This window comes from Erythrolamprus reginae, chromosome 4, assembly GCF_031021105.1.
Source record: "Erythrolamprus reginae isolate rEryReg1 chromosome 4, rEryReg1.hap1, whole genome shotgun sequence".
Lineage (NCBI taxonomy): Eukaryota > Metazoa > Chordata > Lepidosauria > Squamata > Dipsadidae > Erythrolamprus > Erythrolamprus reginae.
Genome location: NC_091953.1, coordinates 47,198,882 through 47,270,970, shown reverse-complemented (window position 1 = coordinate 47,270,970; position 72,089 = coordinate 47,198,882). Strand labels below are relative to the sequence as shown.

Below are 72,089 nucleotides of genomic sequence, written 5' to 3'. Positions count from 1 at the left end.
TTGTGCATGGCTTTGTGGCTCATAACCTATCCTGGTAGCAAGCACATGCTATTGGCTTCTAAACAATCTATTATACCTCACATGTCACTTAAAAAAGGAAACAATTTGTTCCCAGATTTAAAATTATCTCAGAGTTTTTCACCCTGGAAAGGAACTATTGTTCTACTCTGTTGCTCTTTCTGAATTGCACAATCCTCCAGGTAATACGCATGTGGTTAATAACTATCTCCCCTTCTTTTTTGTCCTTGGCTAAGCTGGGCCATTAGATTAAAGATATGCAGAGTAAGGCCAGATTTGACATTGATGAAACTGTACTTATCAGTCCCTTGGATTCTTGCCCAAGGTTGAGCAAGAAGATGTTTTACAAAGACTGGAAAGCCTATTCACCACTTTTGCTAATGTGGAGTACCTCACTGAGCTTTTGCCACCTAAAATTTTACATCATCAGCTTTAAATGGATAATGAAGGATGGATTCATATGCCATAATAATGGTAAATGGTCACTATTTGGGTGATTTTCAACACAAAAATTATTAAATGAGCATAATTGTATGAAATCATAATATAATCGATTACATTTGTTTTTGGAGTCTAAGAAGAGAAGTGAGAAACTTTGGGAAGAATTACAGGAATCCTCAGTGGACAAAAGATTCGCCCTACGTATACTGACCCTTATCTTAAAGCTCTACATGGCTTAGGGCCAGACTATCTATGGGACCGTCTCCTGCTGCATACCTCCCAGAGACCAATAAGATCACACAGGGCTGGCCTTCTCCAGGTCCCATCATCTAAGCAATGCAGGTTGGTGGGGTCGTGGAGGAGAGCCTTCTCTGTGTCCATGCCAGCTCTATGGAACACACTCCCCCCAATGCCCATACTGCTCTCACTCTACCCTTCCGAAAGTCTGCAAAGACCTGGCTTTGCCGGCAGGCCTGGGGCCATGAACATTTACATCTTTCATGGCCAAATTGTATTGAATGGTTGCATGTGTGTTGATTGGATTGTTTAAGGAGTGGGTTTTATAACTGGGGTTTATCATTTTTATATTTATATTTGATTTCTTGTAATTTGTATTTTTTTATATTGTTGTAAGCCGTCCTGAGTCCCTGTGTATTGGGCAGCATAGAAGAATGAATGAATGAATGAATGAATGAATGAATGAATGAATATTTATCTATCTATCTATCTATCTATCTATCTATCTATCTATCTATCTATCTATCTATCTATCTATCTATCTATCTATCTATCTATGGAGATATCTTTCTAACGATGTTTCTACCAAAAAGGCCAATTGGGTTTTCAAGCACATGTGTTAGAGTAAGCCATCCTTGAAAATAAGCCCTCCCCCCCCAATACTTAAACGCATACACAGATGCTGCACAAACAACCTGAGGTGAGGCTGGAGAGAGGAAACGGCAGGGGGAACATGCCCCACATGTCTCAAATGCACCTGCCATCCATGCAAAATGGCCTCATGGAAGCTGCTCCCACAAATCCTAGCTCTTTTACTGGCAGCCACAAAATCAGTGGCTGCAAAAAAAGCTGTTGGCCTGGAACTTATTATTATTGTTATTATTATTATTTATTAGATTTGTATGCCGCCCTCTCTGCAGACTCGGGGCGGCTAACTGGGTGGAGGGGACTGGCACCACAGCTCTGAGCAGTGACCAATGCAAGCTGCCTGTGCAGGCATAAAGTGGGATCAGCGTGGCCGGTTCTTGCCCTCAGCATTGTCGGTGAGAACAAGGTCACAGCCGCTGCCACTTGAAATCGACTGGTCAGATTCGATGAGCCGTACACTGCCACTCAGGAGAAGAAGAGACAGAGAGGAGGTGCTGCGAGAGAGACCATTTCTTACATTTTTAACCCAGGTGGAAGCAGTGCGTTCAGCTCCTCAAATCTCACCTGCTGATTTCTGAATGCACAGCTGCCACTAAGAAGGAGGAGGAGGGGAGATGCTGTGAGGCTCAGGAAAGAAAATAAAGAGGCATTGCTCCCCTCCTCCCAGGACAAGATCAGCAGGCCAGATTCAGGGAGATAGTAATAGCAATAGCATTTAGATTTATATACTGCTTCATAGTGCTTTATAGCCCTCTCCAAGTGGTTTTAAGAGAGTAAGCGTATTGCCCCCAACAATCAGGGTCCTCACTTTACTGACCTGGGAAGGCTGAGTCAACCTTCAGCCTACTGAGATTCGATCTGCCAAACTACTGGCAGCTGGTGATCAGCAGAAGTAGTTTGCAGTACTGCACTTTAACCACTGCGCCACTGAAGCTCTTCTCCCAGGCAACAGCAGATGAATGTGCTGCTGCCGCCTGGGAGAAGAACAATATGGGAAATGGACTCTCTCACAGTGCCTCCCCTCTCCCTTCTTCTCCTCAACGGCAAAAGGGAAGTTTGGAGACCGGGCGATAGTTATTAAGAATTGCTGGGTCCAGGGAATGCTTCTTGAGGAGGTGCACAATTGCCTCCTTGTAGGGAGCCAGAAAGGACCCCCTCCCCAAAGAAGCATTGACAATTTCCTGGACCTAGCTCCATGTCACCTCTCTGCTGGCTGAAACCAGCCAAGAGGGACACAGATCCAGTAAACAGGTGGCAGAACTCACAGTTCCAATGGCCTTGTCCACTTCATCAGGTGTCCCCAGATCAAACTCCTCCGAGACAGGTGGACAAAGATGGGCTCCAGTCACCTTGACTGAGTCGTTGTCAGTTGACTCTGCTATCCAATCGGAGTCAAGGTCCATCTGGATCCAAGCAATTTTATCAGTGAAAAATGTGTTAAAATCCTCGGCATTGCTCTGCAATGGTTAAGGAGGGAGCGAGTCACCCTAAACAGAGTGGCCAGGCGAGATTCCGCTGATGCAATCAAGACGGCATAATACGCGCATCTTGCCAACTTGAGCACCACTTTGTAAGTCTTAATATGAGCTCTTACAAGTGTTCGATTGGACTCGGACTTACTTTTCCTCCATCGCTTCTCTAGACGTCTCTTCTGGCGTTTCAACTCCCGGAGTTCCTCGGTGAACCAAGGAGCTTTCCAAGGTCTAGTGTCATGAATGAACTACGTAGTGAAACACAGCTCATACATATATCATTGCATCATGACCATCATTAATTAATTATTGTATTTTCAGTTCTTTGAATAATTTTGCTAGATGACAAAAATAAGCAAGTCTCCAGAGCACAGTAACAGTAAATGATCCTATATACATAAAATTAATCTCTCTAATCACTTCTGTCCAAAATCCTTGTATAATTTCACAGGACCCCTATAGATCTATATAGACACCCTTATTTCACTGTACTTTTAATATTTATATATGTTTTATATGAGAGTTCTGTAATAGAGGAAGATCGAATGAAGAACTAGAAGAAACAGAAATTCCTTTCTTTTGCTGTCATTAATCCAAAGAAGGCAGAAAGGTTTAAAAGCGCCAGCTGACAGAAGTTGAAGAAACCACCCACAGTAAGAAACATCAGAAAGAGGCAATTACATTCATCCCATTTCCAAGTGATAGGAAAATATAGTGGGGGAGGTAGTTTAAGGTTGAAGCTCCCCATAGAGGAACTATTATATAAGCATATCTCACCCAAAGTCACACAGGTGATCTTTTTATATTTACTCAGAAATCAAAAATTTAAATTCTGATACAAAGGTATTATTTTTTATTATTATTATTTATTAGATTTGTATGCCGCCCCTCTCCGAAAACTCGGTTTACAAAGGATTTAATTTTTTTTGCTCTGTGCCTGGAAATTAATTGATGTGTTAAAATGAATGTCTACAATGCTATTCTAAATTACAATACAAATGTCTACAATTCAATTCAAACACTTGCTATTTCTTATCTGTGAATTTCAAAACTGAACGTTGAATAATGAGTTAAATGATTGTTAAACCATGATTTACTGAGTCCTGGTAAGATTGTCATAATGTCTGGTTAATTCACATGATTTATATAGACGTCTAGTGAGTGAAACCTAGATAAATCTGGACTAGAATATCTACACAACATAAATTTACTAACAACAACATCAACCTCTTGGTGAGAATCCTTAGGGAAGGATCTAAAATGACATTAACCACATTTATGATGAAATATATCAGCAAAGTTGTATGAAGAGATCCTTTAAAAGTCATAAAACTTGCAGAGTTGTTGGGAGTTGGATGGTTTATATAAATAAAAATAAATAAATAACAATTCTGTTAAAACAAAGCTTATTCAATTTTTGCTAAATGTAAGCAAAAATTATTTTTTTTAAAGTCAGAAGAGATAAAATAAAATTTGCTTCCCTGTAAGAGTCCTGGTTTTGAAGTGCCTTATGATGTTAATTCCTATTGTAAAATTCTTAATACAGGAAAATTCCTATAACTATTACATATGGAAAAAAACTATTTTGGAGCATGAGATATTGCATGGTCACTGACAATTTTATTTATAAATAGTTACTTACAACAATTTGAGAAGCAATAAATTGCTTTATTGTAGCAAATATAAGTATTTATTATAGCAAAAATAAACATTTAGGAACAAGTTTTTGTATATTCTTCATCGTTAATCATTGTCTATGTAAACATTTATGGAACAACAGTAATTTTAGGTGAAGTATAGGGTTGTAATTATTTAAAATTTAATCTTCAATTCACAGTCTGGAACTGGTAAAATCTTAACAGTTCAGGTCCTAACCAAGGACCCAAGAGCCGTTAAAGTATCATTTAAGTAGGCAGTTCCAAGCAGCGGGATTGTTTTGGGGTTGTTTTCTTTTGCAAGATTAGAATATTTGTGGTTTTGGTTTTGGTGTTGTTTGTTTGTTTTTGCAAAGTCAGAATATTTGTGGGTTTGGGATTTTTTCTTTTTGAAAAGTCAGAATAATAAAGTCAGGATTTCCATGTATCTAGGAATTTTTTTCTTTTAAGGGCTATTGCTATTTGGTACAACCATTGATTTCTTCCTCCACAATCACTCAACTTCAATTTACAAATCATGATTTTTTTAGCTGTTTCTCTTTGATTCATGCATCACCTATTATTATCCTTTAGCATTTAATATCCCCGTCCTTGCCCCACACAAACTTGTAGCAGAGTAGGCTTTTGGTAAATGGGCTGTCTTTTCTGCAGTGCTTAATAAAATGAATGTGTAACCCTGCGGCACAAGCTTCTAATTCCTTCATTAGATGATATCATGAGCAAAACCAATTTCTTTTCAAAAATTCCAAAGAATATTTTATGCATACTATATATCTGCATATATTCCATTCTGCTGCATAATTATGCTATAAGTGGTTCTCAAATGTATTAAACCACATCAGAACAAGGGAGGAAAAAACCCAGCAAGCCCTAGCAGTAAAGAATCTGTTTTCATTCCATAGCTTTCCAAAGCTAATTTACAACACACTGTTTTCACTTTATGATGAGAAATGATAATATTTGTGGATAAGATGAAATCTGAAGGGATGTCCTACTGAAGGACTAGCTCTCCTTAATGTCCTTAGTCTTCCCTCATTATGCTTTCTGGTCCCATGATAGAGGACTTAATTTGACACAGATGAGTAATGCTACCTATGTTTCTTGAGCAATACACTCAGTGCCTGAGGCAGGGCTTCCTCCATTTGAAACTGAAGCCAGAAGACTATCCATAAATCCAGTGCCATACAAGGAGCAATTAAGCTACAAGTTTTCTTGCTGTGAGCAGTTTAGCAGATGAGCCTAATAAATTATTTTAATATATTTATTTCATTTTTGCCTTAGATGCTGGTATTACTATGTTTTAAGTAATTAATAGGTGCTAATTCTGTAATTCTAAAAAAAAAATAGCTGCATTCAACTAATAATGCTTTCTGCATTAATCTTAATAATTTCCCTTTGACAAACAGTACCTTAAAGATGAAAAAGTAAACAAAGATTAGGTTGACTTACTCAGGTCATTCATTAATTCAGTAGCATAAGGGAAGTGGATAAAAGGACATCCTGATCTTAGCCCACCTTTTGTGACTGACAAGCTGTACTTTGTGAAAAGTTTGGTTTGTGTCCAGAGTGACTTTAAATAATGTAAATTTAACAAATTGCTCAATGAAAGAATTTATTCACTTTATGAATAGCTGCTATTTAACTTACAGCAGTTTAAGTGTTGAAAACTTTGAATTGTACGCTATTTTTGTAACAGTGGATTGGCCTTGAAAAGATATGTCTCTAATACAGAATTTAATTTTTTTCTAATGGTTAACATTTTAAAATTTAATTTATTTTTTTTATTTAAATATTAGTAACCTTAAGTTGCATGGACTCTGATGAGCTTTGGTTGTATGTTTTCTTCACCCTGTGTCTCCAACAGGACCTCTGAGCTCTCCAGCTGCAGCTCACTTTTTTTTGTCCCAGACAGCATTCATCTGGTCATTCTTCCAATGACCCTTCTGATTACCTGGCATTTCCACTCCTGATTCAGAACCCTCAGCAAGTTCTCAATACTCTTCGCCACCATCATCCAAGCTCCCTGGAGCTGGCTTTGGCTCTTCCTCTTGGTCTAAACTCATCTGGGGAATCCCAATTACTTCACATAGGAATAAACACAGCAGAGTGAGAAATATTTCAGAATTTAGCCAACCTAGCAAATAATAATGAAGCTAATTAGGCAATTATCAACAAAAGAACTGTGTGAAATATGCTACTCAGCAGAAATGTGAATGAAATGTTTACTTCCATTGTAGTATAAAATAACTACTTCCATTGTAGTATAAAATAACTACAAAACCATTACTGTATTTTATAATAGCCTTCTGCAAACTATTATTATTTAGACTTAATTTCAATACTGTAATCCTTAATGGGGATCTAAATGCTGGATATTGAATTAAAACAAAGCCAGGTTTTCCTTCACATTCAAACATTCACATGTTTGTGTGTGTGGAAAATATGTGTATGTATGTGTACATGTAATGTATATGCGAATGTATGTATATGTGTATATCAGATTTAGGTTCCTCCCAATTCGCACCATTTCTATAGAACTGGTAGCAAACCACTGGTGATGTTACGGAGCAGGATCTGTTTGTGCCATTCCATGAATGCAGCTATCTTTCTATTTATTTATTTTTTTAAAAAAAATTGGGAAGGGGATTATTTGCTTATTTTTTTATTCTGCACAGAAGCTGAGTTTCCAGCATTGCGCATGCATTGCCTTTTTGTTTTCAGCTTTTTTTTTTTTTTTAAATAGCAATTTGTGGGGGAATTTTTAACTGATTTGGGGCACTGCACATGCTGGTGTGTGTGTCTGTGCGTGTGTCTGTGTGTACACAACAAAAGGAGGCTACAGAAACAATAGTCAAGGATCTATGTATGAATGCTTCTACACTGCACAAATAACAGATTTGTCATAAATCATTTATTCAGCCTACATGGACTTTCAGTGACAAAAATGTATCAAGATGGAAGAGGACAAGATGTATTTATCATTCTTTAGGGCCCAATTGACTCCCAATTACATTTCCTGATTATCTGGTTCCCCATGCCATGGGAGCTTATTTTTAGTGATTTTCAAGGCTTTATATCAAGTTTCCAAGCAGACATAGAACATGTTATTGGACTAACTCTATTGACAGGCTCTTTATACTCTCAGTTGGCTATAAAAGTGACAAATATTCACCAGTGTGATAGAACTAAACTTTTAAGGAATAGAAACAATAAAAATTTATCTTAGTAATTTTTAAATTATTAATAATTCAAAGTCCGTGATGTTTAGCTGCAGTTTTCTAATTTTAGCAAGCTAGCTTTTATTCCATTGAAATGTTGCTTTAATGATTTATTTAATAGCTCTGTTGTCTAATCATTATGTTATGAATTAAGCTAAAATCCTATGCACAGTTATTTGAAAATGATTCTATTGTTAGGACTAGGATACTTTTTTATATTCTAAGTATTTTATTCAATCTTGCACATTATAATATTTCGTTATATTATTTAAAATGAAAGTTCAGAAAGAATACAAAGGAATAATAGTTTTATATAGCTCAGGAGCAGCTTAATTAATAACGAGAAGAAAACAATGATATATTTAAACCAAATATCTATAACTTTGATTAATGATCAGAGGTGTAATATCTGTTAAATATGTTAAGTATGTAGAAATGAAGCAAATAGATAGAAATAAATGGTTTTTATTTGAAAACAATTTCTTAAATAATTTGTTGAAATGTAACATTGGACTTACACATTATTTCTAACACATAACACAATATATTCATTCATATAGCATCAACTACAATACAAAACACAACATTTCCTAACTATCAAGGGTAATATATTTTGCATATTATTTCTGGGAATTCCTCCAATCCCAAACCATTTTTAGTTTGCAATTCTGTATAATTTATTAGACATGGTTGGCAAGAATTTGCTGTATAGCCAAAAATCTGCAGTTTTGCATCTTCCATCCCCCATTATCTTCGCATATAAAAAGTCAAAAAGCTTCAGGCTAAAATTAACTCAAGACTGGCTATTATATTTGTAAAAGCATTTAGAGCAATCCCAGTTGACTCTGGAGTATATAATAAATAATTTCATATAATCTATCTATCTCATTTAAAAAAAATAAACCTTTGCCTTAAGGATATTTTGAAGCTGATGATGAAATACTAACAATATTTACTTTCTGAAGTAGCTAGCCATCCCTGATGTCTATTCTACCTTGGGCAAAGTCATTTAAAGATAGAAAGTTTGCAAGTTAAATGCTTTTAACATATACACATAAGTTTTTATGAATGCCCTCAAGAAACATATTTACCTACTTTCCTTGGTTGATGAAGCTAGACTTGGCTGAAAGCCTTAAACTACTTCTCTTTGGCAGGAACCATTTATTTCAGTGCAAGCACAATGCAAGGAAAATTGTGCAAATCTTTCTCACACAAATAATGGTGTCTTTTAAATGTATATTTTAGGACTATACTCTCACATGGTTAGATTAAAGGTTATGCCAAGTACATTCCATAGATTACTGTTTTTCTTCACTATAAATATTAAATGAGACATCTATTAAAGTATTGTATGCATAGAGAATGAAGGTACTTTATAAAGAACATAAAAAATAAACAACTTATTTTCTGGTACATTTGTCTTGCCAACAGCATTGTAAGCTTCTGCAGAAAATCAAGAAAGAATAATTGTTTTGGATATCATTTATTGTTTTCAGCCTTTTATTTTATAGCTGAAAATAAAGGAGCTTTTCAGCTTTAGGATTCCAGACAAAAAAAGTTATCTATTTTTTACAATTTTAAAGAACTATAGAAAAAAATTCTTTGCTTCCATGACTATTAAAAATTTTTAATTCCATTGTTAATTTGTCCATTTCTGCACGCATTGTTATTTTTTTCTATTAAGTCATCAGTAGGTATGCTTTCCTTTTTCTAATGTTGTGCAATTATTCAGAACTCCAGCGGTCCTTGGAAGAAGGGCCTGGCTACAGCACGGAAACTGCTTTGGTCGCGTTGATGGATGATCTCTGGGAGACCCGGGAGAGAGGTTTATCCTCTGTCCTGGTGCTTCTCGAGCTCTCAGAGGCTTTCGATACCATTGACCATGGTATCCTTCTGCGCCGGCTGGAGGGCTTGGGAGTGGGAGGCACTGTCCTTCAGTGGTTCTCCTCCTACCTCTCCAGTTGGTCACAGTCGGTGTTAGTGGGGGGGGGTCAGAGGTCGACCTCTAGGTTGCTTCCTTGTGGGGTGCCTCAGGGGTCGGTCCTCTCCCCCCTGCTATTTAATATCTACATGAAACCACTGGGTGAGATCATCCAAGGGCATGGGTGAGGTATCATCAGTACGCTGATGATACCCAGTTGTACATCTCCAGCCCATGTCTAATCAGCGAAGCAGTGGAAGTGAAGTGCCAGTGCCTGGAGTCTGTTGGGGTCTGGATGGGTGTCAACAGACTCAAGATCAACCCTGATAAGATGGAGTGGCTGTGGGTTTTGCCTCCCAAGGACAATTTCATCTGTCCGTCTATCATCCTTGGGGGAATTATTGACCCCCTCAGAGAGGGTTCACAACTTGAGCGTCCTCCTTGATCCACAGCTAACATTAGAAAACCATCTTTCAGCTGTGGCGAGGGGGACGTTTGCCCATGTTTGCCTGGTGCACCAGTTGCGGCCCTATTTGAACCGGAACTCACTGCTCACAGTCACTCATGCCCTCATCACCTTGAGGTTCAACTACTGTAACACTCTCTACATAGGGCTACCTTTGAAAAGTGTTCAGAAACTTCAGGTCGTGCAAAATGCAGCTGCGAGAGCAATCATGGGCTTCCCTAGGTATGCCCATGTCACACCAACACTCCTCAGTCTGCATTGGTTGCCAATCAGTTTCCGGTCACAATTCAAAGTGTTGGTTATGAACTATAAAGCCCTTCATGGCAACGGGCCAGAATATCTCAGAGACCGCCTTTTGCCGCACGAATCCCAGCGACCAGTTAGGTCCCACAGAGTTGGCCTTCTCCAGGTACCATCGACTAAACAATGTCGTCTGGCGGGACCCAGGGAAAGAGCCTTCTCTTTGGCTGCCCCAACCCTCCGGAGGTTAGAATTGCCCCACCCTCCTTGTCTTTCATAAACTCCTTAAAACCCATTTCTGCCGCCACCCTGGAACTAAGACATCTCCCCCAGGCCTATACAGTTTATGCATGGTATGTTTGTAAGTTTTGTTTTTTAATAAGGGTTTTTTTAGTGACTTTTAATTATTAGATTTGTTATACATTGTTTCATCATTGTTGTGAGCTCCCCCCAGTCTACAGAGAGGGGCAGCATACAAATCTAAATAATAATAATAATAATAATAATAATAATAATAATAATGCTTAGAAGGAAAAAAATTAAAAAAATATCTTCCCCCCCCCCGCCAAATTTCAAAAATAAAAAGAATGGCAGTGCCCATGGACTGGCACCACTCGAACTGGTTCCATGAAGTCATTGTGATGTCACCAGTGGATCACTACCGGTTCAGGAAAACTGGTCTGAACTGAGAGGAACCCACCTCTGGTTACATCAATTAACATTATGTAGAGCAGGGATATCAAACTCAAGGCCCTCAGGCCAGATCTGCCCCATGGGATGCTTAGATTTTGTCCACATCGCCACCCTGGAAACATTGAAGGACCAACCCACACTGTCTCTGCCAACAAAAATGAAGCTCGGGGGGAGGGGGGCATACACAGCCTCCCAAATTCCATTTTTGCTGGCAGATTGCTCAGGCCACCGCAGGCACTCCCAATACAAGGGACGTAGAGCCAGTCCCACTCAATCTGGTCATGGCCCATGGGCTCCTCCTCAAATACAGTCCTGATATGGCCCTTAATGAAATTGAGTTTTACATCCCTGATGTAGAATAATCAAGGACTCTACCAGGAGATCAGGTCCATGAAAACTGCATGTTCTGGTTTCCCAAAACAACATGTTATATTCAATCAACCAAAGTTTAACATTTCCATGGACTAAAGAAAAAAGTGCTGGAAAGTAACAAAAAAACCATTTTATTTCCCAACTATCCTTTACCTATTTCCCCATAATTTACCGGACTCATGCTGCAGTCTGATAATCAGAAAAGGGATCAAGGACTACTTAATTGTATGCAAAAAATATCATGTTGCAATTATTTTAAAGAATAATGACTAAAAAAACAATGACTAAAAAAACATTAGTCATTAGCATGATTATTAGCATCACTATTATATCAAATGACTGGAAAATATTCAAAATATATAAACAATTTAAGGTATATATATATATATAAGTCCTATATTCTATTATGGGGTGATAAATTGAACAAAGAAAAATGAAACAATTTAAAATCTGTCTTATGAAACTTACCTTCTTCCTATTACTTTTAGTTAAGCATTAGATCTTGCTCAATACTCTAAGTGATAAAAGTAGTACAGAAAAAGAAGAAACATTAAACCATTAGGAGATGAATGTACCTCTACTGAATTAATTACATACTGCACTAATTGGCTGTTGCAGAAAATTTAGCTTCTAAACCATCAGTCAGCTGAATACTGAGAATATATTTTGTATCATCTATCACAATTTAGCATATTTCAAATAACCAACCAGAGAAAAAAATGTATTCCAGGATAAAATGATCGTTACAAACTGTTTAAATTCCCCTTTCCCACATAAGGGCAAAGCAATGCTCATATAAAGTTCTCAAATATTTATTTATTAAAATTTCAATGGGATAGTATTAAGAAAGCAAAATGGAAGTTTAACGTTGTTTAATTTGAACACATGGGACAAATAAATAAATACTATGAAGCTGTTCTTAACTCCAATTAATTTGCTTTCAACTCTTTTTATTTAAATTGTTTTGATGATTACAAGACCACGAAGCCTAAAATATTAAGAATATCTAGAATGATAACTTTCAGACGCAACGGGTAATGAATAATATAATTTTTTTTAACTTAGTGTTCTCTTTTACAGTTCATGAGCCAAGAACAAAGTATGCCAGCAAATTTTGCAATGCTTTCATTGCCAAATTCTATTTGCCTCATTAGGATCCTCATAAGGATCTTTTCTTAGTTGTGCCATATTAAATTGTCATGTCAGAACCACTTGCCAAACAATTTCATATGGCACAAGCTAAGGAAGGATCCTGGATTGTGACCTTGCTTCCCCGTCCTCAAAGCATCTTGTGCCAGGCTTCACTCTTCAGTTTTATTGGGAAATATATTAGCAGAACACCTAAGTTTGCAGCTAATTTTCAAAATGGTGAAAGTCTTCCTAGCAAAGCAGGAGAGCTTTCACCAAACTAGAGTGAGAGGGATGGTGGAGAGCATTCTGGTCCTGTAATTTACAGAATTTCTGACTCTGGGCTCACACTTTCAGGCAGTGTTGAAATCCAATTATTTTTACTACCTGTTCAGTGGGCGTGGCTGGTGAGTGTGGTGTAGCTTGGTGGGCATGGCAGGGGAAGGATACTGCAAAAACCTCCATTCTCACCCCATTCTGAGGCCAGCCAGGTAATTTTTGCTGGTTCTTTGAATTTCCGCTACCAGTTTATTTTATTTATTTGTTTGTTTGTTTGTTGAACAAGTATAGGATAGTAGTTTGTATAAGCATAAGTAGAAAGTAATGATAAAAGAAGACAATAGGACAGTAGGACAGGGACAGGAGGCACAATGGTGCACTTATGCATACCCCTTACAAACCTCTTAGAAAAGGGGAGAGGTCAACTCTAAGGTTAAAGATTTGGGGGTTTGGGGAAGAAACCAGAGTCAGGTAGTGTATTCCAGGCATTGATCACTATATTGCTGAAGTCATATTTTCTAAAGTCTAGTTTGGAGTGGTTTACATTTAGTTTGTATCTATTATGTGCCTGTGTGTTGTTGCGGTTGAAGGTGAAGTAGTCACTAAGAGGAAGAACATTTTGGTATACGATTTTATGAACTACAGTTAGATCAGATCAGAGGGACTTGTTGTAAATTCTCTAATTGCAGTACTTCAAGTCTGGTGGAGTAAGGTATTTTGTTGCGAAAGGAGGAGTGAAGGACTCTTGTGAAATATTTCTGGACTTTCTTGATTGTATTAATGTCTGATATGCAATGCAAGTTCCATACAGGTGAATTGTATTCTAGAATTGGTCTGACAAATGTTTTGTATGCTCTGGTAAGCAGTTCAATGTTTTTCAACCAGTTCTCAAAGCTACTCAAAATTTCTGGTACCAGTTCCTCAAAACCTGCTGGATCCCCCTCCCTCTGCTTTTGGGGTTGTAAACCAATATCCAAAATAATTTCAGTGACATTAAAGATCTCTACAAAATTTCCAGGTCAAAAATGCTAGGTTCATGTTCAGAAATAGCACCAGTAATACAGTAGGTCACAGGCCTTAGCATATGGTCTTTGAAGAATGATTTGGGGAGATTATTTGATGTTTTATCTCATGCTTTTCTACCTGTAACCTCCCCAGCCCAGATAAGAAGCAAAAAGTAAATAGTAATTAGTATTCAATTAACAGTGCAATTCTGAGAAAACAGGCTTTCTGAACTTGTATAGAAAAACAATTAATACAAAATGTTAATATGCAATATTAATAATTTTATATACTCATTTCAGTCTTCTGGACAAATTACAAAGAGTTCAATCAAGGTAAAAACAACCAACAATACAACAATGCACATAATACAAGTAGTCCTTGATTTATGACCATAATTGAGCCCAAAGTGTATGTGGCTAAGTGAGACATTTATTAAGTGAATTTTACCCCATTTAATGACTTTTCTTGCCACAGTTATTAAATGAACAACTTCATTTTTAAGTTAATAACACAGTTGTTAAATGAATCTGGTTTCCCCATTAACTTGTCAGAAATTTGCAAAAGGCAATTATAGATCCTGGGACACTTCAACCATCATAAATAGGAGTCAGCTGTCAAGTATCTAATTTTGAACACACAATCACGGGATGCTGCAAATGTATGAAAAATAACCATGTCACTTTTTTCAGTGCTGTTGTAACTTTGAATAGACACTAAATGAATTGTTGTAAGTTGAGGATCACCTTTATATGATAATACAGAGATACATAAAAATCATAATTAAAAACTCACAAAACTCACAGGAAAGGTAGTCACATCTACCAATAATATTCAATAAAGCCATTGTGCCAACTGCTGCTTTCCAATCTTTGGGCTTAAATATTTCCTCCTGTATCCTTATCTGATATAAACTTACCGGAACAATGCAAGTAGACTCACTATAAGCCATCACAACTTTGTAAAATAACAGTTGTAGCATTTACACTTATTTTTACAAATTGCCACAAACATGTTTATGGTTTTTCCCAAGACATATTTTTTTAAAAATTCTATGAGGTCTGAACTTCATTATACTTTTTAGGATTTGCATTAAAATGGGAAATGATTATTATAAGTTCTTGTAATTTATATATCACAAGCTCAGTATTAGTTTATTTTTTAAAAAACTAATCAGAGAGGAAAAGAAGGGGAAAAACTTTAATGGAAATATATTTCACTTAAATGTTTTTTCCTAATAGCTATATAATGTATTTCTAGTAATTTCAGTGAATATTGTATGTTCTCTTCAAATAACTACTCCTAAACATCTTTGAATAAAAAATATGCAGCTGCATGGAAAAAAATGCATAAGAAGATTGATGTCAAGATATAAAAAGAAAAGCAGTTTTGCAAAAGCAATTTTGCAAAAATATTCATATATTCGCAAATCTGAACATTGAATATGAAGATTGTATTTAAAAATCATGAGTTGATCACTATTAGAAATATACCTTATTGTTTATTTTAGGCTTAAAAACAATTGAAACAATGGGATTAAGCTTCTTTTTAAATATACAAGCTTCTTTCAAGGATCACAGATATCTATATATCTATACTAATTCATATTTATGAATTAGTAGTCCTAAAATTGGACCCAGATTATTGGGGCCAATATGCTGAATCTGTAAACAGCTTAGAGAAGGCTGTAAAGCACCGTGAAGCGGTATATAAGTTTAAGTGCTATTTCTACTGTATGTGTACAATTACCCTATGAATTAGATCTGTCACATGACATGTCTCATTATCTAATAATTTCCAAAATAGTTTAAAATCAGTCTGTATTTATGTATTTATCTTCATCCAAAAATCTCAAATATTTCTAGCTGATACTATCTACATGATTGCAAATTTGGAGTTTGCAGAGATACCTAATTTGATAATAGACAATTGCTGAGCAGAATGCCAACAAATCCTTTGTTTCAGGATGACTAACTAGTAAGACATCCAGAACCAGTCATATACAGAAACAAATTTTAGTGTTCTATTGAATTAACAAACAGCTTTTCATGCTTTTTTTGACAAGAAAAGGAATGCATTTATAGCATTCCTGACCCTATACACACAATATTCATGCATTATAATAATGGTTGCAATTTGTCCATATATATTTCTACAGATTTGATTGGTAGTTTGTAAAGTGTTCCTTCCAATAGGCCGGAAGGGAAATATCATTTTACAAAGCAATTAACAAACGTATTCAGAAGCTGTAGGAACTTTCCATTTGCCAGAGTGTCAATGCATGGTAAATTAACATTCTGGCTAGGCCAAGAATCTACACACATATAGCAACTCAGCAAGACTAACATAGTATGGGAAAAATGGATTTCAGGGCTTCTCCCCAGGACCAAAACTCCCAGCAGGATACTAAAATGGGCTATATAAAACATAATCTATTTATTGAGAAGAGACACAGCATTAAGTATCTTCTAACTGGAAAACAGATGCCTATAAACCCAAGCTGAAACTGCTGGATACTACATTTCATTCATTTCAGAAGCAAGTCAGAAAAAAATCAAAATAGATTATCTGAGGATGTTGGGGAATTGGAAATTTGCATCACATCAAATCACCATCTGGAAATGTTCAGTTCTTAGCCCAAGGGCTCCAATCAACTTCATGGCTAACTACATTTGTACATAAGTTTCTCTGCTTCTAGTAAAACACTCCATTATTACAATATGTTAGGGAACAAAACTGCATAAAGCTCTCTATACAGAAGTGTTAGCATTATCTTGTAAAGAAGTATCATTTCATCTTGAACTTGAATATTTCTGACTTCAAAATGTTTCACAATGATTAAATTTCCAAAAGTACTTTGGTCACACACCAGTAGAAGATTCAGACAGAAGAATTGCTTAGCACTGTTTAACTGTAAGAAAGTATGAATCTGTAGTCTTAATGCTGAAAACATTAAGACTGGAGGTATAGGTTATCTAATTGAATAAATGATAAAATATGGATAGGTTTAGAATGTTGTTTTTAAAACTAGAGTAAAGAAATGAACTTGACTACTTTGTTAAATGTTTGCTAACAATGGATGGAGAAATTTTCAGATGCACAAATGTTAGTGGAAAGGTACTGGGCAGTACATGGCATTTTGTGAGAGATTACTACTTGTCAGAAAAAACAAACAAACCTGGTTGTGTGAGAAAATGCTTCTGCCCACACTGTATCTGGAATACTTGGGTATATCACAAAAAAATCCAACCCCCCAAGTATTCAAACAAAATGTAGTGTGAATGTTTTTGTAAAAACTTCCTGTGGTAGAACAAGAAATCAAGGGTCTTCATCTATGAGTGCTTACTAAATGTAGTTTGACTCTAAAAATATAAAAAAGTACATTGAAGTGGCTTAGTCATATAAGAAAATGAATGAAAATCAATCTGCAAAATATGGAAAAAAAGAAAGTTGAAAGAAAAGGGAAGAAAGAAAGATTTCATTGTGCTCAAGTCTTACCAGTTCTTTATAAGAGAAGCCGAAACTGTAGAAAATGAGTTTATAAAGATTGATTCAGCAAACACATCTTATTAAAGAATAGTCGACAAATGGAACACCACAATGTTACAAAAGCCCATATTTCCTTTAAGTAAAAAATTTTGATTATCAGGAATTAGCTCACTGTCGTTACGTAATAGCCTTTATTGTCACATGTGCAGTGTCATATCATGCAAAGCAACGGAACTGAAATGAAGTAAGAGTAAGCAACTCCCTTTTTATAGTACTTGATTCGTGAAGCAAGAGAATACTTCAGTGGTTAATGCTTTAAACTATATTGAAATGGTTCTATCAGCCTGAGACAAAACAAGAACTGAAAGAATATGAAGAAAGACTTGTCCTGCATATCTATTGGAATATCTCTTTTGTTGGTGAATGCACTTCAGAATGTGTGAGGTTGGCAATACAAATCTTCAGGCTTACACAAAAGATTTGAAATAGAATGTGACTAGATACGAATGTTCAAAATAAAGATATCTAACTACAAAGCTATCGTTTCAATCAGATGGTTTCAGATATCCTGCAAAATAATATGAAAAATTCAACTTCGGATACAGACAAGAATCTGAAATATGATGAAGTATCAAGAAAGCAGTCAGATATCGGAACACGAAAAAGCTTATTGAGGCTGACTTTAAACGATATGTCTAATTCAAAGGTAATGATGTTATTATATGCATTAAGGATGGAATCTTGTTCTCAAGATATTTTGAAAACATGGCTAAATGCTTATTACTAAAAAGATGAAGAATGAAAACTAGCAATGATTTTTAATATCTAGCTTTAAAAGTATACTTTTAAAACAAAGTATATTTTAAGTTATGCTTAAAATGCTATTTTTAGAATGGATGTTATTTAAATGTGATTGCAGAAAATAAATATTTATAGTAAAAATTATAATTCTTTTAGAATTACATCAATTATTTATCTGAAAAGACAAAAGATATCATTTATGAACATAACTATAATTTAAAAATATTTTCTTTTCCTCAAAATTACTGCATGGTAGTTTACATTTTGAGTTTATATTTTCTGCTCTTATAAATTCATCATGGTTACCTTCTTCCTTGGTTATTTTGGTCTATTTGGATGGATTAAGTTTCTATATCATCACTTTAATCAATTGGTTTGTTGCATATTTTAGTGTTTGCAATGATTCATTGTATTTTAAAAAATCATTGCCAAATAAGAGGGCAAAAAATAAACAAGAATCTTAGTGTCTCTAGAAATAAAGTTGGCTATTCCTTAGCATCAAATAAACTGTATTCTAATTCTAATTATTTATAAGTATAAAAAGATTTTTTTAAAAAAAGGTCCAGCTGGCCATTTGTCAAATTCTGTTCTTTCAAGAATGTGTAGTCAATACAAGATTACCTAATGCACAAAATATTTATATCAACCGACGGAATAGCTGCTTGGAATACGCATTACCATTATGACCACTGTGCACTACTGTAACCTTCAAATATTTCTATTTGATCATGAATAACCAACATATTTAGACATGGGGGGGGGAGACTATTGTACAATTAGACAATCAGAGTACTACCATTATATTAAAAAAAGAAAAGATAGTTTTGTACAGGATAACTTATAAATTCTGGTAAACATGACTTTGGAAATATTATTTGTTGAACCCGCCATCCATTAGCTGCTATTTCACCAATTTTAAAGATTTTTTGCTTCCCTCCCCCTCCCTTCTCTCTTTAAGCTATTGCTCTACAAGAAATCATAAAGAAGCCTGATTTTATAGGTTGTTAAAAAAATGTCAGCCGAATGTGCTTTCCGGCAATATTTCCTATTCAGGACGGAGAATGAAGTTATAGGGACGAGGGTGCTTGGGAAGCCGCCGCAGCCTTCCCCAAATACGCTGCGCCCAAACAAGAAGCGAGTTAGCGCTTCTCCTCAGGAGCGACAGTTCTGGAGGACCAACAGCAGTCCCGGCATCGGCCCAGCTGACGTTCAGCGCGCTCTTATCGCGCCAAAAACTGAAGCCGCAGCCCTGGGAAAGGCAGGCGAGAGGCGAACGCGGCGCAGAAGCGCCTCCCCAACCTAGCCCGACTCCGGCTCCACCTCCAAGCGCTGAGGTTCGCTCGCTCTCAGCCGCCCCGGCCTTGGCGTTTTCAGAAGTGAGGGAGGCGGGTTTTTCCTCGTTCCGTCTCTGTGCGCTGAAGCAGCTTCCTGGTCACCTGAGAGCTGTAAGGAAGCAGGCCGGCGGCTCAATTTGGTTTCGGTGTTGGGACGCCCGCCATGGCTTCGCTTTTCAAGAAGAAGACGGTGGACGGTGAGTGAGGTCGAAACCCGCTTTTATTTTTGTCGTTGTTGTTATTTTATTATTATTATTGGTGGGGGTTGCAAAGCCTTTTGCAACAGAGGTTCCCTTAATTTCTCAAAGATGTACTCCTTCCTATATCTCCCTGCGGTTGTGTAGCCCACTTCTGATGTCAAAAGCGCACAGGTCCTTTACTTACCTTGGCTCCAGGGTTTCTTCAGAGCTTTTGGGGAAATATATTTTCTACAATAAGCTATATTTAAATGAGTTTGATCTGCGGCAACGCTCTGTGGTATGGGAGCAAGAGAAATCTAGTTCAAATGTTGTTTCTGGAGAAACTGTCTCATTTTTTATTATCATTACGATTCTTGGCGAAATTATGTCTCCCCTTGACTGCCCATCCTGCCCCTTCGCCCTCAACCCCGTGATTGTCAAAATATCCTGGATGTTAAATAGTAGTCACCATACTTGCTGGGTTGGATTCCTTGTCCTTTGGTCTACATGTTTCTAACTTTCAGCTTGACTTGTACAGTACTAGGTTTAAACAAATAGGTGATTTGGGGTGTTCCTTTGCATGGTTAAAAAGATAGAGTGGGGGCGGAATAACTCTTGTTATAAAGTTATGTTGAAATAGTTTGTAGAATCAGTAGAAACAAACATGCCAGGTTATTTGATTTTTGGCGTTGTTTTATACCTGTATAAACCCCTACTGAACAAATGAAATTGAACCCTACATTTAGACTGAAAAAACATTATCATGGAAACTAATTTAAATCTAAAGGAATTTGAGGAAGCTATAATTTCTTTCGGATAAACTCAAATAGAAAAAGGAATTACAGTATTTTAAAGGATGTAAGATACTTAAAAGTTGCTTTTTACAGCAAATTGAAAAAATTGCTAGAAATAGTCTAAATAGTAGGGGTTTTTTAATCTTGAAAATAGTGTTTCATGAAGGGTTTTTTTTGTTTTTTTTTAAAAAATTAACAAACCAAAACCTCTTACTTTAGAACTTTCCAGGGCACCCCAGTGTTAGGAAACAAATAGTTTGGGGAGGAAAAATTTCCAAGAGAAGACAGATTACTATTCCAAAAATTATTATTTTTTCATTAGCATTGCTACGTATTTATTTGAAAATAAAAGTATATCTTCATTTTCTTCCATAATTTTTATATGAAGAGAATACACAGAGAGAGAGAGAGAGAGAGAGGGAGGGAGGGAGGGAGAGAAGCAATTTATAGTTATCACAGCTCAAACAATAACAGAATCAAAAGACAGAAGCCACTGCATTTTAAATAATTTTTGCTTTCCTTTTGTACAAAATAGATAACTGCAGGGGAACTGCTTTGATGCAGATAATTTATATCTGGCAAAAGGGAATTTTATTGTGACTGACACAAAAGCTCCTATCTTATGGTTATTGTGAACTGAGACTTAGGGATTGAGCTTTGGAATGTGTTTACTGTATGCTGAATAGTTTTTTACATGCCATGGCTATTTAAATCTAATTTGTCTAATTTTTGCAATTTTCATATTGATTTAATTTGAAAATAGATTGTTGTGAAAAAGTAGCATCCATTTTACAATATATGAATTCTTATTAAGAATAACCTTTCAACTTATACATTTAACACTACTGAAAAAGACATGGACAAACAAATCCATAAATTAATGTGGCTTCTGAAAGGTAGTGATTGTAAAAATGAAAGGAGGAGAGGCAATGTTTTTCAGGTTGTTTTTATATGCCACTAATGCTCTTGCTGTCATGAATTCACTGTACAGATAATATCAATGGTTCATAGAACACTTAAGTTTTCTACATAAGTTTTCCAGATAATATAAATTTCGGTGATTACTTAATAAAATTTAGGCGAGTCAGGTGATAAAACTGTCCCATATTATTCATTCTTCTGCATGAAAAACAGTTATGATAACAAACCAAACCAAATATTAAAAATATAAGAAATAACAGTATAACAGTAAGAAAGAATGGTCAGAAAATCTGAAGACCAAGTAAAATTGTTGTATCTTTGTTTGCATGAGAACTAATTAAAAAGTCATAATAGTTGCCAAGAATGAGGTTGATTCCAAAATTTCAAGGCCACAAAATATAAAACAGGATCCAATCAAATTTATATTATGTAAACTTCACTCTCATAAACTTTCACAGTTATAATATTACTAAATTAAAACATCAACAATCTAGTTAAAAACAAAAATAACATTACTTCTTCTCCACCAAACCATATCAGTAACAAAAAATAGTGAAAAGTAAGGTACATGGTTTAAGTCAGGAATTATATAGGCCACTGCATTGTTGAAAGATTACAATTTCCATTAAGACTGTAAAGGTAGCCATATAAAGTGTACTAGGTTGTATGATTGGGTCATAATGAAGATAAAAGTTGTAGTTCATCTTCCTGTGGCATGTAAAGTCATAATGTGTCAATCAAAATTATGCAATGGTCCCGTAGTCATACTTCCTGGTCGGATCTAATAAACTATAAACTATAAGCATGAACCATAAATCCAGAAGGACCTCTAAATCACAAATCTCTTTCTTTCTGGCATTACTTGTCCATATAGAAATAATGCTGTAGTTGACAGGTCTCAACATGCAATGAGCAATTATATCTTTATACAATTTATTGTATAAAATTTATTTTTGGTTGGTTTTTTTCTTGCAAACATATTACTTGCAAGACCATTTCACTTCCCATCAGATCTGTCAAGAAAAATATGCTCTAAATCTCTTGGGTTTTGATCTAGATAGACACAGGAGAAATACCTTCTCTATCACAGCCCCTGCCTTTGAAACAGCTTTCCTCCTAGATATCCTCCCAAGTTTTACCCCAGTTCTTATGTCCAGATTATTAGTGAAACTTGATGGATGAGAGCTGTCAGCATCGCTGCAGAGGTTGTACGGGTTGGGGTGAGGGTCAGCCAGTCAGGGCTCAGACCATACGCCGCACTCTGCATCCACTTGGTCTGTACGTCTGTAGAAGGTCTGTAGGTCTGTAGAAGGAAGCCTCTTCTCTAAAGATGATGCACAAGAAAGCCTGCAAACTGTTTCTTGCGGACAAGCAGTCATCAAAGCTCTGCCCATGGAATTCCCTATTGGGATTCCCCACCTCCTTTCCAGCCTCCAGATCGGCTGAAAACGCCGCCACCGATTGTAGAAACAGCACTCCGCCGGGCGGCGGCACCCAGCGGAGTGCCATTTTGCGATTTTTTTTCTTTTTGCACTTATTAATCGCTTTTACATTGTTTCCTGTGGGAAACAATGTTTCGTCTTACGAACTTTTTGCCTTATGAACCTACTTCCGGAACCAATTAAGTTCGTAAGACGAGGTATTACTGTACTTAAATATTTACAAAATGTGAGGGAGTGTACTCACTTATGTGACATACTGTATATTTGTCCAAAATATATAAGCCAAATATACAGTATGTATATTAGAATGTATGTAGAAAGGATCTCAGAGATCGTATAGTCCAACACTTCACAAGGCAGAAGACCTTATACCAAGGATCGACAAACCCAGGCGCCTGGTCGCCAGTGGCGCCTAGAAAATGTTGTCTGGCGCCTAGGTCCCCAACCGCCAGTCCGCGGACCGGGAGCGGGCCGTTGGGGCTTTTCAGCCGGTCCGCGGCGCAAGGGCCCCCTCGGCCTTTCCGCACCACCAGCAGCGCTCCCCCCGCCAGCCAGCCAAGCCCCGCGCCCGCCGGAACCGGCTCCTCGCTCTCCCCCCGCCGCCCGCCGCGTTTGCAGGAGGTGGGGAGGGTTGGGCGGCCCGCCAAGGCCAGGAGGGACGCCGCTGCCCCCCCCCTTCCCTCTCTCCACCCGCCGCTGCGCCTCCTTGACGCCGAGAGGAAATGCCGGCAAAGGCTTTCCTCAGCGGAGGCCGGCGAAGGTGATATTGAATGTCGGGGGAGAACGAGCGGTTGCACGCGCTGCCTATCTCCCTGCTAGCCCACTCGGAATATTCAAAATAAGAAAAGCCTTTGCCGGCGAAGGCTTTTCTTATTTTGAATATTCCGAGTGGGCTAGCAGGGGGATAGGCAGCGCGTGCAACCGCTCGTTCTCCCCCGACATTCAATATCACTTTCGCCGGCCCCGCCTCTCCTGCAAACCCCCTTGCTGAGAGCCCGGGGCGAAAGTGCTCTCGCAAAGGTGAGGCGGGCAGGGCGTGCGCGCGTCATCGCTGAGAAGAACGGAGAACGAGAGTGAGTGATAGCAACAGACAGCAAGATAGAGAGAAAGTGAGAAAGAGAGAGTGAGAAAGGGGGGGAGAGAAAGAGATAGCAAGAGAGAGAACAAGAGAGAGAAAGAGCGTGAGAAAGAAAACAAGAAAGAGTGTGAGAGAGAGAAAGCAAAAGAGACAGAAAGAAAACAAGAGAGAGAAAGTGAGAAGAAGAGAGAGAAAGAGGGGGAGAGAGAGAGAAAGAGAGAGGGGGGGAGAGAGAGAAAGAGAGGGAGAGGGAGAAAGAGAGAGGGAGAGGGGGGAGAGATAGCAAGAAAGGGAGAGAGGAAAAGGGGGAGAGAGGGGGGAGAGAAAGAGAGAGGGAGAGAGAGAGGAGATAAAGGAAGAGGAGAGAGAGAAAGGAAGAGAAAGAAAGAAAGAGGGATAGAAAGAGAGAGAGAGTGAGAGATGCTCAGTGAGCCTTTCTTTGAAGTTGCCTTTCTTTCTTTCTCTTTCTTGCTTTGTTTCTTGCTCTTTTTCTTTCTCTCTTTTACCTTCCCTTCCTCTATTTCTTCTTTTCTTTCTCCTTCCTACCTTCTTCCCTTACTCTCCCCTTTCATAAGTTTCCTTGCTTCCTTCCTCTGTTCCTGTCCCTTCCCCCTTTCTTTCTTTCCTTCCTTTCCTCCCTCCATTTCTTGCTTTCCTTTTCCTTCCTCCCTTCTTTCCTCCCTCATTCCCTTCTTTCACTCCTTCCTCTCTTACTCTCCCCTTTCACACCTTTCCTTGCTTCCTTTGCACCCTTCTTTTGTTCCTGTCCCTTCCCTCTTTCCTTCCTTCCTTCCCACCCTCCGTCCATTCATTCACCCATTCCTCTCTTGATCGCCCCTTTTACGGCGCCGCTGACAGCTAGCTCCCCCCCCCCCCCACCGGGCCATGGAAAACTGGTCTAGCTTAAAGCCGGTCCCTGGTGCAAAAAAGGTTGGGGACCTCTGGCCTAGAAAATGTTGCCTGCTGTACTGTATGTATACAGTATATTTTTCCCGCCTTGTGTTTACGCCCAGAAATGGTACATCTTGGCTTCCGTAGCTCCGCCCATCAACCTCGGAGCGAGCTGCTTTCCCAGCGTCCCCTGCGCTTGCGTGCGTCTCTCCCTCCCCCCCTTGCCTCCATTCCGCCTCCTACTCGAACCCCTTCACTCCCCCCCCACCGCACACAGACGCTCCGATCTTGGCCGCTCACCCGCCTTCGGAGAGAAGCGGAAGCCCCTCCCCTCCCGGCGTGAGGTTTTGTTCATTCCTCCTCCGGCCGCGTGCGCGGTGACTTCCGACCAGTAACCCCTCCTCCCCCCTCCCCCGCGTCCCCGGCCCGGTCTCCCTTTCCTTCTTCTCTGTTTCGGTTTCTGACTAACGGTCTCCCCTCGGATCCCGACGGGAGTACAGCAGAGCCGGCTCGGCGGAGCCAGGCCTGCGCCGGGGGGGAGGGGGTGAAAGCGATGTCAGGTGGAGACTCGGCAAAAAACCAAGTTTGCTTAAAAAAAATTCTGGCTCCTAAATTTTTTGGCTGGCTCCTAGATTCTGAACAACTTTGTCGACCCCTGCCTTATACTATCCTAGTTAAATGGTTGTCCAGTCTATTCTCGAAAATCTCCAGCAATGGAGCATCCACAATTCTGGGAAGAAAGCTGTTCCATTGATTATTTGTTCTCTCTGTTAGGAATTTCCTCCTTATTTCCAGTTTGGATATCCCCCTGATGAGCTTTTACCCATTCTTCTTGTCCTTCTCTCAGGTGCTCTGACGAATAAATTGACAGTCTCTTGCCCATGACAGTCCTTTAAGTACTGGAAGCCCTCTACGATATCTCCCTTAACTTTCTCTTTGTTACATTAAACATACCTAGTTCTCTTTAACTGTTCATCATATAATTTAGCCTTTAGAGCTCAATGAAGCAAACTTCATTACTCTTTTTTGCTGTCTTTCTAAATCCCCAACATCTTTTTGTGACCAGAACTGGGTGCAGCGTCCAGACTTGGCTTCACTAGTACTATACAGACCGGTACTATCACTTCCGGTGATCTTAATGCTATCTTTCTGTTGATGCAATCTAGAACTCTGTTGACTTTTTAGCAGCTGCAGCACACTGCTGACTCATGCTTAACTGGTGGTCCATCAAAACACCTAGATCTTCTCACAGGTGCTAGTGAACAGGTTCTTCATATCCTGTACATGTGCATGTGCTTTTTTCTGAATAAGTTCAGGACCTTATTTTTCTAACCACTGAAATGTATTCTGTTGGATATAATACTGGATAGCCAACAAAAATATTCTGATGATACTACGACCTGAACTTCTCATTAGTTGAAGAATAGAGGAAAGAATACCATTTATTGTGGCATCCCTGGTATGTGGGACAATTGAAACTTTCCCTATCCCCTGAGAAATAGTGTCTCCAACTCCTGTTCCTCACAGACCAATAAGGTCAAGCACTTATTTCAAGGCTTATTTTCAGAGAAATATGGTATATGTATATATAATATGTATGTGTGTGTGTGTGTGTGTGTATGCATGTCAAAAACAGCCTATTTTTATTCTAATGAATTCAAGGATTCCCCTAAAAAAATCTCATTTCAGATGCAACCATCAGCATGATTTCCTAGCCTAAACCTAGTCAGTTTTCAGTAGGAGTTTACAATTGATTTTATAGTTTGCAAAAACAGAAGTTAGCATAGTAATACTTGTTTAACCTTGACTAATATAAATTAAATTGGACTGCAGGTTTTAAGATGATTTATTTTATGTTTGAGCATGTTTGTTTTCATTCTGAAAATATGTTTTTTAAAACTGTTACTTTGTTTGATAGTATCTGTTTGTTCTAATGGTTTTATGACAGACTATATGTTTATGTGTCTTTTAATTGTTTTAACTATTTTACTTCTTTTTATGGATTTTGTAAGACCCAGAATCTTTGTGGTTAGCAGCCATACTAAATTGAATAAATTAAGTTACTGTGTCTTGGAAAATAAGTTTCTTGGATAGAAAGATGGATGCCATCATTCCTAAAACTATATTCCAATCATTGTAAGCTAGCAATATCTATTTTCACATTATTATTGTAATAATTTTATGTTGGACTATTTTAGAAATGTTATTGGTGTGGAAAACCATATTTCAAGGATTAATATAAGATTTAAAATAAATCTGTGACTACAATTCATACTTCATTCAGTTTTGACAATCTAGCTTCGGGGAAGCAGGAGCATTTCCTATCATTGATTGTCCTTTTCCTTAGATGGTGAAACTAAGATGGAACTTACTTTGGAAATATTTCATTTTCAAAAGAAATGGGATTTTTAATAGAAAAAGACTTGCCTTTTCTCTGTAGAAGAGGAAGAAATTGTCTGTCTCCTGAACAGCTGCAAATGAATTATTTTGGTTTTATTGTATGTTACTTTGAAATGGCCTTAGGGATACCCCCCCCCGAACTATTTTTTACAAAGAAATAGATAAATGTAATCATTGACTGGCAGCTGTATAATTTTAAAACTTCATTTTCTTTAGAAGATGAACCTCTGCTTCTAATCCCCCCATACTGTCGCTTGATCTTATTTTAGTCAAAGAAGATACAGTTTGTGTTTTCAGCCAAAGTATAACAAGTGATTAGTTTTTTTAAAAAAACAAAACCTTTGTTTAAAAATAAATCATTGTTGCTATTGTTACCTCCTCTATGTTTTTAGTTAATACCACCTCTAATTGACAGTTACAAATGTGTTTGAAATAGCATCTCTAAATCAACACATCCTAATTAAATTGTTCATAAATATTAGGTTAGTATTACATTAATTTCAAAAAATAGTCTGTTTAGAAGTAACTGCATTTATTTACATAATAAAATTACTATAATAGCATCATAAATTAATCCATATAATTAATTTGCAAAATAAAATTAGACAGGAAGAAAGTTGTATTTATGTGTTTTTGTATGTAGTTTATTATACTGGTGCATTCCACATGGATTCAATGGTGTACGTGAAAACATAAATATTTTTATTTATTTTTAAGATTTATCAGTTGTCTTGCTTTAAAAGCTCAGGAAAAGTACAGAATCAAACACAGAATAAAGCTTATTATAATGAAAACAATGGAACTCCTATAATACATTTTAATCATCAAAACCCCAGATTTGTATTACTCCACAGAATACCATAAGAATGGGGATAGACCCCAGAGCCACCTTTGTGTGTCTCCCTCACCATTACACATGTTAGGAAAGGAAACTTCACCTTAGTGAGGAAAATACACTAAGAAGTCCCAAGTAATTGGCAACAACCAAAGAAGCAGTAATGACATGGATTCCATTATACTAGAAGACAATCTGTGACTGACTGAATCACTGTTCTCCGTACTGAAGGAGCGGGTCCAGCAGTCACATGGGTTGCTCATGTCCAATCCGGTGGAACTGAGCCTAGTATTAAAAAAGCTTGCCGGATCCGCCCCTTCCCCAGAATTCGCTCAGTTCGCATATCCTGCGGTTGTATTGTGATAGCTCGTTCAACATTCTAACACCTTCCCTTCGATCCTTTCCTTCAAAAGTAGTAAGAATTATTTTACCATTATTATTTACTTGCACTAATAGCGCCAGCCGTTTGCGGCTTTTTTCCTTTGGAGAAGTTGCGGTTTCGTTTTCCCCCGGCGGTTTTGCCGTGTACGATCCCCGCTGCCGCTTGTGGATTCCTTTAATCCTTTGGCCTGGAGGTCTTGGTGCAAGTATTCATTTATTGATTTATTGATTCATTATTGTATATTATTAAAGGGCTTAAGAAATACCTCCTGCGGAGTGAGACGTCTTTCTAGTCTCCTGGACTTAGTCGATCGCTTCCCCTTTAAGAATATTACGGAGCGATTTTTCGGCGCGAAGGCCTTCGCGCCCTTTTTAAATTTAGGCCTCTCGTGTTGGCCTCCTGCCAGCCGCGTAGGCCTCAGTCCACCGCGTGGATCCCGGAGCGGGCCTTGGGACGCCCAGGCTTAATTCTCCACCGGCTAAGCCTCCAACCAGAGTGCCTTGGTTTACTTAATTAAAAAGTTTAGGGAGGCTGGCCCCGCTGGATTTGGGGACACGAACTCTGGGTTTGCCCAGATTGCCCTCAAGTCTCAGCAGCTTCGAGGCCTCGAAGCAGGATCCATTCCTCTTGGGAAGTCCTTGAAATTCTTCTCCTTATTTATTCAGTTATTGGCTCAGCCTTGTCTTCTGTTAATTGTCAGACTATGGCTACTTTTCCCAAGAGAGGCACAACTAAAGGTCCCAGAGAGGCCAGGCCTACAGGCGATGAGATTACTAGTATCCCCCAGGCCTCTTCCTCCTCTTCTCCAGGGGCCCGCCCCTCGACCAAGGTCACCAGGGCCGAGAAGAGAAGGGACCTAGCCCTACAAAGAATCCATGACAAATCAGCAAAACGTTTGAAAGTACAGGCCCAAGTACTCAGTAGTCAAGACCCCCCAGAGGCTTCTAATCTACCTCCTTCTGGGGTCCCTGTGTTATCTCTGGATGAGCCTAACCTAGACAGACCCCAACCTAACCTATGGGGCATAGGTCCAGAGGAACCAGATATTATTGAAGATTCCCCCCAGCCAGGATCCTCCCAGGCCTTTAGGGATTCTTCTGCCATTCCTGCTGATATTTCTAGTTTACCTCCTGAGTTCCAATCTATTTTTGCTGTGTTGTCCAAGGCCATTGATGCTAAACTCTCCACCATCAATGAGCTTCCCTTACCTCCTCCTCCTCCTCGTCCCTCCCGCCCCTTGGGTTCTTCCCCAGCGGTTAGAGCTCCTATTCAGGATGAATCAGATTCCTCTCAGGACGAATATGAGGATATGGAGGATGATGAGGATCCCTTTCAAGGCCTCTCAGATGATGAGGAATCCCAAATAAAGGTTCCTTCTCCAATTACTATTTTTCCTTCTCAATTATTCAAATCTCTCCTCCTCAAAGCTAGAATTTCTACGGGATTAGCGGCCCAGGAGAAACAAACCTCCACTGCCACTGATCCCCCGGAGGAGAATTTACCTTACTTCACAGAGGAACAGGAGGATAACGAGGTAATTCCTATGCCTAAATTGTTTAAAGATGCTTTACTCAAACAGTGGGATTTCCCAGCCTCTGGCCTAAATCCCTCCACCAAGGACAGAAAGTTGTACAAACTTTCCTCTTCCTATGAAGAGCTTCTATCCTTTCCCAAACCGGATGAACCTGTCAAGATCCTTCACTCGGCAGCGGCCGTGCCAGGCGAAGCGGAGGAAGTCCTCCGCCCAGAGGACAAGCGGATTGAACAAATGCTCAAAAGAGGGTTCACCGCAGATTCCTGGGCCATTAAAAGTTCTGCAGCAGCTTCCTTTTTCTCCAGAGCCATGCTTCTGTGGCTTCGCCAACTTCAACAGCATATTCCTCCCGATGACTTGAGAGGTCAACAAGACTTCAACAAGGTCTTTGCAGCTGCCCAGTACGTGGCTGATGCCACCTTGCAATCTACTAGATTTTCTGCCAAGTCTATTGCAGCTTCTACAACGGCAAGAAGCCTCCTATGGATTCGCCCTTGGCAAGCGGGAGTACGCCAGAAGTGGCAGTTATCCCAGGGACCCTTAAAGCGCGACCTTCTTTTCGGTGATCTTCTGGATCCACTCCTCACGGAAACCACGGACAAGAAGAAAGTTTTGGGTCCAACCACAAAAAAGGCTACCAAAACGCAGTCCTTTCGTCGCCCAGGGCGCCAGCAAGATCAAGCGGCGTCCTATCAGAGATCTCCAGGTCAGTATTCCCCCCGCTTTCGTTCCCAAGGTAGGAACTCCAGGGGCAGAGGTTTTCGCTTCCAAAGGGGAGCGTCCTCTAACAGGGCTTCAAAAAAACCTAGATGGTAATCTTTCCTCAATTCCCATAGGGGGTCGCCTAGCCCATTTCGCCTCTAATTGGCGTCTCACCTCCAAGGACCCCTGGGTCATTGACACTGTTCATACAGGTCTTCTTTTAGAATTTATTTCTCCTCCCCCGAAACGTTTTATTTCCTGCCCTTCTCCCAGGTCCTCCTCAGATTGTAACCGTATGGAGGAGGCCATTTCTCATTTATTGTCCATCAGAGCCATTCAACCGGTTCCTTCCGGGCAGAAGGGCCTAGGTTTTTACTCCATCCTATTTATGGTTCCAAAATCCTCCGGAGGTTGGAGAGCTATTTTGGATTTAAAGAAGCTAAACCTATTCATCAAATATAGGAAGTTTAAGATGCACTCCTTAACTTCTATTTTGGCCGCCATCCACACGGGAGATTTCATGGTCTCCTTAGACCTCACTGAGGCCTACCTCCACATTCCTATAGCCAAATGCCACAGAAAATTTTTACGTTTTTCCTTTCAAGGCAGGCATTTCCAGTATAGGGCGATGCCATTTGGCCTTTCCTCGGCCCCTCGGGTCTTTACAAAGCTCTTGGGGTCCCTGGCGGCCTATATCCGGGCGTCTCCCATCCACATTTTATGTTATCTTGATGATATTTTGATTCATGGGAACTCCCTAGAGAAAGTGAAAACAGACCTTTCTGTCACCATGTCAGTCCTTCAGGACCATGGATTTTCCATCAACTTTGATAAAAGTCACCTCCAACCTTCCACATCCATCTTACACCTGGGATCCATTATTAATTCAGAATCCTCCCAGGTTTTTCTCTCTCCCGAGAGAAAACTCAGTATAGGGGAGTTAATTTCTAACATTTTATCTAATTCTTCAGTATCCATAGTAACTCTGTCATCCCTTTTGGGAAAGATGGTGTCATGCATAGGCATCATTCCCTGGGCTCGCCTTCATGCTAGGGAACTCCAGTGGCTCCTATTACCCTTTCAGAGATCGGGGCACAGCAACTCAAATCGTCGCATTGTCATCCCACCAAGTGTTCGCAGATCCTTCAAGTGGTGGAAGTCTCCGGCCATGGACAAAGGATCCCCGTTCAGGTGCCCGGATCAATTTGTCATCACCACAGATGCCAGTCTATCGGGATGGGGCGCCCACGCCCAGGGGATGATAGCCCAGGGCACGTGGTCCCCGGAGGAAGCTTCCAGGCCAATCAATTGGCTAGAGTTAAGAGCCGTTTCCCTAGCTCTGAAGCATTTCTCTCCTCGCATTTCCAACCGGCACATTCTCATTCTCACCGACAACATTGCCACAAAAAGCCATATCTGCAGACAGGGGGGCACGAGATCCAAGGCCCTCATGAGGGAGGCCCTCAAGTTAGGCCTTTGGGCGGAAAAACATCTTTGGTCGCTCCTAGCAGACCACATCTCGGGGAGCCTCAACGTCCAGGCGGATTGGCTATCTCGAGCAACGATAGACCCAGGAGAGTGGAATCTCCATCAAGACCTGTTCCATCAAATCAGCCTCAGATTCGGCCTACCAATCCTGGATCTCTTCGCGACAAATGCGAACGCCCAACTCCCTCGCTTCTTTTCCAGATTTCCATCCCCGGGAGCGGAAGCAATCAATGCCCTCCGGAGTCCATGGCCTCCAGGCCTACTCTACGCATTTCCTCCAATTCCAATTCTCCCGGACGTGATTCACAAGGTCCTCACCGAGAGGGCCCGAGTAATCTTAATCGCCCCTCATTGGCCCCGCCGGCCCTGGTTCGCGGATCTCCAACAGCTGTCCGTCCAGGACCCTTGGCGACTCCCCATTTCGGGGGATATGCTGCGGCAGGGGGCTTCATTCCATCCAGACCCGGAGTGGTTCCACCTCACCGCCTGGCTGTTATCAGGAGAGACTTAGAACTGCGTGGTCATGACCCCGATTCAGTGGAGGTCATTTTAAAGGCCAGAAGGGGTTCGACCAATCGAATCTACGACCACACGTGGTCCAAGTTTCACCAGTGGTGTCTACAGGAAGGCCTCTCCCCTCTGTGCATCCCCATACACAGAATCATTTCCTTCCTTATGCAAGGCTTCCATAAAGGACTTTCCACCAGCACCCTCCGGCGTCATCTGGCAGCCATTTCATCTGTCCTAGGGGGTCCCCGCAGACAGCCTCTCCGATCCTTCCCTGAAGTTCAGGAATTCCTCAAGGGCATAGCCAACCTCAGACCTTCCAAGGTCCACAGGTATCCATCCTGGGATTTGCCACGGGTTCTCCATTCCCTCACGCAGGCACCATACGAACCCTTAAAATCGGCGTCCCTCAGGTACCTATCCTTTAAGGTAGCATTCCTGGTGGCTATTACCTCTGCACGACGCATTTCGGAGTTGGCTGCCCTCTCGATCAGGCAGGACCTTTGTCAATTTCATCAGGACAAGGTAGTCTTGCGACTGGACCCCACCTTCTTACCCAAGGTCAGTTCCATGTTCCACAGAACTCAGGATATTGTCCTACCATCCTTCTGCCTCCAACGAGACCATCCCTTGGCAATTAGATGGCACACCCTGGATCTTATTAGAGCGCTGAGAATCTATATCCAACGCACTGGACCCTTTCGGAGGTCAGAAGCACTGTTTATAGCCTATCACCCCAGAGTCATGGGTGCCAAAGTGTCTTCAACAGTAATAGGCCGTTGGATCAGAGGGACTATTGCTAAGGCCTATGAATCGGCCTCCCTCTCAGTCCCAAGGAACATCACAGCGCATTCCACCAGGAGCGCAGCCACCTCGGCCGCTTGGGCGACTCAAGCCCCGTTGGAGGAGGTCTGCAAAGCAGCCACTTGGGCCTCGCCAAATTCCTTCATCAGGCACTACAAGATTGATGCTTACGCTTCAGCGGACGCTGCCTTCGGCAGAAGGGTACTCCAATCCGTTATCTCACACGATAGCAAGCTAATCCCTCCCTAGGGACCATCTATTGGGTATGTCCCATGTGACTGCTGGACCCGCTCCTTCAGTACGGAGAATAGGCGTTGATTGCTTACCTGAACGCCTCTTCTCGTACGGTGAGCGGGTACAGCAGTCACTTCCCGCCCTTGTATGTGTCTTCTTTACCTTCTATAATCCCTTTTCCTCTAACAATAAGAGTTGAACACTACAGAGCTTCACAGCTGAGCCTAGTCTATGGATTCGCGAATTCTGGGGAAGGGGCGGATCCGGCAAGCTTTTTTAATACTAGGCTCAGTTCCACCGGATTGGACATGAGCAACCCATGTGACTGCTGTACCCGCTCACCGTACGAGAAGAGGCGTTCAGGTAAGCAATCAACGCCTATTTCAGAGATCTTTAATTACTTAAATAGAGAACCATGGGCAAATACAAAATCTTGAAAACTACAGGAGGAGTGGCTAATCTCAATTATAGTATGTTAATTAAAGCAGAACCTCTTTGAGTGTTTTTCCCATCTTAGTAGTTGGACTGAGTTGCTTATTCTGAGAAAAAATTATCTCTTCTTCAAAAATTATCTCTTTTTCCCCAATCTCTTCCGCAGAGGCTGCCTTTGGCAGGAGAGTCCTATAACAGATACATGATTATGAGGGGGCTCAGGAATATTTCTATGCCCACCCATATGGTATGCCAAGCTTTGGTACGTTCCATACTGGCCTCTCTAGAAGATGCCATGGAGAAGGGGTGTTGATCTTACCTGATATGTCCATTCTCATGGTCATCCGAAGGAGAGGTCAGATCCCCTCCCCTGTAGATTTTGTTTTGTTGGGGGGGGGGTTGTTGTGTTCCTACCTAGGACTCAGTAGGATCGGCATGGACTTGGAGGTTGCGGTCAGTACTGTGGCATCAGTTGGTGCAGGTAATGTGCAGAAGGCTCAGCTTCTGGAATACCTTGGATATTGTCTCAGCTTCATTTTGAACTGGACAGTTGGCAGGGAGGCGGTCCTAAATGTTACAACTCAGTCATAGAGCTGGAGGACTAGAGCCATCCATCCTGGATTCTCCTTTGGATCGCCATGAGAACGAGTGTATCGTATGGGACTTTTGAATATGGACAAATAGTCATTTGGAACACAATACGCCAGATATCATGGTTGTCGAGGGCCAAAGAGTACAGTTTATTGATATTGCTGTACCAGGAGAAAAGAACTGAAAAAAATTATGAAATATTGCGATCTGGCCATTGAAACTACATGGCTATGGATTAAACATGTAACAATGATACCCGTTGTCATCTGGACATTTGGTACCATATCCAAGAATTTTACTAATCACATCAAGAAATTGCAGTTTCCTGCAATAACATCAGCGTAACTGTAGAAAACTGCCACTCAGAATAGTATATATTTTAAGAAGATACTTGGTTGATACCTAGGACACAGGCAGCAACCTGTATCAACCATTAACACCAGTCACTGGTATTTGTGATACTTTTTAAAATATTAAGTTGACTTGGTGTTATGTTTAATGAATAAAAAGATAATAATAATAATAATAGTAATAATAATAATAATAGTAATAATAATAATAATAATAATAATGAAAGATGATGAAGATGATCATCGTCAGTGCACTTGGTACCATGTCCAGATATTTTACAAAACATAAGAAATTGCAGCTTCCTGCAATAACACCAGTGGAACTGCAAAACACTGTGCTACTTGGAACATCATATATTTTAAGAAGATGCTTGGTTGATATCTAGGATGCTGGCAGCAACCTGTATCAACCATTAGCACCAGTCAATGGTACTTGTGACACATTTTTAAATGTTTGACTGAGTTTCATGTTTAATGACTAACAGAATAATAATTAAATAACAAGAATAATAACAAGAATAATAAGAACAACAAGAGCAACTTTAATTGCACTCCAAAACAAAATACCTGTAGTTAATTAAGCAATGGACTTTTTGTAGCAGTAATGTTATGTAACAACACATGGGCAGTTAAATTTTGCACCAGTTAAAATTTCTGTGTGGTCTGCAAGTCCAGGCTATGCAATACAAATCAAAATATTCCAGGTGACAAAGGCATCATCTTCAGTTTAGCCATTGCAGTGAAAAATGGTTTGGCGACAGACTCCATCTACTTTCCATTAGAAATCATGTGTTCTAGAAGAGCCTAAGAATTTTTCTTTCAGGAAAGTTACAACCCTATCACCACAGAATTGGTAGATTTTAGAATCAATAACCAACCTATCATGCCTGGGTTGAGCCTAAACCTTGAGGTAGCCCGCAAGCTATAATACTAGATGCTACTGGAACACCTAAGAGCACAGAAGGGATGCATTTGCAACATGGGTGCTATTTCTACCCATGTCCCAGCCTGAACCTGGTTAAAAATGATCAGTTTACTTTAGCATGTTTTATATGTGAAGATCTTATATCTTTTCAACAATCTTACCCAGAAAAAAACCTGTATGACAGTTAATTTACATAGCTGGGTGTAGGAAAATCATGTTGAAGAGTACAAACACCACTGTGCCTTTCAAGTCAGATGGTATTACCAATTTCCCCTACAACATGTCAATAACCTCATGATCTAGTCTGTTATCCAATCTCTCATCTTTATAATGATATAGGCAGAGCATAGCAGAGTTCCAAAATGGTAACACTGACATTCCCCAGCATCCCACCTACCTTCATGCAATGCAAAGGATTTCCAAATAGTATTGCAAGTCTGTACTTACATTATTTCAATGGATTCTGCACATCTGAAGTCAAAAGTTAAGTAAATTTGACTAATTTTATTAGCAAAATGTTATTCCAGGTTGCCCTCGCAGCAGCTTGTTGGCAGATCTTGGCAACACATCAAAAAGAGGTGTTCTTTTAAATGGTGCATCCGAGGCATTGTCCATTGATACATGCAGAGAAATAAGAAGCTCTTATTCCATTTCCTGACAATAATCTTGTAAAAGACTGATTTCTCAAAATTATTCATAATGATAATATTATGCTGATGAAGAGATAGATTAACAGCCCCAATCCCCTTCATGTAATTTATTTCCAACAACTTACAGTATTACCTTGTCTTACGAACTTAATTGGTTCTGGGGCGAGGTTCATAAGGTGAAAAGTTTGTAAGATGAAGCAATATTTCCCATAGGAATCAATGGAAAAGCGAATAATGCATGCAAGCCCAAAACTCACCCCCTTTGCCCATTACTGCTGGCATTTGGATCCTTGTTTGGGGGCGGGTGGCAGTGGGAGGGTGGATGTGACATTTCCGGCGCCGCTGCTGCTTCTCAAAGGGAAAACCCTGCTACTGCCACTAGCCTCTTGTCCTGGCAAGAGGGATGGAGTCCGCCAGGACATGGCAGTCCCCCCTTTGGGGCTGGAGCAGAGGGGCGGCTGCGAAGGGACTGGCTCAGCGAAAGCGCTCTCAGCGAAGGGTCTGTGAGAGGGTTTTCTCCGAGCGCTTTGGGAACGCCTGCCCCTCCCCTTTTGCAGCCCCTTCGCTGGGAGCATTTTTGTCCAGGACTGTCAGTGAATGGGCTGCAGGAGATGCGGGGCAGGAGTTCCCAAAGTGCTCAGCAAAAGCGCTCTCGCAGCCGCTTCGCTGGGAGCGTTTTCATCGAGTGCTTCCGGAACACCCGCCCCACCTCTCCTGCAGCCCCTTCTCTGACAGCCCTGGACGAAAGCGCTCCCAGCGAAGGGGTTGTGAGAGGGGTGGGGTGGGCATTCCGAAAGCACTCCCAGTGAAGAAGCTGTGAGAGCGCTTTCACCAAGCGCTTCCGGAACGCCCGCCCTGCCTCTCATGCAGCCCCTTTGCTGACAGCCCTGGACGAAAATGCTCCCAGAGAAGGGGCTGCGAGAGGGGTGGGAGGGATGTTCCAGAAGCGCTCGGCGAAAGCCCTCCCAGTGAAGCGGCTGCGAGAGCGCTTTCTTCAAGCGCTTTGGGAACGCCTGTCCCGCATCTCCTGCAGCCCCTTTCCTGGAAGCGCTTTCCTCCAGGGCTGTCAACGAAGGGGCTGCATGAGAGGCGGAGCGGGCGTTCCCAAAGTGCTTGAAGAAAGCGCTCCCAGCAGTGGCTGCGAGAGTGCTTTCTCCGATCACGGAATCCTGGGCGGGGACTGTAATCAAATGGGAAATCACAGCAGTGACAGGCACAAGGCAGGGAAATCCCTGCGGCAGTCAGAGAGTGCACACACAGTATGAGAGCGCACACGCAATAAGAGAACCCACGCACCTGGGCTTGGATTCGTAAAACAAAAATGGTTCTTAAGACAAGGCAAACAAATCATAAACCCCAGGTTCGTATCACAAAAAGTTCGTATGAAGGGGCGTTCGTAAGACAAGGCATCACTGTATTATAAAAAACAATATGGTAAGGACAATACGAAGATAATGACTTACAATCCCTTAATATCAGTTTCTCTTCCAAGTCATGTAGAGGTAAGCTTAAGAATAGAGGTAGGTTGCTTAAGAACAGAGCAGTTAGAAGTATTCCAAGCTACTGTCTATTGTTCTCTCCATGTGAACTGTGTTGGGTAAGGGGTCTTTTTCTGGATTTTTACTCCAACAACTATGGCCAAATCTATTTAGTTTTTCAATTTGATTTTTCTTTTGTCAGTTACATTTAATTTGGTGCTATTCCGATTTAGTTTTAAAGATTTAGCTGTCTGATTGACAGAATTCTAAGCTCTTGTACAATATTTCTTTCTAGCATTTTATAATGTTGATAATGAAATAAACAGATAAAATAATAATAAACAGATTTTAAAAAGCATTCTTCGTATACTCTGTTCTGTCTGACCCGACGACCAGTCAGCAATTAAATTCCCATTAATACTCAGACACAGAGTTGAGAAGTATACTAATCTATTGTACAAACAAACCGAGTTGAGAAGTATGATAGTCTATTGTACAAGCAAACCTGTTGAAAACCACAAATTAAAGCAAAGAATGTCCATCTACTGCCAAAATTCAAAGCCAGCAGCAAAACTGATGAGTAATTTTCCAAAACAGAGTTGTAACTTAAAGCCTATAGCTTGGCTGAAGCAGAAATACTCACAGACTTCTCAAAACTATATTTTTTCAAGACTGCAGCAATATTTGAGAGGGGAAAAAACCTGTGAATTTGCTCTTTCCCTCTTGTAGGTATAAACATTGATTTCCTGCAAAGGGAACCTCCCAGTCTCCTCTCCTTTTAAACATTCTGATTACACACTGCGCACAGCAGTATTCAAGGCCTCCCTCTATGTCTGGGTAACTGCTCTTGTCTCCCATGCATTCTTCTCACATGGGTATCTAAAATAGGGCCCACAGTCTCCCTCTCCTCATCAGACCCAGGCAAGGTCCTATCTGGGTGTTCTATAGTCTCTACAGCAGCGGTCCCCAAACTACGGCCCACTTCTAGGCTGGTCCCTCTGGTTAAATAAAACAAAAGCCAGCGGGGGGTGGGGACGGACACCGGGGAAGCCTTTCCTTCCCTCCCCCTTCATGCCTTTTCAGTTGGGAAGCGAGAAAAGCGGAGACAGGCAAAAGGTGGACGCACATGCTCAGTTCCCTTTGGAAGCTAATGAGTTGCCAGGGCAGCGCCGCCTGTGTAGGGAGCCCCCTGGTGGTCAGCTACGGCCACAGCAGTCCCCCTTGCGAGCCGGAGGCAAGAGAGATGTGCCTTTGCCCCTTCCTGCCAAGAGGGAAAGCGAACGGCTCTGTTGTGTCGAAAAAGGGAGGGAAGGAGGAAGAGAGAGACAAAGGCAGGGGGGAAGAAAGAGGGAGAGAGAAAGGGAGGGAAGGAGGGGGAAGGGAAGGAAGGGAAAGAGAGAGAGAAGTAAGTCTTGATTTAAGCATATGGTAAAAAGCACCAAAGTAATAACAGAAAAAACCCTCTTGAACCATTTACCTGTTTTTGTAAATGGTTCAAGAGTTCACACACATACACACACACACTCACAGGGGGGGAGGAGACAGGGATGGAAAAAGAGAGAAGTGAGAGAGAGAAGGAATGAGAGAAAAAGGGAGGAAGAGGGAGAAATGAGAAACAAATGAGAGAGAAAAGGGGGAGAGACAGGAGAGGTACCCAGAAATGAGAACAGTGGTAGAAATTTGAGGAGGGATGATTGTTTATTAAATATGGATTGACTATGGACTATTGGTAAAAAGATATATTTAAGTGTTGTTTAATGTTAGGATGTATTAATTCGTAAAATTGGACTAGAATTTTAGAACTATAGAATTACATAGGTAAAATTAATGGAAGATACATATGATAAACAAGGGGTTTATGAAATGTACTGTATGATTTTATGAGTTTGCATTATGCATTTAAAATATACTTGGAAATGTAGAAGATTGATGAAAGTTGATAATAGTAAATGCTAAGTGCCTGAAAATTAATTGAGCTTGGAAATATTGAATGAAATTATAGAAAAGTATAATTTATGGAAATATATTAATTGATGCATTATTTTTCTATTGCTATTTTACATTTTCATAGGGGTTTTTTTATAGTCCGGCCCTCCAACAGTCTGAGGGACAGTGAACCGGCCCCCTATGTAAAAAGTTTGGGACCCCTGCTCTACAGGACCCTCAATCTCTATCCCTTCCTCACCCTCACTATCCAACTCCTCTGATAGCCACATGGGCCTATGATGCTCAGGTGGACCCGGCTCCTCCTCTTAAAGTCTGTGATTAAAGGAGGTGACTGTGATTCTACCACAACACACTCCAGCAAAAAGGAATTGTAAAAAAATATGTTACTTATAAGCCTTTATACAGTCAGCCTCCCCACATTGCATTGGGTAGCTAGTGCATTGCTTCTGCTTCAACACCCCACCCCCCAGGATTCTACTGAGCAACCAGGGGTATGCACAATATCATTAACAACTAAGATGGGACCTAGAGAGTAGAAAGTATTTTGTCATAGTCAGAAGCTGCACTTTCAAGACTGCAGTTCAGCACTTCTGAACGGTACCAGTTTGGACAATGCAGCTTTAAGAGATAGCCTTTCCTAAAAAATGGTTTCTGAAATGGTTATAATATAGCCAATAGGCATGCTACGATAAAAGTACGAAATGTATTATATTTGTTGCTTTTTTAAGATGCCAGATGCAGAGAGATGGATGTATATACAGTACTTATTATTCCCATATTTACTAAATAAAAAAACTGTAAAAATTGAGAACGTCCTGCCTTCAATCTTATGGAAAGGAAGATGGAATGTATATATAATTGTGAAGTTAGTTTTACTGTTGATGAAATACTATTCTTATCTACATCTTTTTAAATCTATTTAATCAGACATAGTCTGATTATTCTAGTGAAAAAAATATTTACAGTTATTAGTCAATTAAGACAAATGTAGATAGTTGTTAATATTTCATTGGCATTATTATTTGTATAGGCAATTAAGTTGTAGTTGAACAATAACATAATAGTTGATTAAATTGCATTATATATAAGGAGGACTGAGAAGATATCTCCTGGACATAAAGTGTTTCAACTTCTCGCCACAGGATGGTAATACAGGGCATTGCAAGCTAAAACAACTAGACATGGGGACCTGTCTGGGAAGAGTTTGATCTGGTGACACCTGATGAAGTGGACAAGGTCATTGGAGCTGTGAGTTCCGCCACCTGCTTACTGGATCCGTGTCCCTCCTGGTTGGTCTCGGCCAGCAGGGAGGTGACACGGAGCTGAGCCCAGGAGATTACCAATGCTTCCTTGGGGAGGGGAGTTTTTCCATCACTTTATAAAGAAGCGCTTGTGCGCCCCCTCCTCAAGAAGCCCTCCCTGGACCCAGCCGTACTTAACAACTATCGTCCAGTCTCCAACCTTCCCTTTATGGGGAAGGTTGTCGAGAAGGTGGTGGCACTCCAGCTCCAGCGGTCCTTGGAAGAAGCTGATTATCTAGGTCCCCAGCAGTCGGGTTTCAGGCCCGGTTACAGCACGGAAACCGCTTTGGTCGCGTTGATGGATGATCTCTGGCGGGCCCAGGACAGGGGTTTATCCTCTGTCCTGGTGCTCCTCGATCTCTCAGCAGCTTTCGATACCATCGACCATGGTATCCTTCTGCACCGGTTGGAGGGGCTGGGGATGGGAGGCACTGTGCTCCAGTGGTTCTCCTCTTACCGCTCTGGCCGGTCGCAGTCGGTGTTAGTGGGGGGTCAGAGGTCGGCTCCGAGGTCTCTCCCTTGTGGGGTGCCTCAGGGGTCGGTCCTCTCCCCCTTGCTATTTAACATCTACATGAAACCGCTGGGTGAGATCATCCAAGGACATGGGGTGAGATATCATCAATATGCCGATGATACCCAGCTTTACATCTCCACCCCATGCCCAGTCAACGAAGCGGTGGAAATGATGTGCCGGTGCCTGGAGGCTGTTGGGGCCTGGATGGGTGTCAACAGACTCAAGCTCAACCCGGATAAGACGGAGTGGCTGTGGGTTCTGCCTCCCAAGGACAATCCCATCTGTCCGTCCATCACCCGGGGGGGGGGGAATTATTGACCCCCTCAGAGAGGGTCCGCAACTTGGGCGTCCTCCTCGATCCACAGCTCACATTAGAAAACCATCTCTCAGCTGTGGCGAGGAGGGGCGTTTGCCCAGGTTCGCCTGGTGCACCAGTTGCGGCCCTATCTGGACTGGGACTCATTGCTCACAGTCACTCATGCCCTCATCACCTCGAGGTTCGACTACTGTAATGCTCTCTACATGGGGCTACCTTTGAAAAGTGTTCGGAAACTTCAGATCATGCAGAATGCAGCTGCGAGAGCAGTCATGGGCTTACCCAGGTATGCCCATGTTTCACCATCACTCCGCAGTCTGCATTGGCTGCCGATCAATTTCCGGTCACAATTCAAAGTGTTGGTTATGACCTTTAAAGCCCTTCATGGCACTGGACCAGAATATCTCCGAGACCGCCTACTGCCGCACGAATCCCAGCGACCAATTAGGTCCCACAGAGTGGGCCTTCTCCGGGTCCCGTCAACTAAACAATGTCGGTTGGCGGGCCCCAGGGGAAGAGCCTTCTCTGTGGCGGCACCGACTCTCTGGAACCAACTCCCCCCAGAGATTAGAACTGCCCCTACTCTCCCTGCCTTCCGTAAACTCCTTAAAACCCACCTCTGCCGTCAGGCATGGGGGAACTGAAACACCTCCCCCGGGCATGTTTAATTTATGCATGGTATGTTTGTGTGTGCGTCTGTTAGTTTATGGGGTTCTTTTAAATCTTGTATAAATTTTAAAGTTTTCTGATTATTTATGATTTGTTCTATTCTGTTGTGAGCCGCCCCGAGTCTTCGGAGAGGGGCGGCATATAATCTAAATAATAAATAAATAATAAGTTTTTCCTTAGGGCCATCACCTAATTCTCAAATCTGCTGTCTTATGCCTATGTGTACAGTGGTACCTCTACTTAAGAGCTTAATTCGTTCTGTGACCAGGTTCTTAAGTAGAAAAGTTTGTAAGTAGAAACAATTTTCCCATAGGAATCAATGTAAAAACAAATAATGCGTGCAAACCCATTAGAAAAGAAACAACGCTCGGAACCTGGGTGGGAGGAAGAGGAGAAAGAAGAGAGGTGAGGGGAATCAAAAAAATCCAAAACTTTAAGGCTTTAAAAAAAAAAAGAGGGGCTCTGAGGCGGCAAGGAGGAGCACGTGCCTCCCATACACCCGATGCAAGGCTGCCTCCCATACACTACGCCAGAGAGAGAAACCCAGGAGGGCGAGAGGGGAGAACCTCCCGCTTCTTTGACTGAAAGGTGACTGCTGCTGCTGCTAACTGCTTCCTTTCCTCTCTCCTCTCGCTCACTCACTTTGTAGCCGGTACCTTTCCTTCACTGTGGTGACTCCTCGGTTTGGCTGAAACCGAGTTGATCCGGCCGGGGCAAAGCGCCCCCTTTTGTCTTTCCACGCCAGATGCTCCAGGAGGCAACCTCGCACCAGGTGTATGGGAGGCGGTGCGAGGGAGTCACCACAGCGAAGTGGTTTATTCCCTCTCTAGGCGTCCAGAGAAAGGAAAATGTTTCATTCGCTCTGGACTGTCAAAGTCTCCTTAAGCACCACCGAAAGGTTTCTCTGGCAGCCCAGAAAAGCCTGAGATGTCTGGTATTAAAGGGGGAATGGCAGGAACCTGGCTGGGCCTTCATGTCTCTCTCAAATTTCCTGGGAAATTTTTCCTGACTCGGGTTCTTAAGTAGAAAATGGTTTTTAACAAGTGGCAAAAAAAATCTTGAACAACCGGTTCTTATCTAGAAAAGTTCTTAAGTAGAGGAGTTCTTAGGTAGAGGTATTTCTACCCGTGATAATAGGTATAGTATTATTACTTATCCTTATTATCTTATTTCCCCTTTTTGGTATTATTATTATCATTACTCTGTTATTTTACATGTACATGATTGCTTCTACATTGCAGATGAATTTGTGTCTAGTAATACCTAAGCCAAAGAAAGCATTAAGTATCATTTTTTAAAGTATCTTGTGATGGATAGATTTAGTGGAATCCTATTCCTTGATTTGAATGCAAAATAATAGGCATCTAATTTTAAAATTAATTTTAATGTTCACTTTGTTTTAAAGGATGTTTACACTTATAAGTATAAACATCCTTTAAAACAAAGGCAAAGATATTTTTTTAAAATTTTCACCAATATTAATGCAAGAGAAGTTATGCTTGCCTGTTTTATGGTCAGTTGTCTTATTATTAAGGTTTATTGTATAGAAATTAGTTCTACTAATTTAAATTTTATCTTGTAAAACATTCTTGTAAATTTTGAAGTTACAACTTCAAACTTAAACCAATACAATACACTACACACACACACAAAATAAATAAATAAATACAAATATATAAAACTTCCCTGTATTAGAAAAACCATGTTAAGTTTTATTTTAATTAATTGGCTTTTTAATTCAGTTGAATGTACTGAAGTTATTGGCAATAAATTGAATCTTCAGTTTTAAATCTTTTATCAAAATATAAGTTTCGTGGATTTTTTTAATGCTACATTAGAACATGTTTTCTGGCAAACCCATATCTTGCTCAGCAATCAGTTGGACTACTGTAATTGGAAGCAATTGGGGAGCTTTTATAGGAGGCAACTAGAAGCTGCAGCTGCAAAAAAAAAATCTGACAGCCAGATCCCCTGAGGATAACCATCTCAGGATAGAGAAAAAACATTTCATTTAAAATCTGTTTTAATATAACATTGCTTACATTGGTTGCCAGTGGGCTTCTGAACTCAAGGTAGAGTGCAGGTCATTATTTTAAAAATCTTTTGTGGTACAATGCTAGATATAACAGTAATGCTATGCCAAGTCAAATCTATCCATCCAATATGTTCATGAAAAGAGTCCATGTAGCAATTTGTAAAGTACATGAAGCATGGAATATTAAATAGTTGGGTTTTTTTTTAATTGTGACCCCCATTTTATTGAATATTCCCCCACATACAGAGAGAATTCTGTCTGGCCCCAACCTTTGCCCCCAGGGGAAAGACCCCAGCCCATGCCTGCTGTTTGCTCTCCCGGGGGTGTGTGCAAATATCATCTTCGGGAGCTTCCCAGCTGGGTCCCTTCCAGGGGGCAGTGGCCACAGCTCCCCCAGTTCTCCTGCGGACCTCTTCCACACACACACCCAGCCTACGCACCACCGCCTGGCTGTTATCTTGTAAAGAAGCGAGAGGAGGAGGAGCTGGGCGCTGCTGGCGGTGGAGAAAGGCGAATGCGGCCCGGAGGCTGGGAGGGAGGCAGAATATGGGAGGATGTGGGAGATAGGGAAGGAGGGAGGGAGGGAGGAGAGAAAGAGAGAGAGGCTTCTGCTTAAAGTTACAATTGGGGTGGCGGCGCAACGCGAATCCGGCAAGGGCTTCCCCAACCTTTCCCCAACCGCTGCCAGACTCCTGCAAGACGATCCTAGAACCCCAGTGGGGCATCCCACACACAAAAAATCAGAGAAGACGCATGCACAAACGGCCTGTGCCTTTCCCTCCCTTCCCTTCCAGTCATTGCAGCTGTACAGTAACTGTTGACTTTTTGGTCAATCCACCCACAAGGCTCCCGCCGGGCAGCCTGGCTGTCTCCCCCCCCCTTGTCTCCCCTCCTCCTCCACCCACCCCCGAACAAGGATCCAAGTGCCGGTGGTAATGAGGCAAAAGGGGTGAGTTTTCAGCTTGCACGCATTATTGGCTTTTCCATTGATTCCTAAGGGAAACATTGTTTCATCTTACAAACTTTTCACCTTACGAACCTCGTCCCGGAACCAATTAAGTTCATAAGACAAGGTATCACTGTACTTTGAAATTTTGGTGTGTCTTATTCACTGGTGTGTCTTATAGTCGAAAAAATACTTGACATTCTGTAATTCGAAAGAAGAGCAACACAGCTAAGAATACTTTCGTATGTTAGAAAATCAATGTCTTATTCAAGTTGTTAATATCTATTAATTAACTAGAAATGTTTTGGGTTTTAGATATAATTAAAGAACAAAATAAGGAGTTAAGAGGTACACAGAGGGCTATAGGAAGAGATCGAGCAGCTTTGGAGAGACAAGAAAAGCAACTGGTAAGTGTGTCAAATAACTAGTTCATTGTTGACAGTAAGAGACAAATTTGTAAAATGATATTTTTCTATTCTGAAGTTTTAAAGTACAAATTAATTACTAGTTATGTGTGTCTGACTATTTATTATAGTAATTATAATGATAACTGATAAGATGCAAATGCAAATAAAGTTTAAAATCAGTTTTTTTTCCCAATAAAAAGGAATTGGAAATAAAGAAAATGGCTAAAACAGGAAACAAGGAAGCATGTAAAGTTTTAGCAAAACAGCTTGTGCAGTTGAGAAAACAGAAAACTCGAACCTATGCTGTTAGTTCAAAAGTTACATCCATGTCAACTCAAACAAAACTGATGAATTCTCAGATGAAGATGGCAGGAGCAATGTCAACAACGGCAAAGGTATGCAATTGATCCTAACTAACCTAAGTACTCAGAGTCAGTTAGTTAGGAAAAACACCTGTCTGAAAATTTAGTGCAGTGTTTTTTAATCTTTTTTGTCTCCGAGCCCACGTATTATACTCAAGACTTTAAGTCAGAAAACCAGAGGTCTTGTGACATCACAGGTTGCTTGGACCTAGAAGGAAAAATGGAAACAATTTACAACTGTGATGTAATAAAAGTGGGATTCTGGCTGTGCAGCTGAACAACAGCATAGCACTTCCTGTCATTTATTTTGGCTTGCTGATGCAGCATGCCAACTGACCTTTCGTTGCACATAAATGTGCCGTGGCAGAGCAGTTAAAAACTGTTGATCTAGAACATTTTGGTTTATTAGAATTATTGTTTCCTGACCATAAGACGCACCTAGGCTTAGAGGAGGAAAACAAGAAGAAAAAAACTGCCTCCCAGGGTCAATGCAGTATTTATCTGGTTAGCATCCTTGCATAGACAGCCTGCCTCCTCCATGTCTGCTGTCTCCACCGGGGAATGCTGGAGCCTTCACCTCTGAACAGCTGATCGGTGGTTGGCTCAGTCTCCCAAAATACCGCCAATCAGCTGTTCCAGGCAGCGGGGATAGCTGCCACCATTCACCGCTGCTGCCTGCCACCCATATTCGCTCCATAAGACACATAAACATTTCCAGGCATTTTTGAGAGGAGGAAAAAGTCTTAATGGAGAGAAAAATATGGTAAGTGGTACAGAAAACAACTGGCAACTAATTAAACAAATCTAAAACTTTTCTGACTTTTTGCTATTCCGTTATTTTATAAAACTTTTATATTAAAAATGTTATGTAAAGGCTTCACTCCTGCCACAATATATATGTTAATGTTACATTAAATGTTAAAATTATTACATTACATGTCAGCTGGTATTACCTAAACCATATTTAAACTTGCCATTTTCCAGCTCTTGAACAATGTCTACTTTAAATAAGTCTACTATCAACCATAGTTTGAAGCTAGTTCGTTTCGGTAACCATAATTAAAATTAAATACAATTGCAATCAAAGTGAAATTTTCTGCTCAAGAAAAACACAAATGAGGTGGTTTATAAATCCAGTAAAGTAATATTAGGCTGTAGCACTGATTAGAGCACCCTAATTACTGTGCTAATTTAGAAATGACAAATTTGATCAGAACAATAAAGATGTTCAGAGTATGGACAAAATCATGTTTTTAAAAAAATGAAAAGGAAGGAAATGTATTGTTTTGCCATGAAAATGATAACTGTATGAGAATTTGCTAACATTCTCATATGCCTGAAGTGATGTCACAAGGAAAAAGGCCATGACCTGTTCTCAGACAACCTACTAGGAGAATATGGAATGATAGTCCTCATTTCTGGGCAGCAGATCCCAGATGGATGCTTGGAAAACCTCCTGCCGATAAGAGCAGTAAGGTCAATTCCTTAAGGAGAAAACAAGTTCTCCTTTACTGAGTAAGAGGCTTGTGGATATTTTTTAGGTGTATTTTAATCTGAATTTGTCTACCGAATAAATATTGAACTTTGTTGCTCTAAAGTAGCCTTTTCCAAATTTGTGAATCTGTAGCTCTAATTTATTGATAGACCAAGCCAAATCAAAATTAGAAATATTATTAAACTATGGTTTACAGATAGCTTACTTCTAACTACTCTTTATGATAATGAAACTTGGATTACAAACAAGATAAGAATTTTCTTCTTTTAAACATATAAAATTGCAATAGTGATGTGATCCCTATATAATATTAGACCACGATATGTTTGAATATGAAATGACCTTCTGTCTTTCCTGGTAGACAATGCTGGCTGTCAATAAAAAGATGGATCCACAGAAGACACTGCAAACTATGCAGAATTTCCAGAAAGAAAACATGAAAATGGAAATGACCGAAGAAATGAGTAAGCTGTTTTTTCATATTATGCTAAATCTTTTTCTTAATTCTACTCTAGGCTTGTGATATAATTGATTTCATAGATTTTTAACTACTTTTGTTTGAAGCTGTTATACTTATCAACATCAATGGTTTGGGAGAGAATGACAACATTCTGAGAAAGACTTATGCAGCAGTTGAAATGAAAATTTTCACTAGTTGCTATGCTAAGTTTTGGCTTTGACTTCTCTTTCAAGTCAACGATACCCTAGATGACATCTTCAATGATTCTGATGAAGAACAAGAAAGCCAGGATATTGTTAACCAAGTTCTTGATGAAATTGGAATTGAAATATCTGGAAAGGTATGAAAGAAATGTCCTCCCTCTCCCGTTTTAATTTACTTTATAATAGCAGTCTTTTTGGATGCATGCTTGAAGTTAATGACTGTTATCTTGGTTACATACATTAAACTTTTGGTATTATTTTTATTTTAGATGGCAAAGGCTCCTTCAGCTGCGATAGGCATGCCGTCTGCATCTACATCAAAAAATGCTACAATGTCAGATGAAGAAATTGAACGGCAGCTTAAAGCTTTAGGAGTAGATTAGCTTTATGCTAATATGAAGCCTGACTTCTACAACTGCTCCAACATTGGCAATATGTACAGGTGTCAATAAAAAACCAGATTTCATCGCAAATCTTGCCTAAGCCATTATTGATAATGGTAATTTCTACAGAGAGTTGGAAGAACTAAACTTGAGAGAGAGAGCAGAACAAATATATGTCAGGAAGAATTTGTATATCTTTTATTAAATTGGGATATTTTGTTATCAGCCCATTTATTAATATGATTTAAATTTTGATTTCTTCAGTTTAGTTTTGGACAAAAAATATTTACCTTGATAACTATTCTATTCAGCTTTCGATTTCTACACTTTGTAAATTATTAGAAGCAGCCTTTCTGAAAGCATTTCAGCTCTGCTTTTATTGTAAACACTTCTTAAGAAATAACATGACTTAAAATGCAAGGTTGGTTTTTTCCAGTTGTAAGAGATAGTTGTCATCTTCAACAGAATGATTATAAAAATTTCAATAAAAATTTAGCGAATATTTTAATGACTTATTCTAGTTCAGTTTAATGTTAAAATGATACATATGTTTCCATTATAGGTTCTGGAATAGTATTGATATCCAATTAGTAAAGCTTCTGGAAACAAGACTGTGGTCTAAGATAATTTTCTGTTCGCAAAAATGTTGGAAACGGAAATATTGAATATTCCATTGTACTGTAATATAGCTGACTTGAAGAGTCTGTGCCTTTGTGTATATAATTCTTGGGTTTTTTAAATTAAGTTTTGAATTGTGAGAAAAGTAATGTAAGCCATTAACTTATGTTAGCACTGAAATTATGTGAACTCCATGATTGGTATGGAGTACATAACACCTGAAAAAGATAATCTTTTTTCCTGCAATAACATTTGTACATAAATACCATGCAGCATTTTTCAGATGTTACTTTTCAAAATATCCTTTATTGTCCAATATAATATGCTCTATATCCATTTTACACTTGAATGTTGTAACAGGCTTGACTGAAGTTAATGAATTTATTTGCACCTAATATGGTTAAATAACAAATGTGTTTTAGGACAGATAATTCACTAGAAATGAATATCAGGCTGTATTTTGTATTTTTTCAAACTGCAGTACAGACTTGAGACTGATCTTGTAAGTGCGAAGGATGTCAGTGAATAACATAACAAAATAATTGTTGAGGCTGTATTTGACTAATAATTACATGAAAATAGAATATCAACAGGAATGAGAATGTAGCATTCAATTTTAAAATTATGTATGCATCATGTCAAACTACTTAAATTATATGAAATTTGATTTTATAGCTACAACAATATTTAGGACAGTCTAACCCAATATAGATAGGTTGTGTAAGCTTTCATTGTGTAAAAATAAAAAAAGTATTTATTAATTTCCAATTTAATTTGATAGATTTTATTTGCATTAGTGCATACTATGGATCTGAAATAATGTATCAATTGGTTACTAAGGCTGCAATTTTTTTATATACTAGTACCTAAATTAAGCTTTAATGGAACTTCTCTCCAGGCATGAGCAGAATTTGTTATGCAGCACACGAATGCTAGGTATGACTTTTTTAAAAAGATATTCTGTTAATCCTTTATCTGGCCTTTCATATATTCAGATACTTGATATTAGTTAAATTAATAACATCAGTTTTTGAAAAGAATTGAATTTTTGAAAAATGTTTTTCTTTTTTTGCTTGCAAAATATCTATAATAATTTGCAAACTTAGTAATGAGGAGAAATAATTCATCTGGTGAAAAATACTACCTCAGCTGAAATATTGAAAATTATGTTTAAAAATTAATTATTCTATAATTGCAGATTAATGGAAATATCTAATAGAAGTTTACAGGAAAAATGCACACAATATGAGGCAGAATTTAACTTGGCAACTTTTCAATTCCAGTTGGTTGCTTTGTTTTCTCAGCTCTTCCTGCTTTAGGAATTTCTGCAATTTTTCCAGCCCTTGTGGGAGAGAGAAATACTTTATATTATAATGTACCGTACTAATTCAGCTTAATGATGCCAATAAAGTTTTGGATTAAACAACTACAGTATATAAATACAGAAATCACATTTTTAAAAATCAGATTTGAGGTTGGGGATCAGAGGTGCTGTTGTTTTGTGATAGCTATTTTGTGAATGAGATAGTACAAGGTTAACTTATCTGCTAACTGCATTTCCAAATTCCAAATGGGACTTGATATAATGCTTTCTATTTAAACATCAATATACAATTTTTAAAAAACCTGATTTGATTAAATATAAAAAACATATTATTTGTATGCTTAATTTATTGGTATATTTCATATTTTTGACAAATACTAGTTATGTTTTCCTTTCAAGCACCAAGAATTACTCCTTGCAAAATCTGAAAATGTAGGCAATAAAGTGGCCAAGCAGTCTTCATAACAGGAAAAAAATTGCATGTTTTTGAGCTTTCCAAATGTCTTTCTGCACTACTATGATGGGTCTTCCAGAGCAATAGACCCTTCACAAATGATTTTGAAGAACAGCTTAGAAGTTGCACAAGCATAATTTAAAATTGATACGATTTTTAAATAGATAGACTTCTTTTTCTGGCTGGTATAGAATCCTGAAGAAAAAGAAACATCTTAATGAATAGCAGGGAGGTGTGAGGTGTTCTTCTCAATCATTTTTGAAGTATACCGTTTTAATGTCTTCTTTTAAGTAAAGGTACTTAACAGAAATACACACACTTTCATTATTAATACATTTACAAAGGTAATATGCTATTTTTTTTGTTGGTGTAGTGGGGAAATAAGTTTTTCAAACATAGCTAAGAAATCCATTTGTCTGTGGAAAGAATTCTAGCACTCTTGATGGTCCTTAATAATGGAATTAAAGGTGTTCTGATGTAAACTTGTCTTTACTCTCTTTTCTCTTTGTCTTCGATTGCAGAACCAAACCCTCACCACTTCCTTTTCCAGATTGAGCCCCTCTGCCATTCTCATGATTTCTTGAGACGAAGGCTTGCTTTGTTCTGCAAAATGGCTTTCCAAAGCTTCTTTTGCAGCAATACTGAAAAGAAAAATACCATATTGCAATCATATTCAAACAGAGCTATTTTGTGTGCTATTTGAAAACTGTGTGCATCTTATCACATGTAATCAGTATCTCAATGTTGCAAAGGGTGTGAAAACATATGTACATTTTATATGTTTGGGCACACAACAGATAGACTATAAAACACTGATGGTGAACCGTTTTTTTTCTTGGGTACTAAAAGAGCCTGTGCGCGTGCTATTGTACATGCACAAGTGCCAACACCCATAATTCAATGCTTGGGGAGGGCGAAAGCAGCTTCCCTTAATACACACACACCCCGAAGGTTCTTTGGAGACCAGAGATGTCCTGTTTCCCAACCCTTCCAGGCTCCAAAGGCTTCTCTGGAGCTGGGGGAGGGAAAAAGTGCCCTCCCTTGTCCCCACCAGAGCCTCTGGGAGCCAAAAATCAACTGGCTGGCACACATGCACATTGGAGCTGAGCTAGGGCAACAGCTTGCATGCCAGCAGATATGCCTCTGCATGCCGCGTATAGCACCTGTAATATAAGTTCGCCATCAGTGGTATAGCACAAGACTTGGGGAAGGAAACCACTCCCATGTTTACCCAATCAATGCCTAAAGTAACTTAAAGAGATTAGCAAAGCAATTGGTGTAAATGCTAATAACCTATGTGTGAAAAGTGCTTTTTTCTCCAAGAAGCAACTGGACTTTCTGGTTTCTTTTTGAAATTGTTTCGCTTCTCACCGAAGAAGCTTCTTCAGCTCTGAAATCCCATGTTGCCATTGGCCCCCTTACCAGATAATATTAATAAGAGTGGCATTAGATTTAAATTTTTAATTCAGAGTTGTAGACAGTTTTTTCTAGAAAGTAACTCAAAAGAAGAAAAATTCTAGAGAAATTGAGATAAGATTTAGCGCTTGTACTTACATTGGTATTGCCAAAATTTAAAGAATATTCCTAGGGTTAATGGCAATTGTAAGCATTATTGGACATAGCTGAGGTTATAGGGGTAGTGGTGGGATTCAGCCGGTTTCAGCGAACCAGTATTTACATTGCTGGCTGGTACCTTCTCGTCCCGTCCCTTTTAGGAATCCCCACATGCCTCGTTTTGGCTCCCAAGTAAGTGCAGGAAGACTTTCTAGGCCCAAAATGGGCCATGCGGGGTGTGTGCGTGTATGCACTCCCCCTCAGCCTATTTTCACTCCTTCAGAGAGACCTAGGACCAAAATAGGGGTTGGGGAGACGGTGTGTCCCACCCCTCACAGCCTGTTTTGGCTCCCAGCAGGTTGCAGGAGGCTTGAGTGCTGCCTGTCACAGGCCACACCCACCCAGCCAGTCATTAGGGCACAGAACCAGTTGTTAAATTATTTGAATCACCCCACTATAGCAGCCTGATAATACTCTACCCTTGGCTGCAACCTTATTGTTGGTGCTTATTTAGCAGGCCTCAATGATAACAGTGAGAAGAATCATCTTCGATGGCCTGTTCCACACTCAATATAAGAAAGAAAAAGTAACAAATTATAGGAAGAGAAGAGCTAAGTCTTATGGTTTTCTCAGCATTTCTAAATGATTTATTTATTTATTTATTTATTTATTAGATTTGTATGCCGCCCCTCTCCGTAGACTTGGGGCGGCTAACAACAATATGTTCTTTTCTGTTGTTCTTTCCATCTACTATTACTTTGATATTGACATATTTCACGAATTACATTCCTGGAAAAAATATGAACAATAACATTTATCTAAGAAATGCTAAAGACAAATGAGAAGGAAGACAATGTCTTGTCTTTCTCTTAATACTATGATCAAATTCTTTCACTTCCTTTTCTGTCAATTTGGCTCACAAATATCCTTTTTTATAAATTATAGTTGCTTTGATTTAGCTTATAAATGCTATAAAATTCTATACAGTAATATTTTTATTCTTAGTTTTAACAGAATTAATATTACTGCAGCCAACAATTCTAATCACAAGAGGGCAGCATAGTATTTCTGTCCCGATATAAAAGCGGTATTCTGTTAAATATTTGTGATACTGATTTTGAAGTTTGAGGTGATCATATAAACTGCACCCATTTTGAGCAGTTTACAATTTAATAAAATTATAAATAAAACAATGTTGCAAAAATTATTATAAATGCAATAGCAACACTTGTAGCTGTTTTGATTGTTGAAAGGTTTCAGTTGCTTAGATTAAAATATGTGTTTCAATGGATTCTTCATTGAGCAAAACTTAATATAATCTCAGTAAGGAACCAAACAAGATATTTTTTCTAAGACTATAAATAATATTTAAATGATGTAGTTTGGAAATTCAAAATAAGAAAAAAATGGTAGAGAAGTTAGGATGCCTTCCAATCAGTATTTTGTATTTGTATTTTTCTAATTACTGTATAGCCAAGTTAATATTTTTCAAATATTTTCTGTAACCATGTAAGAATCTTTCTTTGGAATTCTTCCCAACTTGCCTTGCAGAGGTTTGCTAGGTCAGAAATATTATTGGGTTTCTTCACGTGTATTTCATATTTGAGATATCTCAATAGACTTTTAATAATACAGTACAGTGTTCCCTCAGTTTCGCGGGGGATGCGTTCCGAGACTGCCCGCAAAAGTCAAATTTCCGCGAAGTAGAGATGCGGAAGTAAATACACTATTTTTGGCTATGAACAGTATCACAAGCCTTCCCTTAACACTTTAAACCCCTAAATTGCAATTTTCCATTCCCTTAGCAACCATTCAGATTATTACTCACCATGTTTATTAAAGTTATTAAAAAAATATTTATTAAGGGCAGACGAAAGTTTGGCGTGACATATGACGTCATCGGGTGGGAAAAACCGTGGTATAGGGAAAAACCCCGTGAAGTATTTTTTAATTAATATTTTTGAAAAACCGTGGTATAGACTTTTCGGGAAGTTCGAACCCGCGAAAATCGAGGGAACACTGTATTCAGATTTAGGAAATAGTTCCACATTCCCTGCCTGCCTGCCTGCTGGTGCCTACTGAGCACTTCATACTTGAATGGGAAGTACATTTTGTATTGCTATAAAATCAAACTTCTTTTCTGTAATATTTATTTTCATAGTTTACAGAAGTTGTATTCTGTTTATTTAGAAATTTATTGAAACCTACAGTTTGATCAGTCATGTCCAAATAGTTGCATATAATTTGTAGATCATTATGAAGAAATACTCAGCTTACTCATCAAGACAGAATCCCTGTCACTTATGAGGACTATAGTGTACATTTGAAAAAAATAGTTCATTTCTTATTACGGTACCTAATGGTGGTTCTGCGTTTTCTTTTCCGTTCATTCATGCCAACTTTTTCATTGTATAGAGCTATACAGTGGAAAAAACAATTAAAGATCATATTAATTTCAATGTTGCAAAACATCTTGTGTCACTTGTACTGTGCTTAATTGTTTCTGTTTGTCTTTGATATTTTATAAAAGAAATATGATAGAGGTGCAATAAGGTGTGTTAAAATTAATATTAAACTATTCTCTTATGACAAATATGCATTATAGTTGCAATGGTCTTGTATAACAAATGCTAAATTGTTTAGAGTGGTTTTATGCATTATTATTGTAACAGGAAGGAGAACACATTTGAATACATCAGAAGCATATAACATCCAGTTTGTGTGTATATTGGGATAATGGTAAGGGATTTGGGCATTTGGTCTCTACACACTACCACATTAAATTTTATATGAAACTGTCAAGATGTGAGGACTTTCAGTTTAATTCAAGGAATTGGACAAAGGTGTGGTCAATCATTAACCGCTGAGGAATTAGCCATTTTTATGTACCCACCTTTATTTTTGGTGGACTTTCAACATCCTAATTTCTGGAGAATCCTTATATATATTGGCTCATCAAGTGATTTTGTGAAATTCCTGCTTAAAATCAGTGGTAGGACTACCTCCAAATAGAGATGGGTGAATGGAAGTAAAGTTGTGGCCAAGGGCACACAAACTGGCACTCGGAGCATGCTCAGAGAATTTATACAGCCAAGGAGTGAGACCATTGAGGAGTTAAGCCATTTTAATTAGTAGTTGATTCTAAAACCCTTTACTAGTAGCTTGTGTGCGCATGCAGGTGCGCCGAGCCTCCCGCTGCCTGTACTACCAGTTTTTAGAACTGGGCCCAGCGGGAAGCAAACCACCACTGATTTTAATGCACCCACCTCTATTTTTATGACTCGTAAATGATGGGACATTATTTTTGACATAATTACAAATATAATCTAATACAGTGGTACCTCCGTTCTCGACCACAATTTGTTTTGGAAGTGTGGTCGAGAACTGAAACAATTTAAGATAAATTCCCCTCCTCAGTTGTCTCTTCCTCTAGCTTGCCTGCTTCTGTCCCTGCGTGTCTCTCTCTCTCTCTCTCTCTCTCTCTCTCTCTCTCTCTCTCTCTCTCTCTCTCTTGCTGACTTCCATCTTCAGTTCTCTCACTCGCCCGCTTCTGTCCCCAACTCTCTCTGTGTGTGTGTAGCTTGCCGGCTTCTATGTTCAGCTCTCTCACTCGCCCGCTTCTGTCCCTGGCTCTCTCTCTCTCTCTCTGTAGCTTGCCTGCTTCTGTCTTCAGCTCTCTCGAGTGTTCGAGTTCCAAATATTTGTTCGGATTTCAGGGCAAAAGTTTCTTGAATTTCCTGGTCGAATACTGATTTGTTCGAAATGAGAAGCGTTAGAAAACCGAGGTACCACTGTATATGACCAAATACTGAGTTTCCTCCTTGAGGTGCTTTGTCACGCCTGTACTGCAGCCATGAGTTGTTGCTTGTTTGTGCATCTTTCTGCCCTCAATAAACAAACTGCTCTTTTGGGTTGAGATCAGTGACTGACGTGGCCAATGAAAAATATTTAATTTCCTTATCTTGATTTCTTTGCCTTTTATTATCAGTCAAACCATCAATAAACACTGGTGACCTGGTTCATTGATAGGCATACGTACTTATGCCATAACATTGCCTCTGCCATATTTGACAGATGGATGGATGCTTCGATCATGAACTATTCCTTTAGTTTTCCAGACTTTTTCCATCATTCTGGTACAAGTTAATCTTAATTTTATCAGTCCAAACAATATTATTCCAGAATTGGTAAGGCTCTTTGGTTGTTCTGTGACAAAGTCTGATCTGATCTTTCTATTCAGGATAGTTGCCAGTGCTTTGCACCTTGTTGTGAAGCCTCTGTATTTACATACATGAAGCCATCATTTGACTGTAGACTTTGATAATGGCATGCCTACCGTCTCAAGTGTTTCTTGACTTGTTTTGCAAATGGGTTTTTCTTCACCAATGATAGAATTCTCTGATCATCGCTTTAGTTATCTTCCATGGTTTTCCATGGTCTTTGGTACTGCTGAGCCTGTGAGTTGTTTATTTTGTATTCCATTCTCTTGTTTTGGATATTTTGAATGTTTTTCCTCTCTCTCTTTGATTGGTTTATTTATAGGTCTAATGGTGGCCTCTTTTACTTGCATAGATACCTCTTTGGACATCATATTGAATGTTCTAGTGAACAGCTGCCAATTGCAAATGTAACACACTGAACTAACTCTAGACCTTTATATGCTTGATTTGTCATGGACTAATCAGGGAACAAGACAGACCCAGAACTGCTTGTCAGCCATCTGACAACCATTATGAGTCACCAAAAATTGGGATGCGTGTATTAAAATGGCCATAATTCGTCAATGTGTAACTTTTGTCAACTCCTTGAATTAAAACAAACTCTCCACTTCATTCAGGTTGAGTGTTTCATTTCAAATTGAATGTGGTTGTGTACAGAAGCCAAATGCTGAAAAAAACTCTATATATGAATCTATATACTGTATTTGACCAAGAACATTTGCTCTGCCAACATTATTTCTGCAACCATTGCATTCATGTAAATCTATATATTCATAGTCTTCTGAGGAAATGCTTCATAATTTTCCTTCAAGTATGTTGTCAGACAAATAAAAAGTGTTAGCTTAAAGTATTTTAAAAGTTAAAAATGTGTAAACAGGATTACTTCTTAAAGTAGCTTTATAATTGCCTAAAGTGCAATAGATAGAGTTCAGGAACATATTTACCATTACTGGTTTAAGCTGTAGATTATACTTTACAATTTCTGTCAGTGAGGCTGTGGAAATATTATTTGATTTTGTTTATATGCACTTTTCCCATGCATTAAATGAACATGTATAGTGCAAAAGGAATCATACTGTTTCCATAGCATTAATGTATCTGGACCCTATTTACAATACACAGTGTACATAGTGTGAAGGGGTTCTACACATATACCATAGATACATATGTACACATAAACAAACCCAACATTTGTTATAATGCAAATATGCAATAGCTTAGCTTTCTACAGGTACATAGCATTAAATTTGATGTTTGGTTTGTGAGAATAATCTAATTCTTCCTTTAAGAAATAAGGGAATTATTGTCTGAAAAATAAACGTATTTCTTGTATACTTTCACTGATCCATGTACGGTTCTAAACATGTAATGTGATATTTAAATTTTGAAAGAAAACTTCTTTGGAGCACAAAGAATATCACATGCTTTGCCCTTGTTAACAAATTCTTAAAATAGCTACATTTCTTCCTTAAATTCAGTGCCTGTGGTCCAGTGATGTTCATTTGGTTTAACAAGTTTCTGACAAGTATTTCTTGTGCATCCTTATATGTTCAACTTTTTCAGACTCAAATGCTATGCTCTTTACTTGCACGTAAAGACAAATAGTTTTGACTTTTAAAAGAAATATGTGATACCTCCTACTTGTTCTGCTTCCTCCAACCACTTAGTTAATATGGATTTTAGTTTGCAGGCATTTTTGAAACTCAATTGCAAGTTTTCAAACCGGCAAATAGTCGTCTGGCTGAATTCAGAGCCATGTACTGCAGCTAGAGCCTCTCCAACATTTGTTTGTGTATAACCTGCCAAAAGATAACAGGTCTAAAGAATCCAATTAAAAATCCAAAATCAATGAAAATGGATTTTGTTATTTGCAATCACCGAATACGATACTTTAGAATAAAATATATATATATTTAGTTGCCTAGTTGAATTACATACCTAGTTTAATTCTTCTCAACTTGAACTCATTGGCAAATTTCTCCAGCTCTCTGATTTCTGGAGAATCCATATCTATTGGTTCATCAAGCGATTTGGCCTTTTTCCGAAATTCCTGCTTAAAATCAGTGGTAGGATCAGCTCCAAGTAGAGATGGATGCATGGAAGTAAAGCTGTGGCTTAGAGCACATGAACTGGCACTCAGAGCATGCTCGGGGAATTTATACAGGCAAGGAGTGAGGCTACCTATTCAGAAGCAAAACACATATAGCTTTCTGATTAAAAACCAATTTTAAGGAGATAAAATATTGTGTTAGTTTTGTTAAGTATACAGTGGTACCTCGAGATACGAGTTTAATTCGTTCCGGACCTGGGCTCTTAAGTCGAGCAGCTCTTATCTCGAACGACTTTTCCCCATAGGAATTAATGTAAATAATTTTAATTGGTTCCAGCCCTCAAAAAACTCACAAAGTTAGTCTAAATTATGCAGAAAGACATGTTTTTAATGAAGAAATGTACATGTACATATAAATGAATAATGAAGTTTCTTTCACTTAACTTGTAAACTTTCTTAAACTTTTAAATTTACATATGTTCAACTTCTCTGCCACCCAATCCTGTAGGACAGAGGTCCCCAACCCTTTTTGCACCAGGGACCGGCTTTAAGCGATCAAGAGAGGAATGGGTGAATGAATGGACGGAGGGTGGGAAGGAAGGAAGGAAAGAGGGAAGGGACAGGAACAGAGGAAGGAAGCAAGGAAACTTATGAAAGGGGAGAGTAAGAGAGGAATGAGTGAAGGGAGGGAGGGAGGGAGGGAAGAAGGTGGGAAGGAGAAAGAAAAGAATAGAGGAAGGGAAGGTAAAAGAGAGAAAGAAAAAGAGCAAGAAAGAAAGAAAGAAAGAAAGAAAGGGGAAGGGACAGGAACAGAGGAAGGAAGCAAGGAAACTTATGAAAGGGGAGAGTAAGAGAGGAATGAGTGAAGGGAGGGAGGGAGGGAAGAAGGTGGGAAGGAGAAAGAAAAGAAGAAATAGAGGAAGGGAAGGTAAAAGAGAGAAAGAAAAAGAGCAAGAAAGAAAGCTGAAAGCCCCCCCCCGAGCCCCCCAGGCCGGCTGCAACCTTTTAAAACATGCGCGCCGCTTCGCAGCTGTCTCCTGAAGCCGAACGCGGAAGTTAGCATTTGGCTTCAGGAGACAGCTCCTTGGCGCTTGTATCTCGAATTTGGGCTTGTAAGTAGAACAAAAATATCTCTCCCCTCCCAGCTCTTATCTCGAGTTGCTCTTAAGTAGAGCAGCTCTTATGTCGGGGTTCCACTGTATATCAATCATTGGTAAATAATGGGTAATGACAGCTTACATTTTTATTTATTTTAATTCAGTCACAATTATTTTTAGAAAACATGTGCCTGAATATTAACAACAGTATTACAATGATATCTGTAAAGACACTGAAGATGGAAACCGAAAAAGAAAAAGAAAAGTCATTCAAAAGATCTCTGAACTCAAAAAGTTGTTGTAACTTCAGATTGGGAAGGCAGCATTGGATAAACAATAATTGTTGTTTTTTTTAAAGTCCATCTTTATTTTAGGTGGAAAGATTATAGTAAAATACTACGCAGTAGAGATGTTGACATCAAAGAAATCCTAGTAGATATTCCTTAAGTACAAAGACCTTTAGAAGCAGAACATTAAAATAGATGGGCACTCTGGGTGGAAGTTGGAAGATTTCAGGAGTTGATGAATTACACAGAAAAATATGGCAAGGAACAGAGGAAAAATCAAAGTTCCAATTAAGATATTATAGGAAATCTGAAGAACAGGTTAGCCAACAGAAAGGAAATCTAAAAATAATATAAATTATTCAATATCTTAATTTTACAAACTTCTAAAATAAAGTTTAGGATCATCTGATTCAGATTATAATCTTTCATAAAAGGGAAACACTAGATGATCAAGCTGGTTTTAAAAGAGACATCATTGTTGATTCACAATTGTTAAATGCTAAATCCAGAAAATATCAAATCAATATGAGCTTCACTGATTGTAGAAAAGTCTTTAATTGGGTCAACCAAGTTAAGTTATGGAATATGTTTACAAGAATGGGAATCTTAAAACATTTCATTGTTATCATGGAAATAGGACAAATGGGACTAAGAAAACGTCACTCTAAACAATATGGTGAAATTCATTAGCTCTAAGTTGGAAAAGTTAGACGAGGCTTTGTACTCTCCGTATTTATTCATTTTGCAAGCTGAAGATATATTAAGAAAGGCTTTATGAAAAGCATCTACCTTTATTGAAAAGTTTATAATGCTGGGAAAAGTAGGAGGAAATAGAACAAGAGAATAAGAAGCAGCAAGGTTGATGGAAATGGTTAAGTAGAAAGAAGGGAACTAGACCAATAAGAAATCAATTCCTGGGAAAATCCCAGAAAGAATTATCAAGCCAAGAGTTTGCAGCATTTAGAAAGGATCATGGTGATTACTAAAACTCAGTGTGGTTATATTAAAATATGTATCATGACAGACAAATCTTACTGCTTTTTAGCCAGGTAATTATATTACTAGACTAAAACAATGGTGTAGATACAAAATATAACATATCAGAAGACAGGCTCGCTTTTCAAAAAATCTTAATATGTTATATGTATCTAGTGAAATTCTGTTCAATGGTGATAAACGTAAGGTCTCATTTTGTAGGAAAACCAGGTGCGCAAGTACAAGATGGATGGAACCTGCTTCTGTAAAGCACAGATTAAATATGAACCAGCAGTGGCAGCAGCTGCAAAAAAGACAATGAGACCTCATCAAGGGCACAGGAAGAGAACACTTAGTATAAGAGATGGTTAAGAGGAACTTCACTACAGGGGGAGACTTGCCTTGTAAAGTGCCAACTCCATTCACAACATTGGGATGAGACATGCTGCAGGTCTGCAAAATACGGCTTTGAGAGAGACTTGCTGCCAGCACATCTGGAGCAGTAGGCTTGATACCTATTAGAGATGGGCGGGAGGGAGAGGAGACTGCAAGAATATCAATTGAGATATAAAGAATTTCACCTTAGTTTTAGCCCATAATAGCATCAATAAATAAGAATCATTCCTGCAACTTTTTCTTTTTTAAAAAATACATTGTATTTTATCCATTTAGTGCAACCTTTGTCAGTTTGAAGCCCCCTAAATATTGAACTAGTTCCCTTTGGTTGCTCTTTTTTCTTAAAGATAAATAAATGAATTACAACAAAACAAATCTTTTTCTTTTACTGCAATGTGTAATACCCCTTGGCACAAGTCAAAGGAAGAGCAGTAACCTTGTTGGGATGTTAAACCGAGCCAAGCCTAGCTAGTAACTGGATGACAGTCCTTCAAAACAACAACAACAAAAAAGATCTATAAGCTAGAATGAAAATTTGAAGGGGAAAAAAAACCATTCTTGAAGTGGAACCATTTCTGGCACATAGTCAAGAAAGGTACATAAATAAATTAGGAAGTTATTTGGAATTCAGATTCAACTTAAGACAGAATTTATTTCCATAATAATGACACAAGACCAATCAAACTATTTCTTGTGGATCAGACTTCTTTATGTAAACATTTACAAATCAATTACGAATTTATTTATTTATTTATTAGATTTGTATGCCGCCCCTCTCCATAGACTCGGGGCAGCTAACAACAATAATAAAAACAGCATATAACAAATCTAATATTTAAATTACTAAAAACCTTTATTAAAAACCAAACACACACACAAACATACCATTCATAAGTTGTGTAGGCCTAGGGGGAAGGTATATCTCAATTCCCCCATGCCTGATGACAGAGGTGGGTTTTAAGGAGCTTACGAAAGGCGAGGAGGGTGGGGGCAATTCTGATCTCTGGGGGGGGGGTTGGTTCCAGAAGGCCAGGGCCACCACAGAGAAGGCTCTTCCCCTGGGTCCTGCCAAACGACATTGTTTAGTTGACAGGACCCGGAGAAGGCCCACTCTGTGGGACCTAACTGGTTGCTGGGAGTTTTGCGGCAGAAGGTGGTCCTGGAGATATTCTGGTCCAATGCCATGAAGGGATTTATAGGTCATAACCAACACTTTGAATTGTGACCGGAAACTGATTGTCAACCAATGCAGACTGCGGAATGTAGGTGTAACATGGGCATATTTAGGGAAGTCCATGATTGCTCTCGCAGCTGCATTCTGCACGATCTGAAGTTTCCGAGCACTCTACACTCTACATGTAGAGAGCATTACAGTAGTCGAGCCTCAAGGTGATGAGGGCATGAGTGACTGTGAGCAGTGACTCCCGGTCCAAATAGGACCACAACTGGTGCACCAGGCAAACCTGGGCAAACGCCCCCCTCGCCACAGCTGAAAATCCTTAATGGACAGACAATCTAAATGATTGGTCTTAGATTTATTAAATTTATTTATTATCATTATACTTAATACCTATGCTTTCTATACATGCTAACACTTTGTGATAACACAATGACAATATTAGCTGGTGGACCAATGATTATGAGATTTTTTAGGCTTTTAGGCTGACACTCATTTTGGCAATAGCTTTTGATAATTGCCACAAATAAGCTATAGTTTCAATGAACAATTACTTGGAATTGTCTTTATTGTTCCCACAGACTCAAAATGTTTTAGATTTTCTTTCAGAAAGTATTTCTTACCTGCCATCATGCCATATGCTGTTTGTTGGTTTCCATAATGACAAGAAGGAACAGAATAATGCAGACCTGGAGGTATATTCCCCATAGTATCCATGGAAAAGCATATATGGGCATATTTAAGGTTTGGTTTCAAAGAATAAATAAATGAGACCCGTAAGAACATATACATGGATTCATAAAATATTATCTCTATCAAAATTCATGAAAATTATCTTTTCGATTTGTCATGATCTGAACTCACTGAATATCTAAAGAATATGATATTGTTTGATTTCTACATGCAGAAAATCAGTTATCCAATTTAATGATTACAGACAAAGTTTTCATTCCACTTTCTCTATCTTGTAAGTTATAGGCTGAACCATGATCTTAATTGTTACATATATGGAACAGATTTTAAATAATTAAAACAGAATAAAATTATAGTCCTGAAACAGCTGAATAAATCTCCACGTAATATTTTATTTGCTATTTCATTTCTTTTGAATTCAAAAGTAGGCTATAGCTACAAGGTAGAACATAACATTTAAAAAGAATAGCATAATATGTTTTCATGATTGTTTGCTTTGTAAGTCTTTCAACTACCAAGCTTGTTTATTCCTAGGAATAATGACTTTAATGCATTGTTGAATTAATTCATGTTATAAGGGAGCATTTCTCAGTGACATTTCATTGAGTTGGATATTTTGGGGGGATTTGAAGGGAAAACGGACTGCAGTGCTTTAAACATTAGTTGACAGGATAGCTAAGGTGATGGTGTACAGGTTTTCTCATACATCTCTTGTTCAGACGCACAGTTGCTTATATATAGAAACTTTGTCTTTTGTCAGAATACATTCCTGTCTGGGAAAAATCACTGGGTTATGACTTTAGGAGAGTTCCAATAATTAGTTTCTGGGGGGAGGGGGGGGTTTGTTTATTATTATTTATTATTTATTAATCAGATTTGTATGCCGCCCCCTCCGCAGACTCGGGGTGGCTAACAACAATTGTTGTTGTTAATATTATTATTATAGCAGAATTATGGCCATTTTTTCTTATTTTGAATTTTGCAACATTTAAATATTGTTTATATTCTTAGAAAAGTACCTTATTGATATTATATCAAGTTATGTTCAATGATTAATCTTTTCCACATTGCCATCCTCCATTTCTTCTTGAATAACAATTTTGGCCCAAAAGACTTTGGCCATTTGGACACGTAATGATGTAAACAAAACTGCACTAAATCTAGACCACTATGCTCAGTGGTCTAACCAGTCTTTAATGAAACACAGAAAATATTAGAATATGCCTAAAATGATACTACTGGTCATTGAGGTAATGATGACTATCTACCCACGTATTACATAATAGGACATTTCTACCAATGAATACTATAAGTAATTTTCCTGGACTGATCATTTTAAAAGAGGAGAAAAAGAGAGAAAGGAAGGGGAGTATACAAAACAGCTTTTACAGTTGTTATTGCATATTCTTATGTTGTTCTACAAGATACATATATGTAAAAGATTATATGTCAAACTATGTAAATGTGTTAAAATGTTAATTCAGCAAAATGCCAAAGTAATGAAATGAATCAAATATTGAGTTCCTTTTTAATAGGGAGATTATTTGCTTTCAAGGTCAGTGCAGAGTTCTGATTTAAGATTTGATCATATCAAAGTTCTGATCGAACTTATCCTCTCCACAAATTTCAGTTCCTGTCTATTTATTAACATTGCATTATTTACTTGTTCCAAAAAGCTATCACAGTAAATTTTGGTGTTTTAAGATGAAGTTAAGAAATCATTATAGAAAACTTATCTGCTTGTTATTGTTGTTTTAAAATAGCTTAAAACACTTATTTACATTAATGGAATTAATTTCAGTTTCCATTCATTCATTTCTTTAATCTCATCATGAACTCCTTTGGATGGAAGTAATTTCAGTGGAGTATTAGTAATTTCATTGTTTTGAGTTATGTATGTATAATAATGAAAATTCATCTAAAAATCTCTTTTTCCCATGAATGTGGATTGAGAAACACCATTCAAAATACCTAAAACATCTTGCTATCAGTTAATGTACAAAGCAAGAAAACTATCTATAGATTAATTTTTCAAATGGCATCATTAAAACAATACTAAAGGGAAAAAAAGCTATGGTCTATATATGCTTATTTGGAATTCTGTCTCTTTGAATACATTGAGATTTATTAAGCAACCAAAAAAGCACTCAGAAGTAAAGCTATTTTTTAATAAAATAAAATACAAGTTCAGTTAAAATCTTCCAGCAAGAAAATATTTATATTCCTTTTCCAAGAATTAGATATACAGCAATTTATGAATCAATATTAATCAGTATTTCACTAATGAACACTGTCGCAGGATCTTCAGTTAGTACTACAGGAAATATTGGGTAATAATTTTTCCAACTTCTGAAATGCAATTAAGAATTTTAAAATTTGAAATTTCAGGTACAACCATCAGTTCCCAGATTAAATTGATGTGAAATATTCTATAAAATATATTAAAATAACATATAATCAAGTCTTTCTCATTCCTTTTGAAGAATCAGTAGAAGATAATAACCCAAATCATTTCTCCAAATGTTTGAAATACAAGCTACAAAACTTTGTATATACTTTCATTGTTTAATAATTTAAATGTTGTTCTAGAAATTATTACAAGCTATTATTAATTTAAAGTATTCATCAAGTTTTATATTTTATCATGCTTGTAATTATGTGGACAATGAAAGAGGGTTAGCAATGGAAAATATATATTTTTTTAAAATCATAAGAGAATGAAAAGAGATAAAAAGTTTTTCACAAAGAAATTCAGTGATTTTACATGAACAGCGTGATAGTTTTCTTTCTTTACTCATGAATTTTTACAATATTAATAGTATTCTTCATTTTATGGATTGAATTAATTCCAACTATTTGACAAAAAAGCATAATAAAAGTCAAATGGAAATGCAAAGTCATTTTTGTATCACCTGAAATAAACTAATTTTACATAATTTGCATCAAAATGGATCACTTCAGGATTGGAGCACTGACAGATGCCTACCATTCATTACCTGCCATTTCATAAAGTGTAAAGTTTTCAATTTTTCCCCAATTCTGTGCTAGACGTTTTAAAAAAGAACTAAAACAAAAGTTTGAATTCTTTTCAATGTAATGAGTTCATATCATTAAATATTGAATAGAATGACATTGATTTGATGGTCGAATATTGATTACAAGATAAGCCTCAAAGAGTAATTTTAAATCAACGTGATAATTAAAAGACATCATAAGCTAATGAAATACCAATTTTGCTTGAAGGATTTCTTAAATTGTTTGTATAGCATAGCAAAGATGCTAAACTGAAGCCAGTAAAATGGCACACTGATAAAAGTAGCAATTTTATAATAATAGAAACGGTACCTGTAGACACCACATTAGTGGCATGATTGGAGACAGGCAAGCACTCTGCAGCACTATGATGCATTATCAGAGGCAGAGTGGAAGATGAATCAGAAGTCAAGGGGATGAAGGTGTCAGCTGAAGAAAAGACTTGACAACTCATTCCCACCAAAACATAAGCAAAAAAATAATAATAAAATAGAATGAGAGTGAAAGAGGAATGAAGGGATGCCTTGCCTTGCTCTTCTCCCAAGACTATCCTATACAGTTCACAGCAACTCAAATTCAGTTGGCCAACTTCATTACTTGCATATATACATAATGTGAGTTATAGTGCACTGCGAGTTGTGTGCAGGCATTTATACCACCAGGAAATCCTTTTATCCATGTTAATGGGCTTTGCTAGGCTGGGTTGCTTAATCACTCTGGAAACTCCTTCTTTCCCACCGAAAGGCAACAGATACCCAATTAATGAGGGGAAACAAGAGAGCTAGTTTTTCAAATTCTTTCAAGCTGGCTTTTGTGAAGGAAACAATATTGGATAAAGCTATATGAGGGAGTAGTGTTACCCCAGTTTCTGCTCATGAGAAGGAGGAAAGCTTTTCTGTGTTATCTTACGACACCTGTCTAGGCTTTCCCTATCCCTAGTAAATATTGACAAATTAAAATGTTATTATTATTTTTTTTATTAATCAGATTTGTATGCCGCCCCTCTCCGCAGACTCGGGGCGGCTCACAGCAATAATAATACAATGTAAACAAATCTAATATTTAAGTTAATTTAAAGAACCTCAATTTAGAAACCAATCATACATACTAGCATACCATGCATAAATTTTATAAGCCTAGGGGGAGGGAAAATGTCAATTCCCCCATGCCTGACGACAGAGGTGGGTTTTAAGGAGCTTACGAAAGGCTAGGAGGGTGGGGGCAACTCTGATATCTGGGGGGAGTTGGTTCCAAAGGGTCGGGGCCGCCACAGAGAAGGCTCTTCCCCTGGGTCCCGCCAATGATATTACATTCCAAACTGCAGCGATCTGATTTATCTGAAGAATATAAATATCAATAATTAATTGAAAGAACCTTAAATATATTTTATAATCTGGGAAAAATGGGTTGGGTATATTGTTATGAATCAGTATTTATTATATTAGGACATGGGAAAACATCAGTTTTCTCAGTCCGGTCAACTTATACAGTTCACTGTTTTATAAATCCCCAAATCCTGACCTCACAAAATCTCAAAAGAAACATGCTGAGGACAAGCCAGGACAAAATTGTGTTGTGAGCCTCCCTGAGTCTCAGGAAAAGGGCGGCATAGAAATCTAAATAATAAATAATAAATGAAATGATGAGAAAGGAGGATAATTTAGATCCAAAATCATCCAATCCTAAATTTGCTATGTTTTTTAATTCAACTTTCCCATGGGATAACCAGATGGTGGAGAGATTAGACTACAATACCAGAATTGAAGCAGATTCAGATACAGATTTGCTTCAGCTATGAAAGCTCTGTGGATGACTTTGGACCAATCTCTCTATCATCATAACTACCTTGTTGATGAAAGTGTTTGGAATTATGCTTGTATATCTATCTAATTCATGAGATTTTAACTCTGCTGCCTTTGCTCTTATTTCAAATCCCTATATTATCATCATTGCCATCATCATCACCACCACCACATGATTATGGCAGGAACAGAAGTGGAAAAATATTGTAAATGATACTAGGCATGAATCTAACAACGAAGCAAGCAATCAGAAGTATTTTGTTTTCTTTTAAGTAAACATTGTTCCTTGCTCCTTCTCTCTCTGGTGGCAAAAGTTGAGGCTTTTCAAATCACTTTACTTTTGAATGCTCCAACTGAAGAGCAAAATTGTTGCATTAATATCATCTGTTCTCTTGATTTATTTATTTTTAATGTGCATTTTAATGTGCATATACCCTGTGGTGTATGCAAATAATATTGTTGATGGTTCCCATTTCTTGTCAGTTTCATCTCCAGTCATGAAGGAAGAGACATAAATAATCCTGTATACTGCTCCAGAGACGATAAGATCATCCTCCTTTCCCGTTTTAATTTTCAAGAGAAACAAAAAAGACATTCATGCTGGATAGAACTTGTGAAATATTGCAAAGACTTCTCCTGAGAAAGGTATACTTTAATGTTGGTTTCAAAGAGCTGGTAAAAAAAAATTAGGGAATTATTTGTGCATTGATTGATTGATGTATAGTTTCCTCAGAAGTACAGAATACTTTTATCAGATTAGAACTGGACAAAACCAGTTCTGGAGATGGAACATTAGAAATAAAAACAAGGATATTATTATTGGGGGGGAGGATGTAAAGGGATAAAAACAGAATTCTGGAAACCTGTTATGGAGGCAAAGATCATAGCCATTTAGAAAATAATAGTGTATTAAGATGACACTATTTGATTTGTGGCCTTGATTAAGCAATAGTAAAACAATATTTATAAATCACCAGAATAAAATCAAATTAAGGTAACTTTTACTGTAATTTTAAAATAAAATAAAATAACAAAACAAAACAAAAGAACACTTATTAAATTAGCCAAAAATAAAAGATTTATTAAAAACATTCAAATCACTGTAATTAACAGTTTACCTTATTGGAACAAAAAATAATGATTTTCTCAACAAGTCCTATCAAAGGCAGCTACCTTCAGTGTAGCCTAGAAAACTGATAAAGAGATAGGATTAAGAGATTTTATGGGAAAACACTTTCCCATGTATGAAAAGCAATGTAGATAGCTTTTCAAAACATATAGAAGGCATATTAACTCCTGTTGCCAAGCCTTGGTTCATTTGGTTTGGACTATAACCAGGATAATTGTATTATAGTTGACAATAGTTTTAAAGCCTGATTGAGATAAGCTGTGGCCTACCTGCTGAAGGATCAAAATGTAAGATAATTTGTTTTCCTAAGACACCTGTTTCACACAAGATTGATGAAAAACAATGTTTGAGTGTATGTCGCAGCTTCAATATTGGTAAAAAAAAAAAAGGATGTTCCCACGCTTCTCACACCACAAATGAATCGAGAACAAGTATAAGATTTTGGCAATGGCATATACCATATTTTTTCAGATATGTTGTTATTTAGATAATCAAGTAGCGCAACTAATTTTTAATTCAGATTGTTATGAACTATTGAGCTTGTTTTTCAAAAACCCGCAATATAGAATCCATAGAAAGTTAATAATGTATCTTTATTATGTATCTCCCACTCTATTGTTTACTGCAGGAAGAAAAATTGATTCATATAATTAATACGAATAGAAATATAAAAATATATAGTGGATACAAGCTAATATACTTAATTTTATGGAAATTCATGGCAAAAATGGTCACTGTTATTTCTGGCAATCTTATCTTGCAATTAATATGCTTTCTTTTTCCATTACGTATTCAGAACAAATCATATATGATTTGTTTTGAATAAGTAATGGCAAATCTCACCAGATCCTTCACAAAATAGATACATGTTGAATAAAGCCAGAATAACCATTTAAAAACAACATTCAAATAACATTCAAAAAAATGTAAAATACTTGTCTATTGAACAAACATTTTTTTCTTGAAGAAATGTACATACAAATACAAACACATAGATTTATGTAGGACAAGTATCAGGCTTTATGAAATGATGTTTATCTGCTAACTAAAACAGATGAACTGATTCCTTTTGTCCTTTGAAGTCTACCTAAAATTGGACTATCTGCAAGTGTAGAAAAATAAGAAGAAATAGTTCTAACAGCAAATGTCTTTTGCAAAATATGGATCCCTTATTACCCAAACACCCTTATTTGCTCTATTTGTTAATCTGTTAGTTTATATATTCATGTTTATCATTTATGGAAATTCATCTTTTTTATTAGCTAGGTTTTTTTAAAAATATATATTTTTATTGATTTTGTAGATATGGTTACATAAAACAAACATAAAACAGTGCACAGTGCATGTGTCCATCACCCGACTGACAATAACCATCACCACCACCACCAATTGCGGGGGGTTCAAATATTTACTAGTTTATATATATATATTTCCTTAGCTCTACTTTGCATTTGTTATTATTGAAAGAGTGATTGAAGTTTATTTTTCACATTTGCGTCACAGATTCTACTCAGCATATAACCTTTCACCTTATTCCATCGTGCCATCAGCTTCTCCAATTTATTTTCATCAAAGTTGTTTAATCTTATTTCCATGATTTCAAAATGAATGTGATCCACCATGTACCAGTACCAGTTCTGTAGTGTCCATTTTTTATTAGCTAGTCTACCTCATGTTCTCTATCTTCCTACTGATTCATCAAGAAAGTTGTACGCTTGAATATATACCTTTTGTTTCAACATATCGAATGGCTCTGGCAGAATCTTTTTACCACAAGGAGTGAAAGATAGAATGAAATCATAACAAAACCCCATGCTTGTCTGCAATGAATTTAGTATATGCAATATACAATTTATAATTATAAATCTAAAATAAATAATTATAAATTGGCAGTAATCAAAAGAGAAAAAAATGCTTCAGAACTTGTCATGGAAAGATACTGTTTTCTCTTTTCAAAAAATATGCATTAAGAAAAGGTCATGCTGTTTTAGAAACACACCTACAAATAGAAAGTTAAAGACCTAATGAAGATTATCATATGAGCACCCTGCAAATCCTATTGTTCATTTATATTCATACTTGAACTTTTGTTACTGTGTTCATTAATGAATATTTGGTTATAATGGTGAAAACATCATCTGTTCAGCATGGCTGGTCGTTTAGAGTTTCATTAGAAAACAAAACAACTTTCAACATAAGTGATTTCATCAG

At 38.5% G+C, this 72,089-nt stretch overlaps 2 protein-coding genes across 3 annotated transcripts; one reads left to right on the top strand and one right to left on the bottom strand.

The window, feature by feature from the left end:
* Positions 1 to 19,234: 19,234 nt before the first annotated feature.
* CHMP2B (charged multivesicular body protein 2B) lies at positions 19,235 to 50,455 on the top strand. The gene is made up of 6 exons (XM_070750245.1): positions 19,235 to 19,611; positions 46,075 to 46,166; positions 46,367 to 46,561; positions 48,385 to 48,487; positions 48,717 to 48,823; positions 48,956 to 50,455. Exons 1-6 carry the CDS (start codon positions 19,578 to 19,580, stop codon positions 49,067 to 49,069), a joined length of 645 nt encoding a protein of 214 aa, XP_070606346.1. The 5' UTR covers positions 19,235 to 19,577; the 3' UTR covers positions 49,070 to 50,455.
* Positions 48,954 to 67,401, bottom strand: POU1F1 (POU class 1 homeobox 1). 2 transcript variants are annotated; one of them, XM_070750243.1, is made up of 6 exons: positions 67,215 to 67,401; positions 63,845 to 63,949; positions 59,178 to 59,420; positions 58,874 to 59,038; positions 55,376 to 55,436; positions 48,954 to 52,106 (listed from the first exon to the last, which is right to left on the bottom strand). In XM_070750243.1, the coding sequence occupies exons 1-6, from the start codon at positions 67,399 to 67,401 to the stop codon at positions 51,896 to 51,898; spliced, it is 972 nt and encodes a 323-aa protein (XP_070606344.1). In that variant the 3' UTR covers positions 48,954 to 51,895. The 2 variants fall into 2 exon arrangements, with proteins under 2 accessions (XP_070606344.1, XP_070606345.1); XM_070750244.1 differs by having other exon boundaries at positions 63,845 to 63,910; positions 67,260 to 67,401.
* Between the last annotated feature and the right edge of the window lie 4,688 nt (positions 67,402 to 72,089).

Bases quoted from the DNA above. Each gene is read 5' to 3' on its own strand.
- CHMP2B (XM_070750245.1), top strand. From the start codon at position 19,578: ATGGCTTCGCTTTTCAAGAAGAAGACGGTGGACG. The intron at 19,612-46,074 runs GTGAGTGAGGTC...TTTGGGTTTTAG, and splicing joins CAAGAAGAAGACGGTGGACG to ATATAATTAAAGAACAAAAT. The intron at 48,824-48,955 runs GTATGAAAGAAA...TTTTTATTTTAG, and splicing joins GAATTGAAATATCTGGAAAG to ATGGCAAAGGCTCCTTCAGC.
- POU1F1 (XM_070750243.1), bottom strand. From the start codon at position 67,401: ATGAGTTGTCAAGTCTTTTCTTCAGCTGACACCTTCATCCCCTTGACT. The intron at 63,950-67,214 runs ATTTTACTGGCT...AATATGCCCATA, and splicing joins GCTACTTTTATCAGTGTGCC to TATGCTTTTCCATGGATACT. The intron at 52,107-55,375 runs GTACCGTAATAA...TTTTCTTTTCAG, and splicing joins AAACGCAGAACCACCATTAG to TATTGCTGCAAAAGAAGCTT.